Consider the following 72,089-nt stretch of genomic DNA (forward strand, 5'->3'; position numbering starts at 1 on the left):
TGCAACCACACAAGAGATGTGTCTGCTAAGTAAAATAATGTGGGTCACAACCGAATTCCAGCATTTTAATTTAGATGATTAATTAGAGAGAAAAACATATATATACAGTGCTCAGCATAAATGAGTATACCCCTTTTGAAAAGTAAGATTTTAATCAATATCTCAATGAACACAAGCACAATTTCCAAAATTTTGACAAAACTGAGTTCTATAAAACATTTTTTTAGCCTCATTAATCACTTCAGCCCCAGAAGAATTTACCCCCTTCCTGACCATAGCACTGTTTGCGATTCAGCACTGCGATTCAGCACCCCTCTTAGCCCAAGAGGGTTAAGGAAGTGCTGGAAAATAATGGTGGCCACACAAAATATTGACACTTTGGGCCCAATTAAAACATTTTCACTTAGGGGCGTACTCACTTTTGTTGCCAGCGATTTAGACATCAATGGCTGTGTGTTGAGTTATTTTGAAGGGACAGCAAATTTACACTGTGAGGCCGCGTACACACGAGTGGAATGTCCATCAGGAAAAGTCAGATGGGAGCTTTTCATCGTATTTTCCGACGATGTGTATGCTCCATCGGACTTTTTCTGTCGAAAATTCTGACGGACTTAGATAGTGAACATGGTCTAAATTTTTCCGACGGAACTAATTACTATTGGGAAGCCCACTCATCTGTATGCTGTTCCGACGTACAAAAAACGACGCATGCTCAGAAGCAAGTATGAGACGGAAGCGCTCGGTCTGGTAAAACTAGCGTTCGGAATGGAGATAGCACATTCCTCACACTGGAAATTCTGTGATTGTTTAATGCAGTGCATTCTTTTGTGCTTTATAATGCTAGAAGAATGAACTTGTTTTGCTGCTGATATTCACACAGAGTTCTCACAAACTTTTTTTTTAATTATTTCTCGTGATCTCATGAATAATCTTTTATTATTTTAAAGCCAGATCTCCAGAATAATGTTAAGAATTATTTTTTATAGTCATCTTTATTTAGAATTTTTCTTCATCAAGATCTCCTTTTTTTTTGATTCTTACAAATTTTTTTTCTAGTGATCTCCATATATTTTTTTTATTTTTGGTGTGTCAAGTTACCACAATAACATTATTATCTTCTATTTTGTAACCTCAAGGAGGCTGGTTGGTGTCCCTTGTTAATTTGACATTGTCTTTTTGAAATGTACCTGCCTACTCACAAACAATCTGTCCTATTTTTGGAAAAACACATATAGGCAAGTATTTTCTCAAGATAAAATATCCATTTATTCTGGTTAACAAAATAAAGAGGAAGGGAAGGCTGGATAGGCTTTTGTAATTTGCGAAGCCTTTTGGCTTCAGGGCACACATCAAGTCTGTGGAAAAAAAATTGTTATCTTGATGAGTCCATATAATTTTGAGCCCAATCTGGTCCAGGACTCCCAGAGATCAGGACCAGCAGCAGATGACATATATGTCCCCAGGCTGTGGTATTACACCAGCCTGCGTCTTCTGTCAGACCAGACCGAACCCAGGCCATCACTTTCTTCTCTTCGCTGCAGCCTTCCCTCCATGCTTCCCTGCACCCTCAAATTTTACCTTTGTTTAGGACGCTCGCCACTCCGTTCGTCCTTCCTCCACACACAGATCATACGTATGACACATGCGTGTTAGCTTGATATAGACTGCGCATGCGTGAAACTCTGTCTTCGTTGGAGCTTGGAACTCTGCCCAAAACAGACAATTGTACCCCACTTCCCAGCAATGTTTCATACTCCTATTTCTGGACTGAAATGTCTGTGTGCTAAGTATACCTTTTGTTTCATTCTCATGTTTCATTCTCATAGGGGAGAAAAGACTCGGGGGACACCGCTCATCAGAGGACACCAGGGACCCCCTAACTCACCAAGAAGGGGAAATCAGCCCAAGACCCCCGAGGATCTGGAGGAAGGAGGGGTGGAGGAAGTGGGTGATATTGACACCAAAACAAGTGAGTGTCTGACACCCCAGCTTCAGGTAATATATGTATGCCTGCATATTTCTAATACATTAGACATACACATTTTAACCAATGTTTAGGTGATGTGCCGGTTGTGGAACAGCAAGCTGAACCTTTCACTAGTGACAGCGCCCAAAGGCTCATCCATGACATCATGATGTGGAATGGGGAAATCGACATTATTAGGAAGAAACTGAATGTTATGGAACAACAAATGAAGAACATGATAGATGTGTTGGGGAGAATATAAATTTCTTTCAAATCCCATCAATTTTCCCATTTGCTGGACTAAACAAATTGTTTTTTTGTACATTTTAAAAGCCAAATTTTGAAGATGCACACAGTGTGTCAACATGTGCTATCTGCCTTCAGGGGATCTCAATGTACGCGTTTTGTGGGTGCAACCCCTTCCTCGTAACTCTAGTAGGTGAGAGGAAGGGGTTGCACCCCCAAAACATGTCCATTGATCCCCTATGATGGGAGATAGCACATGTTGACATTAGGCATGGGATCAGGAGGGAAATACCCATTTTGACTCCCAATGTGTGTGCATCTTCAAAATTTGTCTTTTACAGGGGTGACATCGCCCCATCTGATGAAGGCAATATCAAGACATTTTTGACACTATAAAAACTGACTGCCTTCAGTTATTATACGTTGGACTATGTAAGTTCCAGAGTTGTGTATGTTATGTTTTAAAACATGCCTGTTTCTAAAAAAAAAAAAAAAAAAAAAAAAAAAAATAGAAAAAAAAAATTTAAATTATTTTACAGCAAAATTTTTAAATGCACATGTGCATGTACACAGAGTAAAAAGTTTGCTAATGAACAATGTGTGGCTTCTTATTTCATTTTTTTTATTTCTTATTTGGTATTATGCACGATACCCGGTTTTTAAGTAATTTGGTGTTTACAGTGACAATGGGGCTTATTTACTAAAGGAAAATCCACTTGGCACTACAAGTGCACTAGGAGACAGCCAAAAACAAAGACAAGCAATAAAGAAAATTCAAGATTTTGGGGTGCTTTGGGGTGCCAAGCCAGGACGGCCAGCATCCAGGCCCATCAGAGGATTGGAAGTAATAAGTCCCGCCTCAGGCCCAACTGAGGCTATATAATTCTGTGAATTTTTACGCAAAAAGTTGTGCAATATGCAGCAGCATAAGATTATGTGATTGAGTTTATACTCCACCATGTGTATGGCTGTCAGAAACAGGCGGAACTGGCAGGCCATTATCCCGAAGGCATTCTCCATGACTCTTCTGGCTCTGGCCAGCCGGTAGTTAAAAACCCTCCTCTCCGGGGTGAGGGTCCTCTGGGGGAATGGCCTCATCAGGTGCTCGCCCAGACCGAACGCTTCATCAGCAAGGAAGGCGAACGGGAGTCCATCAACATTGTCCGCATCAGGTAGCAATCCCAGGCCACCACTCTGGAGCCTTTGAGAAAACTCTGTCTGGGCGAAGACTCCTCCATCCGGCCATTCTTCCCCAAGTCCACATAGAGGAACTCATATTGTGCCGACACCACCGCCATTAACACTATACAATGAAAGCCCTTATAGTTAAAATAATATGACCCCGAATGGGGTGGTGGCACGATGTGGACGTGCTTCCCATCTATAGCCCCTCCACAGTTGGGAAAGTCCCAACGGTCGGCAAAATGGGAGGCCACAGTCTGCCATTCCTGTGGCGTTGAAGGAAACTGTGGAGTCAAAACAGAAAAAATAATATTAGTACTTTTGCACATAACATTGCAAGCAGATTAGACACAAACATTCTTGGCCAACATCAGTATAACTTTTATCTTAAGGAGTATTTAAAGACAAAAATATAAGGCCCACTTAGATTAATCCCCCCTCTGATGGCCCATTGTAAAAATTTTAGGGGGGGTAGGGTTTGAGATGAATTTGGGCCCCTCCAAAAAAGCCTCTGGCACTCTGCCTGAATTTAAGTACAACAATAATATTTGTACACATTTTAGGGGGTGTTTGGAGTAAAGCACTACAATGGAGCTGACAAAATACATTGTTAAGTGACTAGGCTAGGTGTATATGGGCCCAGAATAGCATGCTGGGGAGGTTAGTGAAGGAAAATATGCATGTAGGCCAAAAAAGGAACATTAAAAGATTACAGCATGCATGGGCACAAAGGGAACATTCACAGCATATTACAATCATGGTAATTAGGGAATGATGAAAGAAATACAAAACATTAGCAAACATTAAAATAAAATAGAATGTGATGTTAAAGGAGAAAACTTACCTTAATATAGTCCTTCTGCAGGACCTGAATAATAGCAGAACAGGTCTGTGGGATAATGATCCCCAGAGCCTGGGGGGAGAAGCCTGTCGAGAACTTGAGGTCCTGCAGGCTTCTCCCAGTCGCCAAGTACCGCAATGTGGCGACTAGCCTCTGCTCGGGAGTGATGGCTTGCCTCATGCAGGTATCCTGCCTGCTAATATAAGGGTTCAGCAAAGCCAACAGACGGTGAAAAATGGGGACCGTCATCCTGAGAAAGTTCCTAAAATCATCAGGATTATTCTCCTGGATCTCACAAAGCAAAGGCATATGAGAGAATTGGTCATGCTGGAGTAACCTATTCTTGGTCCATGAACTCCTCCCCACCTTCGTGGACTGGGCTTGAGTCAAAGAATGAACCCCAACACCAAGCCTCCACACAGCACGAACTCTACGACGAGTATGCACACGCAACATGGCTTCAAAATGGTCGGCTGGTCAAAACGCACTAACAGAATGCACTGAAGAACAGCAAGGACTGTGAAGAGCGAGCTGAATATCAGAAACGAGTGGACAAGAACACACTGGAAAACAGATACGAACTGTCTACACGCTCTGAAAAGCAGATACAAACCCACAAGCACAAACTGAAGAGCAGTAACGGACTGAAAAGCACGAAAGCTGAAAAGCGCGGATTGTCTCTCACCAAACTTCTACTAACACGAGATAAACACGAAATTAGCAGAAGGAGCCCAAAGGGTGGCGCACTCGCTATTGCACTTCCTTTTTCTAGTCCCGTCGTACGTGTTGTACGTCACCATGTTATGGACGGTCGGACTTTGGTTGGACTTTGGTTTGACCCTGTGTAGGCAAGACTGCTTGAATGGAATTCCTTCGGAGTTCCGTCGGAGAAACCTTCGGAGTTTATTAACGCCAAAACCGGTCGTGTGTACAAGGCATTATACAAGCTGTACACTCACTACTTTACATCGTAACAAAGTGTCATTTCTTCAGTGTTGTCACATTAAAAAATATAATAAAATATTTACAAAAATGTGAGGGGTGTACTCGCTTTTGTGAGATACTATTTATATAAAGAAACAACCCTCCTAAAGTGAGATGGATGGTATTACATATGACAGGGGGTTTAAATAGGAAACACAAGATGTTAACCATTAAAATCCCACGAATGCAAAAGTGGAAAAATTGTCTTTTAAATCACAGTACAAAGTAAATGATACATTTCAAAGACTTATTTCAAAAACAGGCTAACATCCATTCTGTTATTCATACTAAATGGCATCCTGGTATTTAACGTGTGTATCCACCACACCTCCCATTGAAGCAGGGTGTGATGGGTGTCCCCCCCTCTTGTAGATTTTTAATTTTTTCTAGACCAAAGAAAGAAAAAGTGGCTTGCACCCGAGGGTCCTTAAGGAACTCATTCAAGTAATTGCCAGACCATTGTTCCTAATTTTTATGAACAGTCTATTGACAGGAATGGTACCAGCTGATTGGAGAAAAGCCAATGTAGCACCAATATTTAAGAAAGGGCAAGATACATCCCTGGGAATTACAGACCAGTTAGCCTAACATCAATTGTATGCAGGCTCTTGGAGGGGATGATAAGGCACTATATACAAGATTTTAGCAATGACAACTGTAACATTACCAGTAATCAGCATGGATTCACGAAGAATCGTTCTTGCCAAACCAATCTATTAACTTTTAGGAGGGGGTGAGCTGCCATTTAGATAAAGGAAGGCCCGTAGACGTAGTGTATCTGGATTTTGCAAAAGCATTTGATACAGTTCCCCATAAAGGTTTAATGTACAAAGTAAGGTCAATTGGCATGGACCATAGAATGAGTACATGAATTAAAAACTGGCTACAGGGGCGAGTTCAGAGGGTGGTGATAAATGGGGAGTACTCAGAATGGGCAGGGGTGGAAAGTGGGGTCCCCCAGGGTTCTGTCCTGGGACCAATCCTATTTAATTTATTCATAAACAACCTGGAGGATGGGATAAACAGTTCAATCTTTGTATTTGCGGACAATACTAAGCTAAACAGGGCAATAACTTCTCTGCGGGATGTGAAAACCTTGCAAGAAGATCTGAACATATTAATGGGGTGGGCAACTACAAGACCAATGAGGTTTAATGTAGAAAATGTAAAATGCATTTGGGTGGCAAAAATATGAATGCAATCTACTCACTGGGGGAGAACCTCTGGGGGAAACTAGGATGGAAAAGGACCTGGGGGTCCTAGTAGATGACAGACTCAGCAATGGCATGCAATGCCAAGCTGCTGAAAGCAAAGCAAAGAGAATATTGGCATTCAATTAAAAGGGAATTAACTCCAGAGATAAAATAATTCTCCCACTCTACAAGACTCTGGCCGGTCGCACCTGGAGTATGCTGTCCAGTTCTGGGCACCAGTCCTCAGGAAGGATGTGCTAGAACTGGAGAGAGTCCAGAGAAGGGCAACAAAACTAATAAAGGGTCTGGAGGACATTAGTTATGAGGAAAGGTTATGAGCACCGAACTTGTTCTCTTTGGAGAAGAGACGCTTGAGAGGGGATATGATTTCAATGTACAAATACCCTACTGGTGACCCCACAATAGGGATAAAACTTTTCCGCGTAAGGGAATTTAATAAGACACGTGACTATTCACTAAAATTAGAAGAAAAGCAGTTTAGCCTTAAACTGCGTAGAGGGTTCTCTACTGTAAGAGCGGCTAGGATGTGGAATTCCCTTTCTACAGGCAGTGGTTTCAGCAGGGCGCATCGATAATTTCAAAAAACTATTAGATAAGCAACTGAACGATCACAATATACAGGGATATACAATGTAATACTGACATAAAATCACACACATAGGTTGGACTTGATGGACTTGTGTATTTTTCAACCTTGTCTTCTATGTACTTATTTACTTATATATGCTAGATAGTTTTGAGCTAGGGAACACACTTATCAGAGGTGCCTTGGCGCTTCTGTGTGGCTTTAATTATTTGTAAATGTATGCAAAAAAAGTCTCTATTTTTGACTAGAGTAGCTGAGATAGTTTTTTTTTTTTTTTTGCTGGTTAGCTTGAAAATGCACTGGGGACCCCCTTTGGTATATTGCTTTATACAGTCAGGTCCATAAATATTGGGACATCGACACAATTCTAATCTTTTTGGCTCTATACACCACCACAATGGATTTGAAATGAAATGAACAAGATGCGCTTTAACTGCAGATTTTCAGCTTTAATTTGAGGGTATTTACATCCAAATTAGATGAACAGTATAGGAATTACAACAGTCTGTATATGTGCCTCCCACTTTTTAAGGGACCAAAAGTAATAGGACAATTGGCTGCTCAGCTGTTCCATGGCCAGGTGTGTGTTATTCCCTCATTATTCCGTTTACAAGGAGCAGATAAAAGGTAAAAGGTCCAGAGTTCATTTCAAGTGTGCTATTTGCATTTGGAATCTGTTGCTGTCAACTCTCAATATGAGATCCAAAGAGCTGTCACTATCAGTGAAGCAAGCCATCATTCGGCTGAAAAAACAAAACAAGCCCATCAGAGAGATAGCAAAAACATTAGGTGTGGCCAAATCAACTGTTTGGAACATCCTTAAAAAGAAAGAATGCACCGGTGAGCTCAGCAACACCAAAAGAACCAGAAGACCACGGAAAACAACAAAAAGATTAGAATTGTGTCAATGTCCCAATATTTATGGACCTGACTATATATATATATATATATATATATATATATATATATATATATATAAAATATAGCAGTCATGTTGTCTTATTAAATTTTGATACATGGTATAGTACATCTGTATCTGAGTCACCTTATCGCAACTCAATGGTAAGCTCAGGCTTTAGAAATTCACTGAAAGCTGCCCCATTCACAGCAGTGTGTTGTAACTGAAGGAAAATATTTACAAACGGAATAATTAAAAATCTGATTTGGATTCAAACAACCACTATGACCTCACATCTTGGTAATGTAATCAAAAAGTTGCTGACTACTTGTGACACCATAAAGCATAGTTTATTTACGTATACAAATCATATATACAGTGGGAAAAATAATTATTTGATCCCCTGCAGATTTTGTAAGTTTGCCCACTTACAAAGAAATGAAGGGTCTATATTTTTTAACCAGTAGCCTACCGCCCACCGTCATATGACGGCGGGACGGTAAGCCTTTTGTTCTGGGTGGACGTCATATGACGTGAGCCCGTTTAAACAGGGCATGCGCGCGATCGTGAGCACGCAGCCCTGTACTGTCGGTGGCGGCGTGTCACCGAGACACCGCTCGTCACCGACAGGGGTGAACAGCCACTGGGCATGGCTGTTTACCACGTGATCGGCTGTGATGAAGTCACGATGAAGTCACGTACATCCCCGCATTGCACAGCGCATGCGCGCAATCGTGAGCGCGCTGCGCGTGCACGTCGGTGGCGGCGTGTTCCCCGGAAACACTGCTCGTCACCGACGATAGTTTACAGCCATTGGCCAGGGCTGTGTACCATGTGATTGGCTGTGATCCATTCACAGCCGATCACTAACTGTAAACAAAGAGCTGTCACTAGCTGTTACTAGCCCTTCTCTCCTCACACACCGTTTCCAGTGTGAGGAGAGAAGAGCCAGGAGCAGTGAGTTACAGATCTATGTACTGTAGTGTCTGCACCAACACCACTTCTGTCCCATCGCCCCCCCCAATTGTCATCTGTCACCCAACAGTCACCCCATAAAAAGTGCACCTGTCACATAGAGACTGCCATCAGTGACCATCAGCGTTGCCACCGTCACCCACCAGTGACCGTGCCCTGTCACCCGTCACCCACCAGTGACCATGCCCTGTCACCCGTCACCCATCAGTGACCTGCCCTGTCACCCGTCACCCAACAGTGACCGTGCCCTGTCACCCATCAGTGACCATCAGTGGTGCACCCGTCACCCATCAGTGACCTGCCCTGTCACCCATCAGTGACCATCAGCGGTGCACCCGTCACCCATCAGTGACCTGCCCTGTCACCCATCAGTAACCATAAGCGGTGCCACCATCACCCATCAGTGACCTGCCCTGTCACCCGTCACCCACCAGTGACCGTGCCCTGTCACCCATCAGTGACCATCAGCGGAGCACCCGTCACCCATCAGTGACTGTCGCCTGTCAGTGACCGTCGCCTGTCAGTGACCGTCGCCCGTCAACAATCTGTGACTATCACCTGTCACCGTCCGTGGCCTGTCACCCACCAGTGACCGTGCCCTCTCACCCGTCACCCATCAGTGACTGTGCCCTGTCACCCATCAGTGACCATCAGCGGTGCACCTGTCACCCATCAGTGACCCTCGCCTGTCAACTATCTGTGACCATCGCCCATCACACCATCACCTATCAGTGAACGTCACCTGCCACCCATCGCACAGCCCATCAGTGACCGTCACCTGCCACCCATCTGTCACCCGTCGCACAGCTACCCGCCACACAGCCATGTCCAAAAGAGTTTATACTAGTGAGGAGGCGTTCCAGATCCAGATCCTCTCTATGACTGATGAGAGCACCGGGGAGTTCTCATCAGAGTCCAATTCTGATTCCAAATCAAATTCGGAATTTGAACCGATCGAGAGTAGCAATGATTCGGATGAAGAATGGGTCCCTTCTAAAAGGGCACGACACTCTGGAAACCAGGAAGCCGCCAGCAACCAGGATTATATTCCCAGTCCCAGTACCAGCTCTGCTGCCAGAAATAGGCCCCAGGAAGAAAGGCCCAGTACCAGTGCTGCCGCCAGCAAAAGTCCCCAGGAACAAAGGCCCAGTACCAGTGCTGCCACCAGAGATAGGCCCCACGCACAAATGCCCAGTACCAGTGCTGCCACATCACACCTGAGTTCCAGCACAGGAAATTTAACTCCCCCAAGATCTGGAGTGTCACATCCCCCAAGAGCCAGGGCCGCTACATACATGCCAGATGGTCTTGCCAACCCAACATGGCTGCCTTCCAACTCGGGATCACCAAATATTCCCCCTTTCACAGCACAGCCAGGTGTGCAGGCCAACACCCAAAATTTTACAGAGATCAATTTTTTTCACCTGTTTTTGCCCGACACTTTGCTGCAGTTCATTGTGGACCAGACAAATTTGTATGCCCAGCAGTATATTGCCAGCAACCCCCAATCATCTTACGCCCATCCGTTTGAGTGGAGAGATTTAAATTTGGAGGAGTTCAAATTGTTTTTGGGCCTCACCCTAAATATGGGCCTTACAAAAAAAAATGAAGGACATACCTATTGGTCCACCCACCCCATCCACCATATGCCCATGTATTCTGCCGCAATGTCCAGGTCCCGATATGAGATGATTATGAGATTCTTTCATTTTAACGACAACACCCAGTGCCCTCCCCGCAATCATCCAAATTCCAATAAGCTATACAAGATTCGCCCACTGATAAATTTATTTTCCCAACGATTTGCAGAAATTTATGTCCCTGAGAAGAATATATGTGTGGATGAGTCCCTGGTACCATTTTCAGGCCGGCTAGGAATAAAACAATATATTCCTAGCAAAAAGGCAAATATGGAGTCAAATTTTACTAGCTGTGTGAGAGAGCCACGGGATATCTATATGCGTTCCGCATATATGAGGGAAGAGATTCCCAGCTCCAGCCCCCTGAGTGCCCGGCCTACATGGGCACAACTGGAAAAATCGTATGGCACCTGGCTTACCCACTTCTGAAAAAAGGCTATCATATATACCTGGACCACTTTTATACCAGCCTGCCCCTTTTCAGACACCTATGTATTGAAAAAACCCTGGCCTGCGGAACCTCAAGAAAAAATAGGAAGGGCTTCCCACAATCCATAGTGAACAAAAGGCTGCAAAGGGGGGAAAGAGCAACACTGAGATGTAATGAAGTGCTGGTCTTGAGGTGGAAGGATAACAGGAACGTGTACATGATGTCCACCATTCATGATGACACTACAGTTGTAGTTCAGTGAAGACGAGGTCCCATTGAAAAACCGACATGTGTCCAAGACTATAATCTCTACATGGGGGGGGGTGGATTTCAATGACCAAATGATTCAGCCCTATTTGTCAATAAGGAGGTCCCGATTCTGGTACAAGAAGGTAGCAATATATCTAATCCATTTGGCCATTTACAATTCCTACATAATCTACACAAAATCCACAGAAAGCCCCGCCCCCTTCCTAAAATTCATAGAAGTAGTAGTCACGTCCCTCATCTATCAACAAAGACCCCTCCCAGAAGGACTTCGTTCTGATACTGTTAGCCGACTTCATGAACGCCACTTCCCGTACAACATTCCACCATCAGAAGCAGGCCGAAGTCGGCAAAAAAGATGTCGCGTGTGCAGCAGAAGAGGTTTTCGAAAAGATACCAGCTTCCATTGTCCCCAGTGTCCCTCCCAACCTGGCCTTTGCATTGGTGAATGCTTCGAACTGTATCATACATCCCTAAGTTATTAGCCCATATTTTCCCCATTTTCGCTGATCGTTTTCCATGCTTCCCCAAATAACCATGCCACTGCCTTTAATGTGAACTGACCCTGGCCTGCCTTTTGACTATGCCTCTGCCTACTGTTTGGACTGCTTCCACATGAACTGACCCTGGCCTGTTTTGACTATGCCTCTGCCCACCGTTTGGACTGCTTGCTCGTGAACTGACCCTGGCCTGTTTTGTGACTACGCTTCTGCCTACCGCTTGGACTGCTTGCACGTTAACTGACCCTGGCCTGTTTTATGGACTATGCTTTTGCCTACCGCTTGGACTGATCTGTTGCCCTGTTACTATAGTACACAGGGGTCTCACATATGTGAGGGGCTCCAGAAAAGTCTTTCCGGATGGAGATAACAATTTGTTTTGTAATTTCCGGATTAGGGTCTGGAGTCCGGAGACTTCATAGAGATTTGGGTGGGTCGAAGCCTGTGCACAGGTCTTACCCGATTGCGGCCCTCAGCCTTCTGCTGACTTACTGCCATCATGCCTTTGCCTACCGCATGAACGGACCACGCCTCTGCCTGCTACCTGGACTATGCAAATAATTCGCTGTAGCAAGAGGCAGTATGTTTATGAAGGGCTGGAGAGCGGTACAATAATGAGTGTCTGCAGGTAACAGTGTACCAGGACCAATATTATGGCTGTGCTGGCTGTCTCTGCCTGGACAATTCCTATGGACTGTGCTGTGCCAACTATAGACAATATTCCTGCCTGCTGCCTGGATATTTATTATTGCTGTCGCTAAGCACATCCCTGACTGCTGCCTGGACCAGTGCTCTCTTCTGTGGACACTACTAAAAGCACAGGTAATACTTTTTTTTATCCTTTCCACAATAGAATTTATTTTGGATTGTAATTCTTGGTATGTACATGCTATGTGTTAGAAATATGAAGGGCCTTCAAAAATGATAGGTTGCCAGGAAATGATCTATGTAATGTATGCTCCTAGAACGCCTGATGGTGCTACTTGGATGTTGGGCCTCTGTATGTGGCCAAGCTGTGTAAAAGTCTCACACATGTGGTATTCCCATACTCAGGGGGAGTAACAGAATGTATTTTGGGGTGTCATTTTTGCTATGTGTTGGAAATATCTTATAAATGGACAACTTTGCGTAAAAAAAATGCGTTTTTATTTTTTTTCCACATTTTCCAAAAACTTCTGGAAAAAAAATCAAAAGACTCATTATGCCTCATAGATTATACGTTGGGGTGTTTGCTTTCCAAAATGGGGTCATTTTGTGGGCAATTCCTTTGTCCTGGTGCCCCAGGGCCTTCAAAAGTGTAATAGGTGGTTGAGACATGAGATGTGCAATTTATGCTCGTAGATCGCCTGATGGTGCGACTTCAACGTTGGGCCTTTGTATGTGGCCAGGCTGTGTAAAATTCCCACACATGTGGTATCACCATACTCAGGAGGAGTAGCAAAATGTATTTTGGGGTGTCATTTTTGCTATGTATTTGCTATGTGTTGGAAATATCTTATAAATGGACAAATTTGTGTAAAAAAAATGCATTTTCATTTTTTTTCCACATTTTCCAAAAACATCTGGAAAAAAAATAACTGTTCAAAAGACTCATTATGCCTCATAGATTATACGTTGGGGTATTTGCTTTCCAAAATGGGGTCATTTTGTGGGCAATTCCTTTGTCCTGGTGCTCCAGGGCCTTCAAAAGTGTAATAGGTGGTTGAGACATGAGATGTGCAATTTATGCTCGTAGATCGCCTGATGGTGCGACTTCAATGTTGGGCCTTTGTATGTGACCAGGCTGTGTAAAAGTCCCACACATGTGGTATCGCCATACTCAGGAGGAGTAGCAGAATGTATTTTGGGGTGTAATTTTTGCTATGTATTTGCTATGTGTTGGAAATATCTTATAAATGGACAAATTTGTGTAAAAAAAATGCATTTTCATTTTTTTTCCACATTTTCCAAAAACATCTGGAAAAAAAATAACTGTTCAAAAGACTCATTATGCCTCATAGATTATACGTTGGGGTATTTGCTTTCCAAAATGGGGTCATTTTGTGGGCAATTCCTTTGTCCTGGTGCTCCAGGGCCTTCAAAAGTGTAATAGGTGGTTGAGACATGAGATGTGCAATTTATGCTCGTAGATCGCCTGATGGTGCGACTTCAATGTTGGGCCTTTGTATGTGACCAGGCTGTGTAAAAGTCCCACACATGTGGTATCGCCATACTCAGGAGGAGTAGCAGAATGTATTTTGGGGTGTAATTTTTGCTATGTATTTGCTATGTGTTGGAAATATCTTATAAATGGACAACATTGTATAAAAAAAATGCGTTTTCATTTTTTTTCCACATATTCCAAAAACTTCTGGAAAAAAAATAACCGTTCAAAACACTCATTATGCCTCATAGATTATACGTTGGGGTGTTTGCTTTCCAAAATGGGGTCATTTTGTGGGCAATTCCTTTGTCCTGGTGCTCCAGGGCCTTCAAAAGTGTAATAGGTGGTTGAGACATGAGATGTGCAATTTATGCTCGTAGATCGCCTGATGGTGCGACTTCAACGTTGGGCCTTTGTATGTGGCCAGGCTGTGTAAAAGTCCCACACATGTGGTATCACCATACTCAGGAGGAGTAGCAAAATGTATTTTGGGGTGTCATTTTTGCTATGTATTTGCTATGTGTTCCTTTGTGTAAAAAAAATGCGTTTTTATTTTTTTTCCACATTTTCCAAAAACTTCTGGAAAAAAAATAACCGTTCAAAAGACTCATTATGCCTCATAGATTATACGTTGGGGTGTTTGCTTTCCAAAATGGGGTCATTTTGTGGGCAATTCCTTTGTCCTGGTGCTCCAGGGCCTTCAAAAGTGTAATAGGTGGTTGAGACATGAGATGTGCAATTTATGCTCGTAGATCGCCTGATGGTGTGACTTCAACGTTGGGCCTTTGTATGTGGCCAGGCTGTGTAAAAGTCCCACACATGTGGTATCACCATACTCAGGAGGAGTAGCAAAATGTATTTTGTGGTGTCATTTTTGCTATGTATTTGCTATGTGTTGGAAATATCTTATAAATGGACAACATTGTATAAAAAAAATGCGTTTTCATTTTTTTTCCACATTTTCCAAAAACATCTGGAAAAAAAATAACCGTTGAAAAGACTCATTATGCCTCATAGATTACACGTTGGGGTGTTTGCTTTCCAAAATGGGGTCATTTTGTGGGCAATTCCTTTGTCCTGGTGCTCCAGGGCCTTCAAATGTGTAATAGGTGGTTGAGACATGAGATGTGCAATTTATGCTCGTAGATCGTCTGATGGTGCGACTTCAATGTTGGGCCTTTGTATGTGGCCAGGCTGTGTAAAAGTCCCATACATGTGGTATCCCCATACTCGGTAAGAGTAGCAGAATGTATTTTGGGGTGTAATTTGTTGTATGCATATGCTCTGTGAGAGAAATAACCAGTTAATATGAAAATTTTGAAAAAAAAAAATCTTCCTTTTGCAAAGAATTGTGGGAAAAAATTACAACTTAAAAAAACTCACCATGCTACTTACTTAATACCTTGGAATGTCTACTTTCTAAAAAGGGGTCATTTGGGGGGTATTTGTACTTTTCTGACTTGTTAGTACCTCAAGAAATGAGATTCACCTGATGTACTGAAGGCCTGATCAGATGTTTTCAATTTTCAGTGATTGGCACCATAGTTTGTAGACTCTATAACTTTCACAAAGACCAAATAATATACACTAATTTGGGTTATTTTTACCAAAGATATATAGCAGTATAAATTTTGGCCAAAATGTATGAAGAAAAATTACTAATTTGCTAAATTTTATGACAAAAACAAAGAAAAAGGCAATTTTTCACAAAATTTACGGTCTTTTTTTATTTATAGCACAAAAAATAAAAAACCCATTAGTGATTAAATACCACCAAAAGAAAGCTCTATTTGTTGAAAAAAAAAGGACACAAATTTCATTTGGGTACAGTGTTGCATGACTGAGTAATGGTCATTCAAAGTGTGAGAGCACCGAAAGCTGAAAATTGGTCTGGGCAGGAAGGGGGTTTAAAGCGGGGTTCCACCCAAATTTTGAACATTATCTCTATGCATTCTCTTCCTTGCCTAGATGCTGACATGCTGTGTAAAAAAATTTAAATCGCCGTAATTACCTTTTTTTTCTAATCTTCTTAGCACTTCCTGGTTTTCCTCCCATGGGAGTAGGCGTGTTTCTAGCCTCTCCCAGACCTCCCACAGTCGCCTGGGAGCTAGTCTCAGGCTTCCCAGCATGCATTGTGCAACAGTGTCATCACAACATCTCGGTGAATGCTGGGAGCACAGCATTCACCGCATCCAGGAAATACATGCTTGTGGGCTTCAAATGCCCACAATGAAGATGGAAACCGCCTTCAGTGAATTTTATAAGTTATTCTTTACCATGAAATCAGACACAGGCGGACTTATTACACAGAACATGTGAGTAGATAATCATGAGAAAAAAAGTTTGTGAATGAACTCCAAAAAAAAAAAATGATAGATAGGTGGACCCCCGCTTTAAGTGCCCTGTATTGAGGTGGTTAATAAAGGTGTATTTTAAATGATAGAGACAGAATATCAACCAAAAATCTAGAAAAAACACACAATACAAATGTTATAAATTGAGTTGCAGTTCAGTGAGTAAAATAAGTATTTGATCCCCAAGCAAAACATGACTTAGTACTTTGTGGAGAAACCCTTGTTGGCAAGCACAGAGTTAAGATGTTTCTTGTAGTTAGTGACCAGATTTGCACACATCTCAGGAGGGATTTTGGTCCACTTTTTTACAGATCTTCTTGCAGTCCTTAAGGTTTCTTGGCTGTCACTTGGCAACTCAAAGTTTCAGCTCCCTCCATAAATTTTCTATAGGATTAAGGTCTGGAGACTGGCTAGGCCACTCCATGACCTCAATGTGCTTCTTCTTGATCCAGCATTTTTCTTCCTCCAAACACGGCGAGTCGAGTTGAATGACTGAAAACATACTGCCAATGCAACAAAGGAGTGGCTCAAAATGAAGCACATTAAGGTAATGGAGTGGTCTAGTCAGCCTCCGGACCTTAATGCTATAGAAAATTTATGGAGGGAGCTGAAACTTCATGTTGCCAAAAAACAGTCAAGAAACCTTAAGGATTTAGAGAAGATCTATAAAGAAGAGTAGACCAAAACACCTCCTGAGATATGTGCAAATCTGGTCACCAACTACAAGAAATGTCTTACCTCTGTGCTTGCCAACAAACATTTCTCCACCAAGTACTAAGTCATGTTTTGCTTCAGAATCAAATACTAATTTTACCCACTGAACTGCAACTTAATTTATAGCATTTGTTTTATGTGTTTCATTCTGGATTTTTGGTACAGAATACAGAATATAAAACGAGGCCAAGAATGGTTAAAATACCTCTCCAGTATCTGCTCTGTTTATCACCTTGCAATAGATGGGACTTAAAAATAGGAATAAAAACTCCTTGCATCAATAGCTTTGTGTACATACAGTATATATATATATATGAATGTAAAGTCCATCCAAGGTGTGTTGTCCAACAAATGATTAGACAAAGATTATTATTATGATTAATTGCATATTACATTATGAGAACTGAAAATCCAAATCCGTGCTAGGTTGGGCATGGTCCTTTTTTATAAGTTGTAATAATGCAGGATTCCACCAAAGGACTATGTCCACTACAGTTTTTTTATGATCTGTGGGGTCAACTGTTGTTAGCAGCTCCCACATTTTACTGTCAATACACATTGTTCTACCGTACAAGGTTAGGATACTCCTAAATACAGTGGCAGCCCATGCACTGTGGGCGCACGGGCGCCGCCCCCCATCCATGCACCCGGCCCCTTTCCTAGAGCCAGAAGCTCTAATAAGCTTCAAAATAGGGTGAGCTTGGGGCGCAGAGAGTGCACCCTGATCCCACCCAATTGTGTGACAATAGCGAATTAATTTTCGCTATTTTCACACTAACCTACCTCCAGGCCAATCAGGAGACAGGACATCAGACCTGCTTCCTGATTGGCCAAAGCGCCAGGTGACCCTATTGGATGCCTGGCGCTTCGGAAGAGGAGCAAGGAGACTCGCGTTTGAGCGGAGGTCACCGCCACTCTGAGAGGTAAGTCCCCTCGGCTGAGTCATCTGCATCTCCCTCACCCCCCGCGCGCGGATAGCAGCTCTGGCACCCCCCTCGGGTGCCTGAGCTGCGATCTGCACACAGGGGGGTGCCAGAGCCGTGCCGCGCACGTGGGGGGGTGTGGGGGGATGCAGCCAGAGCCGCAAACACCGTGAGTGGGGGGGTCATTGGGCACAGTGGCTGCATTTGCTGGGCAAGTGGCTGCATTTGATGGGTACAGGTGGCTACATTTGATGGGCAAGTGGCTGCATTTGATGGGCACAGTGGCTGCATTTGATGGGCACAATGGATGCATTTGATGGGCACAAATGGCTGCATTTGATGGGCAAGTGGCTGCATTTGATGGGCACAGGTGGCTGCATTTGATGGTGACAGGTGGCTGCGTTTGAAGGGCACAAGTGGCTGCATTTGATGGGCACAGGTGGCTGTATTTGATGGGCAAGTGGCTGCATGTGATGGGCACAGTGGCTGCATTTGATGGGCACAATGGATGCGTTTGATGGGCACAAGTGGCTGCATTTGATGGGCAAGTGGCTGCATTTGATGGGCACAGTGGCTGCATTTGATGGGCATGTGGCTGCATTTGATGGGCACAGATGGCTGCATTTGATGGGCACAGGTGGCTGCATTTGATGAGCACATGTGGCTGCATTTGATGGGCACAGGTGGCTGCATTTGATGGGCACAAGTGGCTGCATTTGATGGGCACAGGTGGCTGCATTTGATGGGCAATTGGCTGTGTTTGATGGGCACAATGGATGTGTTTGATGGGCATAAGTGACTGCGTTTGATGGGTACAATGGCTGCGTTTGATGGGCACAATGGCTGCGTTTGGGCACAAGTGGCTGCATATGATGGGCACAAGTGGCTGCATTTAATGGGCACAGGTGGCTGTATTTGATGGGCAAGTGGCTGCATTTGATGGGCAAGTGGCTGCATTTGATGGGCACAGTGGCTGCATTTGATGGGCAAGTGGCTGTGTTTGATGGGCACAATGGATGTGTTTGATGGGCACAAATGACTGCGTTTGATGGGCACAAGTGGCTGCGTTTGATGGGTACAATGGCTGCATTTGATGGGCACAATGGCTGCGTTTGGGCACAAGTGGCTGCATATGATGGGCACAAGTGGCTGCATTTGATGGGCACAGGTGGCTGTATTTGATGGGCAAGTGGCTGTATTTGATGGGCAAGTGGCTGCATTTGATGGGCACAGTGGCTGCATTTGATGGGCAAGTGGCTGCATTTGATGGGCACAGGTGGCTGCGTTCGAAGGGCACAAGTGGCTGCATTTGATGGGCACAGGTGGCTGCATTTGATGGGCAAGTGGCTTCATTTGATGGGCACAGTGGCTGCATTTGATGGGCACAATGGATGCGTTTGGGCACAAGTGGCTGCATATGATGGGCACAAGTGGCTTCATTTGATGTGCACAAGTGGCTGCATTTGATGGGCAAGTGGCTGCATTTGATGGGCACAGTGGCTGCATTTGATGGGCAAGTGGCTGCATTTGATGGGCACAGGTGGCTGCATTTGATGGGCACAGGTGGCTGCATTTGATGGGCACAAGTGGCTGCATTTGATGGGCACAAGTGGCTGCATATGATGGGCACAAGTGGCTGCATTTGGGCACAAGTGGCCACGTTTGATAGGCACAAGTGGCTGCATTTGATGGGCACAGGTGGCTGCATTTGATAGACAAGTGGCTACGTTTGATGGGCACAATGGATGTGTTTGATGGGCACAACTGGCTGCGTTTGATGGGCACAAGTGGCTGCATTTGATGGACACAATGGCTACTTTTGATGGGCACAATGGCTGCTTTTGGGCAAAAGTGGCTGCATATGATGGGCATAAGTGGCTACATACGATGGGCACAAGAGGCTGCATTTGATGGGCACAGGTGGCTGCATTTGATGGGCACAGTGGCTGCATTTGATGGGCAAGTGGCTGCATTTGATGGGCACAGGTGGCTGCATTTGATGGGCACAGGTGGCTGCGTTTGATGGGCACAAGTGGCTGCATTTGATGGGCACAGGTGGCTGCATATGATGGGCACAAGTGGCTGCATTTGGGCACAAGTGGCCACGTTTGATAGGCACAAGTGGCTGCATTTGATGGGCACAGGTGGCTGCATTTGATGGACAGGTGGCTACGTTTGATGGGCACAATGGATGTGTTTGATGGGCACAACTGGCTGCGTTTGATGGGCACAAGTGGCTGCATTTGATGGACACAATGGCTACTTTTGATGGGCACAATGGCTGCTTTTGGGCAAAAGTGGCTGCATATGATGGGCATAAGTGGCTACATACGATGGGCACAAGAGGCTGCATTTGATGGGCACAGGTGGCTGCATTTGATGGGCACAGGTGGCTTCATTTGATGGGCAAGTGGCTGCATTTGATGGGCACAATGGATGTGTTTGATGGGCACAAGTGGCTGCGTTTGATGGGCACAAGTGGCTGCTTTTGATGGGCACAATGGCTGCATTTGATGGGCACAATGGCTGCGTTTGGGCACAAGTGGCTGCATATGATGGGCACAAGTGGCTGCATATGATGGGCACAAGTGGCTGCATTTGATGGGCACAGGTGGCTGCATTTGATGGGCACAGGTGGCTGCATTTGATGGGCACAGGTGGCTGCTTTGATGGGCACAAGTGGCTGCATTTGATGGGCATAAATGGCTGCATTTGATGGGCACAGGTGGCTGCATATGATGGACACAAGTGGCTGCATTTGGGCAAAAGTGGCCGCGTTTGATGTGCACAAGTGGCACAAGTGGTTGCATTTGATGGGCACAGGTGGCTGCATTTGATGGGCAATATATAAGGGGCATATAAAAACACTGGATAATTGTCATTCACATGACAGCCTTGAAATTGTTCTCCTAAGCCTCAATCATCCAAAATCAAGCAAAAAGAACACTTCTGCCACTCTGTGTTATGGAGTCAACAAGAGACACAGCAGACATTCTGGACATGCCATGAGTGTACAACAGCATCCCTGTACCTCTGATGCAGATGGCAAACTATTGGCAAAACCGGTCAGACAGTGGTTACTAGTTGCAATAGTCCAGTCTATTGCATGCTGATAAATAGATATGCCATATATAGTAGAGTAAATACAATTTTTACATGTAAATAAACTATACTTTATTGTCATAGTTTGATTCCAAATTAGGTTTTTATTCATTGTGTTTGGTGTACCTGAATCCTCCTATTAAATGAAACTCCTTCTAAAAAAAAGCACCCTCACCAGATAAAATTGTTTGTTCCAGACCCTGTAATTGCCATTTTCACTAGACTCTTGGTCTGTTAAAGCAAGTAGAAAAATAACAGCTGTAGTGTCCGAATACGGGTAATAAAAGTATGTTACTAGGTGACTTAAGAAAACAAAAACTTCTATGTTAATGCTACTGAGAGACTGCATCATATATGTAATTTTTTTTTAAATTTTGTCACTGTTCCATTCTAATAATGACAATATTAAGATAATGAATTTTTATAATAAATAAAATATGCATTAATGTGTGTGCATGCATGTACACACACACATAGAGAATGCAGGCGCTGGTCACGATTCTACTTATTAAAGTACTTTAGGCATTTCATAGAAACAACAACAGTGCGCAACTTTTGAAAAATACAACTGGAGGACTCCAACAGAGGAACAAAACGATCTGTCTGTGTTGTCATTCTTTTCCCTTTGGTTGGACAGGGGTAGGCTGGCAGTCTGGGTTCTCCTTCCAATTTCTAAGGACCTTTAATGTAAGTTTGTTTCAGTCCTGTTGGTTTCCCATCTCTTTCACCTTACATGACATCTGGTGCAATGTATAACAACATGGGTAAAAGCATATGGAACAACACTGCACTGCGGTCCCACAAATTTAAGTGGATTTAAGTTTCCTAGCTATCAGCACTGCATGATGTTTCTGTTCTGGTTAGATGAACTATCTTTTCAGCTGAGAACCTTCTGTATATACAGTACCCACTTGTAGAAGCATAAGACAGCATGAGTCAGACACCAATGAAGACTCTTTAATGAACCTTCTTTAATATCCCACAAGGCCAAGGAAGCCTATTAAGTCCTGCTGGTACAAGAGGGTCACCAGTGTCTTCATTTTGCTTTGTCTAAGTGGGAGACCACTTCATCTGATGACACCATATGGCAAAATGTTCAAAGTTTAACATTTTAAGCCATGGCATGTCTGAGGCTTCAGTTTAAGTCACACAGGCACACTCATTTAACTGATGTTCAGTGTTTCAGAAGTTGCAGAAAAGATATCTGTCCCACGTACACACATACCAACACACCCACAACCATGGCATATTAATTGTAAGAACAAAAAGTGTACATGTCCCAGGCTCACCAGTCTAGAGAGCCCCAAACATTGCTGCGTGGGCCCCAGCTTGACAAATCTGAAGGTGTACACATTTGAATGGGGAAAAAAAATAGGAAAAAAAATAGACTTTTCTTCCCGCTCGGTACCTGCCAGGAAGTGAGAATAAATTCCCCTTTGTTCTTCTGTGCCCCAGCCGTATGACCCAAGATGTGATAACATGATTAGAATACAAGGAAAATCACAATTCATCTGCATATGACTGTGGACAGGTAAAGTGAATAACATTGATTATCTGTAGTGGGTGAAATATATTAGGCAGCAAGTGAACATGTTGATCCTGAAGTTGATCTGTTGAAAGCAGGAAAAAAATAGATTTGAGTGACTATGACAAGGGCCAGATTGTAAAGGCTAAACTGGATCAGAGCCAGTCCAAAACTGCAGTTCTTGTGGGATGTTCACAGACTGCAGTGGTCAGGCCCTACCTTAAGTGGTCCAAAGAAGGAAAACAAACTAACTGGCAATAAGGTCATATTGAACTGGCAGCCAAGGCTCATTGATACGCGTGTGGAGCAAAAGCTGGCCCTTGCAGTCTGATCCAATAGAGAGCTCAAAATTAATAAAAAATATCATCTTGGTTCCAATAGAAAGGTGTCCGAACACACAATGCATTGCAGTATGTTGCTGACCTGTGTCCACAGCCAAAAGCACCTACAATGGGCATGTGAGCATCAGAACTGGACCATGGGGCAATGGAAGAAGGTGGCCTGGTCTGATGAATTCAAGAATGGTTTGAGGAACACAACGACAAGTTTGAGGTGTTAACTTGGCCTCCAAATTCTCTATATCGGCAATTGAGCATCTGTGGAATGTGCTGGAAAAACAAATCCGAATCCATGGAGGCCCCATCTTGCAACTTACAGGACTTAAATGATCTGATGCTGACAGCTTGGTGCTAGATACCATAGCATACCTATAGAGGTCTAGTCTAGTCTAGTCTAGTCGAGTCCATGCCTCGATGGGTTATGGTGGGCGGTCATAATTTTATGGCTGATCGGTGTATATAATACAGTATAATCATTAGTGTGCTACTATAGTGCTATACAGTGCTATGTTCAGTACTATAGTCAGTGCTGTAAATTGCCACTGACATGTTGCAGTGAATCACAGTGTGTGGTGCTAGAGAGAATGCAGTGTAAAACTACCTACATTGACTGTGATTTAAATAGACCAATAGCCCTTTTTTGGGATTGCTTTTTTTCTTATTTTTTTGTGTTCATTACTAACAAGTTCTATTGCTGTGTTGCTGCTGCACCCTGCCCCCCCCCCCCCCAACACAGACATGCACACACACACACACCTTAGCAAGGCAGGATGCCCTCCAGGGGCAGGAATGGGTGCTGTAGCATACATAGCATACAGTATCTAGCGCCAGGGGACAATCATTTTTACCCCCCTCCAATAAACAAGAAATTATTGAATGCGAAGCACCCTCTATTGTGCTAAAAATGTAAGTAGTTTTTTTTGTACAGAGTAAATAGCCTGTGTTGTTTTATCTGGGTCAGATAGTGACTCAGGGAGGCTGGTATGACTTACAGGTAGCAACTATAAGACCTTCCCCTACTTCTAGAAACTGGTAGAAGATTCTAGAACAATGGGAGTGGAGGAGAGGGGGAGCTGCCTGGAGTATTCATTAGGGCCCTGACCAATCCCCAACAGATGGGTTGGCAGGGAAAAGTCCCTCTCAAATACTCAGCGTCAGCCCAGCTGGGGCAGTGAAGTTTGGGTGGAAGACGTAGATGGAGTGTTAGGCTTTCGGTGGCCCTTGATGTGCCCCCTAGTCTGGGGGGGGGGTGACCTCGGGCCTGGGCTTGGGTGAAAAGGGGACCCTTCTCATGACACACAGAGGGATCCTGACCAGGAGGAGCAAGGTTGAGGACAGCAGGAGAACACATCCAGGCAAATCTCCATGGAGGAAGATGGCCAGGAGGGCTGATGAGTGTACAGTCAGAGGACTGAGAGGCATGCCTGAGAGGACTAGGTGCGTTCTGAGTTTGATCAAGTGGGCATATCATATTGCCCTCAACCCTATCCAAGTTCAATTTCCCTAATAAAACACAAAAACAAAGCTGCAAGGACTGATGCTTGACTCCAGCGTGATATGTAAAATTCTGTGTGCCTGGCTGTGCATGGTGGGAAATATTTCATTCACCAGCGGCTCCTGCGGGTAATGAGTTGTAGATGACTTATTAGATATGAGATTTTTTGTTTATGTCTAATACCACTAATGAAATTATATTTACAGCAATACAATTACTTATGCTAAAATCAAAAGTATGAAAGCGTTTATTTTCTGCAGCTAAACAACGCATGGTATACATATGCCTTTTATTGATTAAACATTCACTGATGGTTATTATTATTAAAAATAAAGAATCTCTTTAATTTTTCTGAATGTAAAAATCAGTCCCAAACAACTCATTTTTAAAGAAAAGTATTTTTCTGACTTTTGTCCTTGTGTGTCATGCTAATGTACAATTGACCTTATTAATAATACGTGTTCTCATTAATTTCTCTGACTCCTGCCCTTAATGGAGCAATGCTGTCATACTGATGATGCAAATTCCAAAAGAGCTTAATTTGTTTCAATCTTCATTCTCTCTCTATCGCTCTCTCTATTGTGCCCTGCTACAGTGGTAGAAGGAGTAAATATCACACAGGGTTCCCTTAAATGCAGGTTGAGGGGCTCCAGAATGTTGGTTCTGAGTGGAGAAAATTGGCTTTCAGTTTTCTGTGGGATTGGTAAATCCCAGATTAGATTCTGGAGTCCTAGGCTTTGAAGAGTCTTGGGAGGGATGAAGCCTCTAACTCTATGTCCATGTATTACAGGAGATTAGCAAGCTGAGTGTGCAGGCATATACAGCCCTTAAAAATCAAGGGGCTATCTGTAGTTCAGGGCTCCACACAGGAGACAAAAGGTCCCCTGCCCAGAGGTCAGGGTGTGGGCCAGTGCAGCAGGAAGCTGAATGATTGCTGAGAGAGAGATAGAGATAGAGACAGACAGACAGATAGACAGAGGCAGAGTCTAGAGTTTTGGTGAGACAGTCTTCAGGGCCAGAATGGGACCTGGAGTGTAAGGTAAGACTAGCAGCCAAAGCTGGAAGAAGAAGATATGTTACTGTGTAGCTTTGAAAATGGAATGCTGGACACCCCTGTGAGGGTATCTTTTTCATTGTGTTGGATTAGAACTTTTTACTTTCTTTTAAAATAAAAGTGGATCAACAAGCTTGGAATGTAGCACCATCCACAGGATCAAGCGCTGTTGTTCTGGCAGCCTGCCATGATGAAGGGAGCTGATCTTTGCATGTCACAAAATGCTTACAGTACTTAGAGTCAATCACTGAAGGGCATACATCAATTAATTTATTGAAGCAATGCTGGCCATACATGTGTGGAATTTCTGAATGATTTTTCGTTCGAAAATCACACCTTTGAATAATTATTTTTTGATCATTAGTATGGCCGCAGTAACGGATGTTTTTCGTGCTGCAACCAAATTTGAGTGATTGGGCATGTTGGAAATTTTGTGAAAAACGAAGTAATTTCTAATCAATGATGGGAGAATTGTGTGAGAAATATAATCAAAACAGAAATGCGCATGAGCTGTGACCTAGAAAGAAAATACGATTTTCAACATAAGGGAACGTTGAAGGCTTGTTTGGTCGAATTTTCAAATCAATGGTGGCACCATGCACAAATTTTCAATTTTCGATCACATTTTAAAAAAAATAACAAACATGTTATACTTACCTGCTCTGTGCAATGGTTTTGCACAGAGTTGCCCCAAACTTCCTCTTCGGGGGTCCCCCTCCTCATTCTTGGCCCCACTTCTTCTTCCTGTAGCTAGATGTCAGTAGGTTTATCCTACCATAAAATTGTAAAAAGTGTTATAAGGCTTAAAGAAGTTCTATGGTCACAGCTTCGGACACAGCTGATCACAGATCAGGGTAAAGAGCCAATTACAGCAGCTCTTTACCATGTGACCAGCTGTGTCCAATCACATCTGATCACAGTGTAAACAGGATTTGCGGTTATTGTAAAGCCTCGTACACACGATCAGATTTTCCGACGGGAATTGTGTGATGACAGGCTGTTTGCGGAAAATCCGACCGTTTGTATGCTCCATCAGACAATTGTTGTCAGATTTTCCGCGGACAAATGTTGGATGGCAGGTTTGAAAATTTTCCACGGACAAATGTCTGTTGTCGGATTTTCCGAGCGTGTGTACACAAAAGTACAAAAGTACAAACACGCATGCTCAGAATCAGTGATCACCAAACACAACATTAGCAGAAGGTGCCCAAAGGGTGGCGCTAAAGAGATGAAAAACAACGTAGTACTTCACTACGTTCGTGTTTGTTGGCCAACAATTGTGTGCCGTTTGAATGTAAGACAAGTGCCTATCAGTGTTTTCCTATCAGTGCTACCTATCATTGCTGCCTATCAGTGCCCATCAGTGCCACCTATCAGTGCCCATCAGTGCTACCTCTCAGTGCCCATCAGTGCTGCCTCATCAATGCCCATCAGTGCCACCTCATCAGTGCCCATCAGTGCCTATCAGTGCAGCCTATCAGTGCCAATCAGTGCAGCCTATCAGTGCCTATCAGTGCAGCCTCATCAACGCACATCAGTAAAGGAGAAAAATTACTTATTTGTAAAACAGAACCTAAGAATTTATTTTTATTTTTTTCAAAATTATAATTATTTTTATTTTTTGAGCAAAAATAAAAAACCCTGTAGCAATTAAATACTACCAAAAGAAAGCTCTATCTGTCTCAAAAGAATGGTAAAAATTTTGTTTGGGTACAGTGTTGCATGAGGTGCAATTGTCATACAAACTACAACTGCACTGAAAGCTGAAAATTGGCTTGGGCAGGAAGGGAGTGAAAGTGCTCAGTAGGTTACACCTCTGTAGTTCAGAAGGCAGGCTGTGTAAACTGTATGACACGGCAGTAGAGAATAAGTGTTACAAAATTCAAGGAAAATAAATGTGTGGGGATCTTTACAAAGTAAGTTTACAGACTTCAAGATCATCCAGATTAGTAGGAGTGGGCTAGAAATAAGTAAAATACAATGTAAAAGTAAATATAATAATTTTACATTTTGACCATAGCTACTTTTTAACCACTTGCCGACCACCGCACACACATATATGTCGACTGAATGGCACGGGTAGGCAAATGGGCGTACCTGTATGTCCCTTTGAATTTGTCGCCTGTCGAACGCACGCGCCCGCCGCGTGCTGCGGGATCGTGCCCGTGGGTCCAGCGAACTCGATGTTTGCCGGCGGCCAGTGATTGCGGCGAGGAGAGGCAGAACGGGGAGATGCCTATGTAAACAAGGCATTGCCCTGTTCTGCCTAGCAACATGACAGTGATCTACTGCTCCCTGTCATCGGGAGCAGTGATCTCTGTCATGTTGTAGTGAGCCCATTCCCCCCTACAGTTAGAATCACTCCCTAAGATGCACTTAACCCCTTGATCACCCCCTGGTGTTTAACCCCTTCCCTGCCATTTATACAGTAATTAGTGGCTAGTTGTAGCTCTGATCGCTGTATAAATGACAATGGTCCCAAAATACTGTCAAAAGTGTCCGATGTGTCCGCCATAATGTCACAGTCCCCAATGAAAATCGCCACCATTACTAGTAAAAAAAAAAATAATAATAAAAATGCCATAAATCTATCCCCTTTTTACCAAAAATATGTAGAAGAATACATATCGGCCTAAACTGTGGAAGAAATTTGTTTTTTTATATACTGTATTTTTTGGGGATATTTATTATAGCAAAAAGTAAAAAATATTGCTTTTTTTTTTTTTTTCAAAATTGTTGCTCTTTTTTTTTTTTTTATAGCGCAAAAAATAAAAACCACAGAGGTGATCAAATACCACCAAAAGAAAGCTCTATTTGTGGGAAAAAAAGACGTTAATTTTGATTGCTTACAACATCGCACGACCGCGCAATTGTCAGCTAAAGCGACGCAGTACAGAATCGCAAAAAATGCTCTGGTCAGGAAGTAGGTAAATCTTTCCGGGGCTGAAGTGGTTAAAGCGGAGTTCCACTCCTTTGTAAGTTTATTAAAAGTCAGCATCTACAAAAAGTGTAGCTGCTGACTTTTAATAAACAGACACTCACCTGTCCCACGATCCAGCAATGCGGCTGCTCCCCAAAGCCTCACTCCTATCCCCTTCCTCTCCACGGCGCCATCATTGCAAGTGCTTCACATCCAAGTGCGTACTGCGTATGCGTGAGTCGTGCTGCACTCTCTTAGTGGCCAGTCAATCTTCTGTGACCTGTGATGTGTCCCAGAAGATTGCAGAGAGGGAGGGGGAGAGGAGAAGTCACCTAGGTGGTGAGGCGAGGGAAGCAGGATGTGGGACAGGAAGTAACTGTCAAAACTAGATACCCACTCCCCCCCCCTCCAAAAAAAAATGACATGCCAAATGTGGCATGTAAGGGGGGAGAGGAGTGCTTAAAGCGGAAGTTCCACTTTTGGGTGCAACTCTGCTTTAAGTAAAAGAAAACCCTACAGTGTTGGCATGCATGTTAAATACATTTACGAATCTGTGTAGTTCCTTTTAAAATAGTTGCTGTTAAGAAGTCTTCTATTGTCAACCATGAATGGCCCAGGGTGGAAAACTCCATACAGCATCAAGACTTGAAGCTTAAGGAGGATACAAATTATGAACTGGCCTGCTTCCATCTATCTTTTTATTGCAATTACATTGCATTATTTCTGTATATGATCTACCTTTAAGGGAAGAAAATGCATTGGCCCTTATCTGATGACCTGTAGGTTGCTCATATCATACAGTAGCTGAAGTAGATAATTATGTGGCTACAACTTTATAAAAGACAATGCAGAATAAAAAGAGGATTCTGATTTTTAAAAAAATATATGATTCTGGGTCATATGCAGGGTCATAGTTTGAGATAGTATACATGAGTGGCTATGTGAAATAGGAAACCTATAGGTTACACCTTGCAAAGAATTAGGGAATAGCTAAATGATTCCTATAATGAATTATTTCTTATGTCTTCTTTTGAAGAGCTTCAGTTAGCAAAGCCTTTAGGGTCACATCACAGCATGCGTCACCACATGTACATTGCTATGCTATGACTATAGACATTGCAATTCTTTTTATGTGTGTTGCTGTGCTTTTTTGTTCTGTACTGCTTGCTTAATGGCACATTACTTTTCATTTACCTAACACACACACTATGCTCCATGGTGCTTTTAAATGCTGCCTGCGTAATGTTGATTTAGTGCATTAGTGTGAACTGAAACAATAGAAAACAGGACTTGACTAGGGTAGCCAGATACCTTACTGCCCCACCAATACATGTAACCTTAAACTCTATCCATTAATGACGCTGACACTTGAATGGATGTAAATGGCCTTGACGGCCTTTATTAACAAAACCAATAAAACTGTAAACTTTTTATTTCAAATATTTAAAATTTTATTTCACATATTCAAAATATTCAAAAAGATTTTAAACTCAAAATCCCAGTAATTTTTGTTTCTGGTCCCTGACGACCCTCTTTAACTTTTTGAGCCTGTAGGCCCTTTTTGTTAGCATCTGCCCCCAGCCGCTAACTCGCCTCGAGGGCACACTAACGGACCACAGACCCCCACTTATTACCCGTTGGTCCAAAAACTGACACTAGACCAACCAGAATACTCCATCCTGGGATGTGTCCCAACATTTTCACAACCTCCTTTTCATATATATATATATATATATATATATATATATATATATATATATATATATCCATATACATATATATATATATATACTCCTGTCGTCAAGGACCTAACGCCTCCACTCTCCAATAAGGACCATTGTTTTTGTTTTTTTTTAGACCACATCCCATAGGGCGGGAGGGAGGGAACGTTCTTCCTAGCTATCTCACCCACGACTGAGGCATACCACTCCCCCCAGCTCCTACAGAAATTACACACTCCTCCCCTCTACACTGATCCACCAATACCTACAGGGAACTGAATTCCTTAAACCCCTCCTAATTATTAACCTATTCCTAAGCTACTTGCACCCTGTCATGGCTGCACTGCGCTTCCTCTTCAATACAGCTCCGTACATGTCTTTCTGCTTTGTGTATTTGTTGGACTGCATTGACCAGCTGAAAAATTTGCCTGGTACAGATCCTTTAAATACAGGTCCATTAGTCTATAGAGTGGTGGATAGAGTGGATAATGGTTAGAACCTCTCTCAGATTTTTATTGCTGTCTTTGGCTCCATTGGGGATATTTTCCTCACACATAGCAAAAAGGGCCTGAACACACCATGTCCGTTGACCTGTATTGATCAAGGCAGGTTCAACACAAGGCCACAACTGTTTTCTAAGTGCCCTATCCACTCAATACTGGTGTGTTACATATGTTGTAAAATGCAGCATGTCTGTGTACAGACCCAGGGCTCTCTGGCTTTCGCCGAGAGCCCTGGGTCCGTACTTATGCTCGGGACCCAGAACTCCTGTTTCCAGGTCACCAGATTGCTGTGGTAGCCTCTGATTGGCTACCACGGTGATCACTCACTGTAAAGCCCGCCCCTACGTTTCTCACTCTGTGTCAATGGAGAGAAAAGATACAATGTATCTTTCTCTCTCCTTGTAGATAGAAAAAAGGGGGTGTAAAAAATAAATTTAAAAAGAATACCTAGATCAAGGTATGATCTAGGTCAGTGCCAGGGTTAGTGTTTGGGTCAAGCAAGGGTCAAAGGTCAAGTTCAGGGTCAGGGTCAAATGGTACAAACAACACGTAACATACAAATATGTGGTAAATATTGCTGCGATCGTCAGGAGCAGGGAAATTTATTTTGGGTTGTTCTTTGATGGTAGGTTATGGTAGTAACAAGAAATATACAGCTAAAAAAAAAAAAAAAATGTTTTTTGTTAATTTGGCCCAGTTTTCCTTTGATAATAATTATAATAATAAAAAAAAAACAGGAGATATCTATAACATTTTACTACCGAATGAAGGCCCGATTTGTCCTGAAAAAAAACAAGGTATAATCCACCTGGATGCACAAAGTAGTTGTGATAATAAAGTGACCCTGTCACTATAGCAACACTTTAAAACCAAAACATGACAATAAAAGAAGACAGGACATATCTTTCTTGCAAACTTCTCTCTGATGTTGAGAACATTCCTTCAGACATCCACGAGAAACCAAAACTTCCTGGAGTGGGTCCCCCACAGCATTCACTGGTTACTTTCTCTGACCTTTACCTGTTATAGTAGACAGTAGTGATGTAGAGATTAGCAGGTAGAACCAGTGAGAGCTGCAGGTGGCCCGGAAGAATGATATTCCTGAAGAATTGATTTCCCTTTGGACTTCTGCAGAAGATTTCTTAGCATCGGAGGGCAGATCAACAGTGCAGGAAACATGACTTTGTTCTCTCTTCCTTTACAGGAGGGCAATGGTTTTAGATGCTTTCCCCAAAAAACATATTTTGTTACCTCCGTTGAGATAGGACCCAGAACAAACACACCTTTGGACATTGGTCATAGTCTTTTATTGTTAAATTAGATGTTCACTTATTGAACAGTGACTCTTGTGCCAAAGCCTATACTCCTGTGTACATAGATATATATGTATCATGACACCTGTTGCTCCAGGCTTTGACACATGACGGTGTTACGACACTTTTCTTGAGAATCACTACCCTAGAGACTGTTCATTGATTCCTGTAAATTACCAGGACCGTCACCTGTTATCATAGCTGCTGTGCTAGTTTTGTCTATTGATTGCAACTCCTACATAAAATAAGACATTTTTAGGGTGCTTGATTTACCATTAACCCTCCAAAGGAACCGTTGCACCTATTAATCCAGCTCACATTCAGGGAAACTCACAACAAAATAAAATATATGGCAGACAGAATTGATTTTTTACTATTACTGTCATGATGGTTGGTAGTAATCATTTTAAATATTTATGACACAAGCATTGCAGGAATATTGCACATTAAAATAATTTAAACAAATAAGCACGATTTCACTTGCAATTGGGCTCTGCTTAAGAAGTGTATTCGGAACACAGCTACAGGTCTGAGTTGTGTTCGGTTGTATTTTTTATTTAGTGCCAACATTTGCAGTAGCATTTGTGCAGTATTGTTTACCATTCACATCAGTCCCTGCTCCTTTCATGCTCCTACAATTTAATGCCCCCCCCCCACTTTTTCTTTTACACACTTTAGGACTACTTTAGGCATAAGTTAATTAACGCAAACCTTGACAGGACCTCTAAAACAGCCATAGTGATATACAGTGTCTTGAAAAAGTATTCATACCCCTTGAAATTTTCCACATTTTGTCATGTTACAACCAAAAACGTAAATGTATTTTATTGGGATTTTATGTGATAGACCAATACAAAGTGGCACATAATTGCGAAGTGGAAAGAAAATGATAAATGGTTTTCCAATTTTTTTACAAATAAATATCTGAAAAGTGTGGCATGCATTTGTATTAAGCCCCCTTTACTCTGATACTCCTAACTAAAATCTAGTGTAACCAATTGCCTTCAGAAGTCACCTAATTAGTAAATAGAGTCCACCTGTGTTTATTTTAATCTCAGTATAAATACAGCTGTTCTGTGAAGCCCTCATGGGTTTGTTAGAGAACCTTAGTGAACAAACAGCATCATGAAGGCCAAGGAACACACCAGACAGGCTAGGGCTAAAGTTGTGGAGAAGTTTAAGGTTAGGTTATAAAAAAAAATCCCAAGCTTTGAACATCTCATGGAGCACTGTTCAATCCATCATCTGAAAATGGAAAGAGTATGGCACAACTACAAACCTACCAAATCATGACCGTCCACCTAAACTGACAGTCTGGGCAAGGAGAACATTATTCAGAGAAGCAGCCAAGAGGCCCATGGTAACTCTGGAGGAACTACAGAGATCCACAGCTCAGGTGGGAGAATCTGTCCACAGGACAACTATTATGCCCCGTACACACGGTCGGATTTTCCGATGGAAAATGTCCGATCAGAGCGTGTTGTCGGAAATTCCGACCGTATGTGGGCTCCATCGGACATTTTCCATCGGATTTTCCGACACACAAAGTTTGAGAGCAGGAGATAAAATTTTCCGACAACAAAATCCGATCGCGTCAATTTTGACCATGTGTGGCCTGTTCTGACGCACAAAGTGCCACGCATGCTCAGAAGAAGTTCCGACATGGAACAGCTCGTTCTGGTAAACTTAGCGTTCGCAATGGATACAGCACTTTCGTCACGCTGCAATGTCAAAAATGGTTTAATACAGCGCACTCTCTTCTTCTTTATAATGTGAGAAGAATCAAGTAGTTTTGCTGCTCATATTCACACACACTTCTCACAAACTTTTTTTTTTGGTTTTTTTTTGGGATTCCCTGAATATATTGTTATTTGTCACATCTGACATAATGTTTTTTTTTTTTTTTGTTTTGTTTTTTTTTTTGGTATTTTAAGCCATTTTTGTTTTAGATTTTATGTTTGTATTTTTTCCAAGGCTGATCTTTGTTCAATGTTATTTTTATTTTTACTCCAGACTATTTTTGTGTGTGTTTTGTGTGTCAAGTTACCACAACACCATTGATATCTTTTATTATTTAATCTCAAGGAGATTGTTTGGTGTTGGTGTCCCTTGTTCATTTCACATTGTATATTTGAAATGTACCTGAATCCTCACAAACCAACTGTCCTTTTTGAAGTAAAACACACATAGGCAAGTATAATTCAAAACAAAATTCCTTTATATAGGGCTCAGAACCAAACAAAGAGGGAGGCAACACTGGATCAACAGGAGAAATTAGCGAAGCCTGGGACCCCCACGGCAGACATCAATTCTTGAACATCAAAATTGGTGGCCTGAGGAGTCCATATGTAAGGGAGGGCAGTCTGGTCCAGAATTCGCAGAGATCCGGAAAGCAGCAGATGACATCTGTGTCCCCAGGCTGTGGTACCACAAGAGGCTGCATCTTTTGGCTGACCAGACTGAACCCAGGGTCCTCACTTTCTGGTCTTCCTTCCACGCTTCCTTCCATGCTGTGGCTGTACTGTTGGAGATGTGGCAGGAGGAGGAGTAGGACCTGGAGGAGAAGGAGGAGGAGAACCTGCAGGAGGAGGAGTTCGCAAAGGTGTGTCTGAGCTGTAATTTGGCCCCTCATATCTTTGTTAAGAGCCTCCAATATGAGCGACTCACACATGAGTTGTTGTCCCTCCTCCATCCTCTGCATTTTTGAGGCAATGATAGCAGCAATGTCCTCCTCCACGGTATGTGGTGCTTCCAGGGCCTCTGTAGCCCTCCAAAAGAGTCCTCTGGTAGCCTCCTCTAGGGTACTCCTCCTCCTGCCACTTTCTCTTTCCAGGTGTTGGGGAGGGACCGGCATATCAGGCAGGCGGCTCGGCCCGGCCACCTCCTGGCTGAGACTTCCCTGTGTATGAAAAAGGGACATGGTTTTAGTTTTTGCATCATCAATCACAATCCTAAATTAGTACTCCAAACTAACATCTAGTTAACATCATTGATTGGACAAGCAGAAATATTTTGAGGAATGCTATACCTGGCTCAAGCTGGGCTCCTCCACATGTTGCCTGGAAGGCCCAGGTTGGGCGTCAGAAGCCTCAGCCGGGGGGGAAGGAAGCGTGGAAGGAAGACTGGAGAGGGATGACCTGGGTTCAGTCTGGCCTGCCAGAAAATGCAGCCTGTCATAGTACCACATCCTGGGGACATAGATGTCATCTGCTGCTCTGGATCTCTGCGAATCCTGGACTTTCTGGCGCTCCCTTACATATGTACTCCTCAGGCCACCAATTAAGATCTTCAAAAATGTGATGTCTGCCGTGGGGATCACCTGCTTCACAATTTTACACAATTGCTCCAGCGCTGCCTTCCTCTTTGTTTAGTTCCTATAATGTGGTTGGTTGATCTCCCACAGACATGGCAGCTCCCTTAACATATCAAAGAATAGTGACATGAAGTCATTGTCTTTCAATAGCATATCCATGTTCACTGCAAGACACAACACAAGACAAAGCCTAATGTCAGACAAAACTCTCCTAATCTTGTTACAATATAGGCCTCAATGTAGAAGCAGTATAGGCACAAGTTTGTCTCTTACCTTCGTTCTTACAATCAGCGCATCCAATGCTCCTTCCTCCGCTCCCAGATCGTACGTAATACGCACGTGTGTTACGCTTTATATACACTGCGCATGCGTGTAACTCCGCCCGCCCCTGACGTTCTTTCTATTCTATTCCCCGCCCCTTTTCATTTGGCGCAGTGGGTGAAGAGCACATGGCGGAGTCAGAGCAGGTGCGTGCTAATTACAGGAACGAGGAGGAGGAGGAGGAAAGCCCGGATCCGGACACGTCCCGATCCAGAAGGAGACGATTTAAGGCCACAAATATGTCCTTTGGGGAGATGCTGGAGATGGTCGACATCCTGAAGAAGGCCGACTATGACGGAAAGTATGGGCCTTACCCCAACCCCAATATCAGAAAGGCCAAGATCATGGCGAAAGTGGTCAAAAGTCTTCACAGGAATTTCGGGGTACGACGATCGAAAGATCAGCTCAGGAAGCGGTGGTCGGACCTGAAATTAAGAGAGCCCAAGCAGTACCGAAAGATCCGGAGAGTGCTGCAAAAAAGTAAGTAGTTGTGCTGTGTTCCTATTCTTTTTGTCTTTCTTACGTTCGTGCTGCTCCATATGCTTTTCTTAATTGTTGTACAGTTTAAAATGTCAATTTTAATGTTCATGGGCCCATTATTCGTTCGTATCAAACATTTTTTTGGACCCCTCTAAAACACCATTGTTTAGGCCATATGCATTTTCAGACATTTTTTAGGGCCTACTTGGATGCAAAATATTTGGTGGTGTAGATGGGTTTGTTACTAGAATGAAATGCAAACTAGATTCTGTGTAAGGAGAGGACACTGAGCAGCTGTTTTCACATCTGGACACTGGAGCACTAGTGTGGGACACAAGAACACCATTTTTATTAGGGGGGGCACACAGGTGCTCCAGTGTATACTATAGGGGGGTCTCCATCTGTGAAGCTTGTACTAAACAGGTAAAGTATTGCAGGTTGACAAAGGCCAATAAAAAAGCGACATCTTGGAACTCTGCTAAAATAGACAATTGTACCCCACTTCCAAGCAATGTTTCCTATTTCTAGTTCTGCCATCAAATATCTGTGTGCTAATTATACCGTTTTTGTTTTACATAGGGGAGAAAAGACTCGGAGGACACCCCTCATCCGAGGAGACCACAGACTCCCCACCTATGGAAGAAGGTGAAATACCCCCAACCCAAGTGGAGCAGGAGGAGGAAGAAGATGTGGTGGAGATTGGCACCACAACAGGTGAGTGTCTGCGACCACAGACTCAGGTAAGAGATGGATGGTGGCAGATTTTTGATACCTGTTTTTGTTTGGTTTCTCTCTTTTTAGGTGATCGTGATGTTAGGGATCGAGATCCTTTCACATCTGAAAGTGCCCAGATCCTGGTCGGGGAGATAATGGGGTGTAATGTAGAACTGCAAAACATCCAGAAAAAAATAAATGATGTTATTCACAAAAAATAACATAATTGATGTTTTGGGGCGAATTTAAAACCCCACAAAATCACTTTTTTTAGTGTGGTCCAATGTTTTAAATATTTTAGCAATGTTTTGAAAAGCCGAATTTGGAGGATGCACACAGTGTGCCAACATGTGCTATCTGCCACCATGGGAGATCAATGGACGCGTTTTGGGGGTGCAACCCCTTCCTCAATTATAAAGTAGCAGTGAGGAAGGGCTTGCTCCCCCAAAACACGTCCCTTGATCCCCCGTGATGGCAGCTAGCACATGTTGACATTCGTAAATTGGTGTGCATCTTCCAAATTTGGCTTTTCCTGGGGTGATTTGACCCCATCTGAATGCAATATCAAACACAGTTCCTAAATACTGATGTCTGATATAGCCTTCAGGTTTTACCATATGTGAATTTTGTAAGTTCAAGTTTTTTGTCTTTCTTGTTGGTTTTACACAGGCCTGTTTTATCTTAAATGGACATTTATATTTTTGATAATGCCACCCCAAAAATTGTTATACAACAAACATGTTGGTTTGTTTTAAAAACCTTTGGTAAATGCACATGTGATTGTGCAGGTATAAAAAAGTTTGTTAATCAAGAATGTGTGGATTATTGTCTCAACACTACAACACTTTTGGGGTGATGTAATTGCTGTTTTCAGCAAAAATGGGGGTTAATTCCTAAGGGCAAATCCTCTTTGCACTACAAGAGCATTTTCATTGCAGTTTCAAGAGCACTTGTAGTATAAAAAGTGTATACGCCTTTAGTAAATAACAGACGACAGTGCTTTGTATAAGGTTACACAATCACGCCATTTTCAGGACTCCCCACATTTCTGTCAGGGTCAGCTAAAACAAACACAAGCAGTAAATGTCCACAAAGATTTTCATTTTTTTGCTTTTTTATTGGAAAAAAGCTTCACAAATTTGAAGGCATATTGATAGCCCGCCTACCCGTAAAGAACTCCAGGTATCGTAGCCGGACATCACGGGCACTCAGGGAGGGCAAGCCAGGACGGCCGCTTTCAAGCGCCGTCAGTGTTTCAGGTATCACTCCGGCCTCAGACCCAACTGAGCCAGCATAGTTGGCCGAATGTTTCCTTAAAAAGTTATGGAGAATACAGCACGCCAGTATAATATGGTTCAGTTTATACTCCGCCATATGGATAGGTGTCAGAAATAGGCGGAACCGGCTGGCCAGGATTCCAAATGTGTTCTCCACCACTCTTCGGGCTCTGGCCAGCCAGTAATTAAAAACCCTCTGTTCTGAGGTGAGGGTCCTCATCGGGAATGGCCGCATCAGGTGGTCCCCCAGCGCAAACGCTTCATCAGCAACGAACACGAATGGGAGTCCTTCCACATTGTCCTCTGGAGCTGGCAAGTCCAAGCTGCCATTCTGGAGACGCCTGTAGAACTCCGTCTGGGCGATGACTCCACCATCGGACATCCGGCCATTCTTCCCCACGTCCACATACAAGAAGTCGTAATTAGCCGACACCACCGCCAACATCACAATACTATTGAACCCCTTATAGTTGAAATAGTACGACCCCGAGTTGGGTGGTGGGACGATGTGGACGTGTTTCCCATCAATTGCCCCTCCGCAGTTAGAAAAGTCCCACCGCTGGGCAAAGTGGGAGACCACAGTCTGCCATTCCTGTGGCGTGGAAGGAAACTGTTGATGAAAAAAAAAATAATTACTATTTTTGCTCAGAAACATGGCAAGCAGATTAGGCACAAACATTATGGGGCAACCTCCAGATAGCATTAATTAAGGGGAATTTAACAACGTCAAAGTATAAGGTACACCTATCATATTCCCCCCCCCCCCCCCCCCCCCATGGGCCATTTCTAACATTATGGGGTGTGTGGAAATCTTGGACAGGTAACCCTCTTCACTTCATTGAGAGATAAATGCCTAAATACAGGGTATTACTTGGAACAGCCCCTCCTTAGTTACACTATTGGCAGCCCACTGGACAGGTAAGAAGTGTCATAATACAAAGATATAAATACACATTGTACACATTTGAGGACATTTGGACATTCTGCTATTACCTATCAAGATAATAATAGGATACAAAAACTTTAAACAGTACCATTTGAAAGTATACAGGCAGGCCCTTGCACTACATGCTTTGGGTAATTCATCCATACATCAGAGCACAAAACAGATGGGTATAGTGTGTATGGGTTTGGCAAAGTCAGCAGATAGATGATTGAGTATAGATAGAGAATTGGGATCAGCTGACTTAGCAGTTGGGGGGAGGGAGGTTTACTAAAAATGATTTGGGGACACCACAAAAAATAAGCCTCTGCCACTCTGCCAGAATTTAAAGCTAAAATCACATTTCTAAACATTTTAGGGGGTGTTTGGGGTAAAGCACTACTATGGAGCTGATAAAATACATTGTTAAGTGACTACATGCGGTGAATATAGGGCCAGGAGAGAACATGCTGGGGAGGTTATTGAAGGCCAATCTGTATGAAGGACCTTAAAAAATAATTACATAAAAATCCTGCATGCATGAGAACAAAGGGGACATTCACAGCATATTCCAATCGTGGTCATTAGGGAATGAGGAAAGAAATACAATATATTATCAAACATTAAATACAAAAAAATGTGATATTAAAGAATAAAAATCTTACCTTCATATACTCCTTCTGCAGGACCTGTATGATGGCAGAACAGGTCTCTGGGATAATGATCCCCAGAGCCTGGGGGAGATGCCTGTCGAGAACTTCAAGTCCTGCAGACTTCTTCCTGTCGCCAAATACCGCAGCCTCTGCTCCGGAGTGATGGCTTGCCTCATGCAGGTATCCTGCCTGCTAATATAAGGGGTCAGCGAAGCCAACAGACGGTGAAACACGGGGTCCGTCATCCTGAGAAAGTTCCTGAAATCATCAGGATTATTCTCACGGATCTCACAGAGCAAAGGCATATGAGAGAACTGGTCACGCTGAAGCAACCAATTCTTAGTCCATGAACTCCTCCCCACCCTGTTCATGGACTGGACTTGTGTCAAGGTCAGGACCCCAACACCAAGCCCCCGCACAGCACGAACTCTATGAAGAGTACGCATACGCAACATGGCTAGAAAACGGTCGGCTGCTCAGAACGAAGTAACAGAACGCACTGAAGAACAGCAAGGCCTGTGAAGAGCGACCTGAAAAACAGTAACGAACGAACAAGAATACAATGACTAATTAAAGTCACGCGGAACTTGCTTGCATGCACTGAAGAGCAGATACAAACCCACAAGCACAAACTGAACGGCAGAAAACGATCTGAAAGCCACGAGTCTGAAAAAGCGCAAACCGTCTCTCACTAAACTTTTACTAACACGAGATTAGCAAAAGGAGCCCAAAGGGTGCCGCGCTTGGTTCTGAACTGGCCTTTTCTAGTCTCGTCGTACGTGCTTGACGTCACCGCGTTCTTGGCGATCGGAAATTCCGACAACTTTGTGCGACCGTGTGTACGCAAAACAAGTTTGAGCCAACATCCGTCGGAAAAAATCCTAGGATTTTGTTGTCGGAATGTCCGAACAAAGTCCGACCGTGTGCACGGGGCATAAGTCTTGCACTCCAGCAATCTGGCCTTTATGGAAGAGTGGCAAGAAGAAAGCCATTGTTGAAAGAAATCCATAAGAAGTCCCGTTGACAGTTTGCGAGAAGCCATGTGGGGGACACAGCAAACATGTGGAAGAAGGTGCTCTGGTCAGATGAGACCAAAATGTAACTTTTTGGTCTAAAAGCAAAATGATATGTGTGGCGGAAACCTAACACTGCACATCAGACTGAACACACCATCCCCACATAGTGGTGACAGCATCATGTTGTGGGGATGCTTTATTTCAGTAGGGACATAGAAGCTGGTCAGAGTTGATGGGAAGGTGTATGGAGCCAAATACAGGGCAATCTTATTAGAAAACCTGTTAGAGTCTGCAAAAGACTTGAAACTGGGGCAGAGATTCACCTTCCAGCAGAACAATTGAGAACAACCCAATTGAGAATCTGTGCAAGACTTGAAAAGTGCTGTTCACAGACGCTCCCCATCCAATCTGACAGAGCTTGAGCTATTTAACAAAGAAGAATGGGCAAAAATGTCACTCTCTAGATGTGCAAAGCTGGTAGAGTCATCGCCAAAAAGACTTGCAGCTGTAATTGCAGAGAAAGGTGGTTCTATAAATTATTGAATCAGAGGGGCTGAATACAAATGTACAGTATGCCACACTTTTCACATATTTATTTGTAAAAAATGTTGAAAACCATTTATTATTTTTCTTCCACTTCACAATTATGTGCCACTTTGTGTTGGTTTATCACATAAAATCCCAATAAAATACATTTAAGTTTTTGGCTGTAACATGACAAAATGTGGAAAATTTCAAGGGGTATTAATACTTTTTCAAGGCACTGTAAAACAAATCAATCTAGCTCAGTAATTAATAGCTAGGTACAGGAAGCTGGAGAGGATGGCCAATTATAAATTGATTGTTGAAAAGTTGATATTTGCATAACAGACCATCCATGTTTTGGAGAATCGCTGGACACTCAAAAAGGCTATTGCAAGTATGTGCAGTCAGATGAAGATGCCAGCCTAACAGTGCAACAGCTGGTTTATAGTTTTTACCCTATGAAATATTTCATTTTATGCTCCTGGTTTTTTAGGTAATAAAATGTTATTACCCATGGAGGGACACAGGATATTTTACAGGTGTATAATGTTAAAGTTGAGGAAAAGCCTAACTATATTAAAAATGTTTCTTTCCCTCTCCTACTAACTATTTTTCCTAACCTGTATAAAAAAGGATATGTGGTTTTACTTATTTTTACTCAGCTCTGGTCCAGGCGTTATTTATTTATTTGTTTATATCAAGTATTTAGCGCCATCAATTTGTGCAGCACTTTACATATACAGTATATTGTACGTTCCCTGCCTTCAAGGAGCTTACAATCTAAGGTCACTACTGTAACTCATAGTCATACATACACATATTAGGGTCAATTTAGACAGGAGCCAATTAACCTACCAGCATGTCTTTTGAGTGTGGGGGGAAACCAGAGTACCCAAGGAAAACCCACGCAGGCACAGGGAGAACATCTCGCAGATCTGGCTCCCCTGTGTTTGTGGTCACAGGGGAGAGGAGGGAGCGCTGACAATGGCTGGACTATTGGAGCCATTAGGTGACACTATGGCTCCTGGAATTCAGAGTCATTGTTCAGCGCAGGGTCATGTGACTGGACCGAAGAAGAGTGAAAATAGGTGGAAACAACTCCTCAAAACACTGTGGGTAAAGTGTTTTTATATTCCACAGGGCACTGTGCACTAACTTCAGATAAAACAAACCAAGAACAGTCTTTAAAGGAAAAAGCAGGTGCGTATTGCAGATCTCCAGCTGCTGTTGGTATCTAACAGTGTAGTGGCATAGGGGCCAAAGGGAGGAACCACTGTACACCAATGGAAAGGTAAGTATTTATCTTCTTTTACAGGCTGGTCTTAGATTATTTGCAGTTAGCAACAGTGTCACTTTTAACAAATACTTTCCTAGTATTCTGTGGCAACAAGTCCATTTTACGGTACCTTACAACAGTTCATCCCATTCATCTAAGTGGAGGCTGATTTACTTTACTCATGCTCATTTGTTTGAATAGCTGCATGGCTACTCAAAATATGCATACTTGTGTAGCACCCACCTACTTAGATGTGTGCTAGATTAGATAGGTAGGTTTAGAAATAGGCCAAATTACTAGTGATTTACCATGTGGTGTAAGCTGGTGGGTTTGATTGGCATGGGAGGTTGATCAGAGTAGAGGAAGGTGTGGCCACCTACACTCTTTTTGTTTTCCATGACCTGATCTGGAAAGTGGGAGGAATACAGGAATAGAGTGGCAGGTAGTCTTTTGGAGACCCCTCTGGACCAATCATTAATTTGTTTGGGCGGAGGCGAGACTGCTGTATAAGGCAAGGTCACATGCTCCTTGGGGTAGTTGGTCTGTGGGAATTTGGAGATCCAGAGAGAAGGATGTAGAGACCAGTACAGCTTTGGTGCTCTCCCCTGCGGGGGGGGGGGGGGGGGGGAGAGAGGGGAAGATGCATGTGAAGAGAAGGAATATGCAGGTGGAGAAGAGACTGCAGGAGATGTTGCATGGAGGTCGCTACTACTGACAGATACAAAGACTGGGGGAGGATCATCCGTGGACGATCGCTCGGTAACACATGTGAGTGTAACCCAGGGGAACAGCACATCTAAGAGACTTTAAAGGGGTTAGAGTGCGGGTCCAGGAAAAGGAATAGGAGTGGGCCTTAGAGAACTAACACCCAGGAGGAATCCAAAAAGTCGCCTCTCTGAACTTTATTCAGAGTATCGTCCTTAGAGTTAAATTAGAAGTGTTGTGCAGTCAGGAAATGGTGACTAACAGGAGGAAGGAAAGATGCATTACATGTTTTGGAACCAAAGCAAGATGAGAGTTCCCCATCAATGCTTGACACATTCTGGATTGAGTCATGTGATAACAATGGAATGTCAGAAGTTGAATAAAGTTCATAAAGTTTAATGTTCATGGACTGTCTGTCGTGTCCTATCTGTGAGAGATAGGGGGTAACAAGAACACACTTCAGGGAAGAACGAACTATTAGCAGCTCCTACAGGAGTAGTGCGCTTCACTTGGTAGCATCACTACCCCTTGAGGGTTGCAGTATGGCACCATGACAGCACATATCCTCCCTTTCATTTAGAGTTTATGAAAGCAACTGCCAGTACACCATCCTTTTCAAGACAGCTTCCACCCCAGGCTCTACTAGAACACATCTTTCTTGTGCTATGCTACTAGTACATTTTCCTTTATTTTTGTGCCTTTACTCCTATCTAGAAATATTTTTCCCATTCGTTCAATATTGTTTGTAAAAAGAATTCTAATTTTAAGATGGGGTAAGTTTGTTTAAAAAGGCAGAGTCTTCTCTAACAATTGAATTCTCTAACAGGTGAAAGGGCATTTAATCCCATACAACAGGGTCACACCTGGTGGGTATCTGCGGCAGTTTTCTATATGGAAAACTTCCCTATTCTGTCTATTAATCAGGTGCAGACCTACGCTAGTTTTCATTTCCCTCTAAAATAGAGGTTGGCGCAGGTGGTGCAGACAGACCTGAAACAGGTCTATCTGCTCTGTTAATGTGGCAAACACCACTACCGACAGTTTCCTGTGCCACTATAGTGGAGCAGGATGATTAGTTAATTCCCCTGTTTATTGCACTCGTAAACTGACATAGAAAAATTAGCAAGCATTAACAATGGGCAACATGTTTTTTTCAACATTTTACTTCCTAAAAAAAACGATAATCAGAAAGACTGTTTCATGTAGGAATCTTGAGAAATGTTAAATTCAATTTTAATGACTATAATGTATTTAATCAAACAATGTTTCTGACACACTGCATGAGTTTGACAGGGGTTGAAATGTTTTACTGCTGATTTTCATTAATACTCAGTTTCCCCTGCATATTGCTGCAGTTACCAACAATAGTCACTGATGGACTCGGAATAGTCACTGATAGCACTGATGGATTCCAGCTGCCCCAATACTGTTTTTCCATTTTTCCATTGTGGCAATGTCCTGGTGAAACCTTTCATCATGTTTGTCACTGACTCTACCTAGATTTTCAGGAAAGAAGTCTAATGTCCAGTATACACGATCGGAAATTCCGCCAGCAAAAGTCTGATGTGAGCTTTTGGTGGGAAATTCCGACTGTGTGTATGCTTCGTCTGACTTTTGCTGGCGGAATTTCCGCCAGCAAAAGATTGAGAGCAGGTTCTCTATTTTTCTGACGGAAAAATTTCCAATTGGAAATTCCGATCGTCTGTAGCAATTCCGATGCGCAAAATTCCTACGCATGCTCGGAAACAATTTAACGCATGCTCTGAAGCATTGAACTTCATTTTCTTGGCTCGTCATATTGTTGTATGTCACTGCGTTCTTGACGGTCGAAAGTACAGAGAACTTTTGTGTGACCATGTGTATGCAAGGCAAGCTTGAGCGGAATTCCGTCGGAAAAAACATCCAAGCTTTTTCTGATGGAAATTCCGATCGTGTGTACGGGGCATTGGTGTGAAAGCAGAAAATTAATCTTCAATGAAATGTTGCACTTCATGGTCTTTTATGCTGTAAGACGTCGTCAACCAGCTAAATGTAGTTTGGTGCTCTGTAGATGCAAAGAAAATCTCCACGACATCCTTGAATGCTTTCCAGGCGATTTTCTCTGTCCTCACCAACAGATCTTCGAACCACGTGATGACGTATCTGAATTTGTGCACCAGCAAAAATGCCTTTGTTAATCTTGGCATCAGTTATTCTTGGAATAATCGGTCTCAAACAATGAACCTTCACCTTCTTTGTTCGCTTTCACAAAATTTTTCATCAGTCCAAGTTTTATGTAAAGCAGAGGCAAAAATATCTTTGACAGAAAAACAAGTGGTTCATATGTGTCAGGAACCAAAAACCAGGATAAGACAGAAAATGCAGGTAAAATCACACCTTTAATAAAATAGCAAAAAATAGCACAGTTCAGGAACGTAGTAAAAAACTGAAACCAGGATTTGGATGATCAGAAGAGTCAGGGTCAGGATATCAGAAGTCGGCGTAGTAAGGAGCAAAAATAGGAACAGGTATCGGACGAGAAGTCAGCCAGGCCAAGTCATATGCAGGAACGCAATGGAGATCATAGACCACGCAAGGGCACAGAGGAAATGAGCAAAGCTGTTTAAATAGCCAAAAGGGGCTGGCTGTAGGCTGGACTAATGAGGCATGTAATGGTAACCAGGTGAGTCACCATGGAAACAATGAGTGGCTGGTAATTAACCGACAGCTGAGCAGCCTCTGTAGCACTGAAAGAAAAGAGTTGCTTGTAAATAGCAGGAGCCAAGCCCTGACAATATGCTATGTTTTTCTATTCTGAAACTAAGTTCTTGCACAACTGTCCCATTTGCATATATAGCAATAGTATTTGGTATATTTGAGCTGCATTCCAAGCATCAGATCCACTACTTTTAGATCTTTACAAATATTATAGTTGTACTTGGTATACTGGATGTGCTTTAACAGCTTCATGTTTGTGTATGTTTTTTTCATGTGTGAAACATAGTCAATGGGTATTTCAAAACAGAAGATTTCTATAAATCAGTACCTTATAGGTTAAATTACAGAATATGTTCGTGACCGATTAGCAGCCAAAAAACTATAAGATTCACCAAAAAGTATTCAGGTAGCAAAATCTTTGTTGCCTAGTGTAATTATTTTGAAAATTACCCTTTCACTGTTCTAAAAAAATTGCATACACAGGCAGTTATATTTATTGCTTTAAAATATATAAAACATAGCTATTTTTCTGAAACCAGTTGGTACTATACACAGCTTTGAAATTCTTAGATGATGTTTAGATAACACACTGAGGTGTCCAACAGTTTCAGTATAACTTATATTATAATGTGAGCAAAATAAGCAGAAAGAATCTTAACAATCATTTTTTTTGTCTTATCTTAAAGGTTAGCATAAAGTATATTGGTTTTTGTTTTTTGGTGGAGCTCTAGGCTTATTTGATTGCTCTCGCTACCAACCAATAGTTGAAAAAAGTAAATTGTTTGCAGAGATCAATAGCCCAAGGTGAAATTTACACACAGAGCTAGGGGAGTCATAACAATGAATTACCCCTTATCAGGGATATCGGTCTAAGGTTTTTAGCTATCTGAAGGGCAGCTACTTTGGCTATGCTGTCTCACTGGCTATCCTGCAGTGCTTTAGGCATCCTTTATTGTTTAGTAAAACAATTATCTGCAGAACTAAAGAAATGCTTGTTTGTAAAAAAAATAACCCCACACCATGATACTTTCCCCTCAATTGACAATGCAATATACTTACCAGACAAGATTCTAAATCAAAGTGCTGAATGGACCAGTACTATGGATTTAACACCTAAATGGAATATACTGTGCCTTGAAAAAGTATTCATACCCCTTGAAATTTTCCACATTTTGTCATTTTACAACAAAAATCGTAAATGTATTTCTTTGGGATTTTATGTGATAGACCAACACAAAGTGGCACATAATTGTGAAGTGGAAGGAAAATTCTAAATGGTTTTCAACATTTTTTATGCCGCGTACACACGACCGGACTTTCCGGCAAACTAGGTCCGACGGTCTTCCCGACGGACTTTCGGCGGAATTCCGACGGACTTTCAAAACGAACGACTAAGTCCGCTCGCTTTGAACATGATGACGTAAACGGGACTAAAGAAGGAAGTTCAATAGCCAGTAGCCAATAGCTTCCCTTGCGTCGTATTTGGTCCGTTGGACCAGCACACAGACGAACGTATTTCCTGATTTAAGTCCGTTGGGATTGAGTCCGTCGGATAGATTTGAAACATGTTCTATTTCTAGGTCCGTCGGATTTTTCCCCCGAAAAATGAACGGATTAGCCCACATACGATTGGATTGTCTGACCTCGTCTGCCAGAAAGTCCGGTCGTGTGTACGCGGCATTACTCTGATATCCCTAACTAAAATCTAGTGGAACTAACTGCCTTCAGAAGTTACCTAATTAGTAAATAGGGTCCACCTGTGAGTAATTTAATCTCAGTATAAATACAGCTGTTCTGTGAAGCCCTCAGAGGTTTGTTGGAGAACCTTAGTGAACAAACAGCATCATGAAGACCAAGGAACACACAAAACAGGTCAGGAATAAGGTTGTGGAGAAGTTTAAAGCAAGGTTAGGTTATTAAAAAATATCCCAAGCTTTCAACATCTCACGGAGCACTGTTCAATCCATTATCCCAAAATGTAAAGAGTATGGCACAACTGCAAACCTACCAAGACATGGCCGTCCACCTAAACTGACAGGCCGGGCAAGGAGAGCATCATTCAGAGAAACAGCCAAGAGACCCATGGTAATTCTACAGGAGCTACAGAGATCCACAGCTCAGGTGGGAGAATCTGTCCACAGGACAACTATTGGTTCTGCACTCCACAAATCTGGCCTTAATGGAAGAGTGGCAAGAAGAAAGCCATTGTTGAAGGAAAGCCATAAGAAGTTCCATTTGCAGGAGCCATGTGGGGGACACAGCAAACATGTGGAAGAAGGTGCTCAGGTAAGATGAGACCCAAATTGAACTTTTTTGCCTAAAAGCAAAACGCTATGTGTGGCAGAAAACTAACACTGAGGGCCAGTTCCCACCATAGAAACGCAGTCCGGATGCGTACCAGGTGCTTTTCTGCATGGGCATTTTTGATGCGTTCCAGTGCATTTTTGATGCATTTTTGATGCAGTACAGTGCTTTTTTCCCCCCCTATTATTTCTTAACCTTAAATAAGGACAAGTGTCTTGCAGTGCGTTTTTGGTGCATTTAGGTGCGTTCCAGTGCATTTTTAAAGAGTTTTACAGCGTTCCAGTACAGTCCAGTGGAGAAAAAATGCAGCATGTTCTACTTTTTTCTGGAACTGGAACCCACTGGAACTGCAAGCACTGGTGTGAACTATGCCATTGAAAACCATATAACCTACTTTCCATGCGTTTTTGATGCATAAAAAAAAACGCTCTGGACTGCATCTGGTGTGAACTGGCCCTGAATCTCACCTTGAACACACCATCCCCACCATGAAACATGGTGGTGGCAGCATCATGTGGTGGGGATGCTCTTCTTCAGCAGAGACAGGGAAGCTGGTCAGAGTTGATGGGAAGATGGATGGAGCCAAATACAGAGTAATCTTAGAAGAAACCTGTTATAGCCTGCAAAAGACGTGAGACTGGGGCGGAGGTTCACCTTCCAGCAGGACAACGACCCTAATCATACAGCCAGAGCTACAATGGAATGGTTTAGATCAAAGCATATTCATGTGTTAGAATGGCCCAGTCAAAGTCTAGACCCAAATCTAATTGAAAATCTGTGGCAAGACTTGAAAATTGCTGTTCACAGACGCTCTCCATCCAATCTGACAGAGCTTGAGCTATTTTGCAAAGAAGAATGAGCAAAAATGTCACTCTCTAGATGTGCAAAGCTAGTAGAGACAAAAAAAGAAAAGCAGCTGCAATTGCAGAGAAAGATGGTTCTACAAAGTATTGACTCGGTGGGCTACAAATGCACTCCACACTTTTCACATATTTATTTGTAAAATATTTGAAAAACCATTTATCATTTTCCTTCCACTTCACATATATGTGCCACTTTGTGTTGGTCTATCACAAAAATCCCAATAAAATACCATTACATTTTTGGTTGTAACATGACAAAATGTGGAAAATTTCAAGGGGTATGAATACTTTTTCAAGGCACTGTGTATTTCTGGCACCTTCTTCATTAAATTGTATGTCAAGTCAAGAGCATATTGTCTAGTTTTGGACAGAGTAAGGAATGATTAGAACTCCTTCCAGGTTTTTCCAGCTTTCTAGAGCTTTGTTAGAAGTACCACCCCTCATCTCCTGTCCTACTGACAATGGTTTCACCAGAAAAGCAGTAAAGGAAAATCTGCAACAGAGACACAGACAGAAATAAAAATATGACATTGGTTCTTGCCTTCCCTACTCTACTAAATTAAAACATTTTTATTTCTGTCTGTGTTGCTATTGCAGTGTAACATTTGCTTTCTTTCAGCAAGACAGGAAGTAAGGATACATTTCATGAATGGAGCACAATATAATAGTAAACACTTGACACTTCTTCACCCTATCCGATACTAAGAAAAAAATGGTTGAATTTAGATATAAATGGAGACAGGGATACCTCAGACAGTGCATTGAAATAATTCTCTATTAAAAGAAAAGGACCTCTGGGTAATGCCATTTTACAGTGAAGGCCTATAATGACTCACCCATTGGATGTTTAAAGTGGAACTTTAGTCAGAAAACTAAGTCCTGCTAGCTCCCTTCAGGCTTGCCCCTTTTGCAGGTATAGCTAAAAAAACAATAAAAATAAGTGTCTATACTGTGTAAAATCCAGTAATACACCGTCTCGCCCTGCTCTGCACATGCTCAGTTGCTCCCAATTGTAGACATTTTTAGGCACTGCTGAGTTTGTAGAGGCCGATCTGCTGACAGCCTTAACAGCTTGGCGACCGGCTCACGCCGATATACTTCGGCAGAAGGGCACGTACAGGCATACTAACGTACCTGTACGTTGCCCTTTAAGACGCGGCTTGTGGGCAAGCATGCGCCGCTGGTGGCCCCGAGCTACTTGAGTGTGATCGTGGGTCCCACGGACTCAATGTCTGCTGGGATACCCAAGATCGTCTCACTGAGAGGAAGTTCCCCATTTTGCTTAGTGACACTGACACTGATCATACTGTAGCTCCCTGTAATCGGGAGCGGTGATCAGTGTCCTGTCACAGATAGCCAACCCCCCCCCACAGTTAGAAGCACTCCCTAGGACACACTTAACCCCTGCAGTGCCCCCTAGTGGTTAACCCCTTCACTGCCAGTCACATTTACACAGGAATCGTACTGATCGCTGTATAAATGTGAATGGTCCCAAAATAGTGCCAAAAGTGTCTGATGTGTCCGCCATAATGTCGCAGTCACAATAAAAATCGCTGATCGCCTCCATTACTAGTAAAAAAAAATATTATTAAAAATGCCATAAAACTATCCCCAATTTTGTAGACACTATAACTTTTGCGCAAACTAATCAATAAACGCTTATTACGATTTTTTTTACCAGAAATATGTAGAGGAACATGTATCGGCCTAAACTGAGGAAAAAAAGATTTTTTTATATATTTTTGGGGGATATTTATTATAGCAAAAAGTAAAAAATAATGTGTTTTTTTCAAAATAGTTGCTCTTTTTTTTGTTTATAGTGCAAAAAAATAAAAACACAGAGGTGATCAAATACCACCAAAAGAAAGCTCTATTTGTGGGGAAAAAAGGATGTCAATTTTGTTTGGGAGCCACATCGCACGACTGTGCAATTGTCAGTTAAAGCAACGCAGTGCAGAATCGCAAAAAGTGCTCTGGTCTTTTGCCAGCCAAATGGTTCAGGGTTGAAGTGGTTAACCACTTGCTTGCTGGGCACTTAAACCCCCCTCCTATCCAGACCAATTTTCAGCTTTCAGCGCTGATGCACTTTGAATGACAATTACGCGGTCATACAACACTGTACCCAAATGAAATTTTTATCATTTTTTTCCCCACAAATAGAGCTTTCTTTTGGTGGTATTTGATCACCTCTGCAGTTTTTATTTTTTGTTAAAAAAATGTAAAAAGCCTGAATTTAAAAAAAAAAAAAAAATTTATATCTTGTTATAAAAAATTTAAAACAGGTAATTTTTCTCCTTCATTGATGTACGCTGATGAGGTGGCAGTGATGGGCACTGATGGGTGGCAATAATGGGCACTGATCAGTTACACTGATAGGCAGAACTGCTAGGTGGCACTGATTGGCACTACTGGTGGGCATTGATAGCTGGCACTTGTGGGCATTGATAGGTGGCCCTGTGGGCACTGATAGGTGGCACTGTGGGCACTGATAGGTGGCACTGTGGGCACTGTTAGGTGGCACAGATGAGGCAGATGTGCCTCTTCCACTTTGGGACCGATGTCCCTCGCATCTGAGCCAGTGATCGCCTTTTTTTTCTACTCACGCTAGCAGCGTGAGTAGAAAAAAAAAGATTACCGATGTTTTGTTTACATCATGTGATCAGCTGTCATTGGCTGACAGCTAATCACATGGTAAGGGGGCCGAGACCGCGTGCGTGCATGCAGGGCGCGTGCACAGGGGAGGCCGTCATATGACGGCCTCCCGGGAATTCAGGTCCACGCTGTGGCTGTCATTCGGCCATAGCGCAGATGTCAAGTGGTTAAAGCAGAATTAAACTCTCTATCCTTTACAGCCAAGGAAACTGCTTCTGTTTAATCTTCAACTGCTATGGTGCTGCACATGTGATCAGTTATGACACCAGCCATTTGATGGTTTGACAGTTTGGTTGAGGACACAAGCAAATGTGACAGTTAGAAAAACCGGAATTCCAGGAATGTAACCATTAAATCAATGGGTTTAGTTCTACTTTATGATCTTCTGCTGTTCAGGGGCTCTGGGCTTCAGCAAAACGGCAGCCTCCAACAATAAGAAACAGGAACAAAGCTGGAGGCAATTTGGAATGTATGTCCTTGCTAAAGAACATAATTTTTTTATCAAGTTGTTATGGGTAAAGTTCAGCTTTAAAGTAGAATTAACCCCCCCCCCCCATCCTTTACAGCCAATGAAGCTGCTTCTGTTTGATCTGCAACTACCATGGTGCCACACATGTGATCCCTAGCCATTTGATGGTTTGACAGTTTGGTTGAGGACACAAGCAAATGGACAGTTAGCAATCCTGGAATTCCAGGAATGTAACTGTTTTTTGAAACTGTTAAATTGATGGGTTTAGTTACGCTTTATGATTTACTTCAATTTAGGGGCTCTGGGCTTCAGCAAAATGGCAGCCTCCAGCAAAAAGAAACAGGAGCAATGCTGGAGGCAATTTACAACACACACTCATTTTGGTAATTAATGTGGAATGTATGTTCCTTGCTAAAGAACATTATTTTATATCAAGTTGTTATGGGTAAAATAAACTATATGCAAAATCATCAAAAATCACATATTTGATGCAGCCTATCACTAGCATTAGTACAGCAGTTTTTTCTTTTTTCTTGGAGTCCTACCTGTAACATTAGTTGTATTACCTCTTGACACTACCAGTAGATCTGTCAATTTTTAACTTACATAAACAGGTCAAGCTATCCAGCAACAGTGCCAGTTGAACAAACTATTAACTTCTGGCATGGGTATTTACGTTGTAATCTTTTATGATCATACTTAGAGAACTTTTCCCCAAAAGAAAAACAGCTGTTTTTATTTTACTGTTAAAAAGTGTTAGCTGGTGTCAGGCTTTAATTTATTAGTCCATCTAGTAAAGTATATCTACATTTACTAGTCCATTTAACACTACCCTCTCCCCAGGTTGACAATGCTGCTGTCCAAGTGTGGCTACATTGCTGCTCCATAGATAGAGTGGAGGAGCGAGCATAGCCACATTAGGGCTCCATGCACACTAGCATTTTTTAAGGCTCCTAGAAGCTGTTATAAGCATTTTTAGCTCCTAGAAGCTAAATAGTGTTATCCTATGTGTCCATGCACACTACTTTAGGCTATTAGGGTTTTTTAACCGCTTCAGCCCTGGAAGATTTTACCCCCTTCCTGACCAGAGCACTATTTGTGATTTGGCACTGCGTCACTTTAACTGACAATTGCGCGGTCGTGCGATGTTGTACCCGAACAAAATTGAGTCCTTTTTTTCCCACAAATAGAGCTTTCTTTTGGTGGTATTTGATCACCTCTGCAGTGTTTATTTTTTGCGCTATAACCCAAAAAAGAGCAACAATTTTGAAAAAAATTCATTTTTTTTTTTTACTTTTTTCTATAATAAATATCCCAAAAAATATAAAAAAAAACATTTTTTTCCTCAGTTTAGGCTGATATGTATTCTTCTACATATTTTTGGTAAAAAAAAAAAATTGCAATAAGCGTATATTGATTGGTTTGCGCAAAAGTTATAGCGTCTACAAACTATGGGATAGATTTATAGCATTTTTATTATTAATTTTTTTTTACTAGTAATGGCGACAATCTGCGATTTTTATCATGACTGCAACATTATGGCAGACACGTCGGACAATTTTGACACATTTTTGGGACCATTGGCATTAATACATCCGTGTGATTAAAAATGCTTTGATTACTGTAAAAATGTCACTGGCAGTGAAGGGGTTAAAACTAGGGGGCAGTGAAGGGGTTAAGTGTGTCCTAGTTTGTGTTCTAACTGAAGGAGGAGGGGACTGTGTAGGGAAGATAACAGATCGTCTGTTCATGCTCTGTATGAACAGACATTCTGTCTCTTCTCCCCTCAGAGAACAGGAAACTGTGTGTTTACACACACAGTTTCGGGTTCTCCATGTCCCAGCGGCGATCGTGGGAGCCCATCGGTGATCGAGACTGCGGAGCACCCGCAACGGCTCTTGGGGGCGAGCGGGGGGGCACGTGTGCGCCCCCTAGTGGTCACAGGGCAAAACGACATTACAAAACGTTGTTTCGCCTAGCCGTGCCATTCTGCTGCAGTACAACTGCGGCGGCTGGTCGGCATGTGGTTAAACTTCAGCGTCTAGGAGCAGAAAAAAAATTGTTTTTGTATAGTTTCTTAGAGTGATTTTCCAGCAGAAATGCTTCTAAATGCTCCTAAATGCTACAAATAGCGTTGTCTTTTTGCCCCTTTTTTTTTTCACTTTTACTGCAAAAATGCTAACAAAACGCTCCTAAAACGAAGATAAACCCCTACCATGAAAAGCTATTATCAGGGTTTCTTATCCTGCATTTTTCCAGCAATTTTTCAGCTTAAAAAGGAATGCTAGTGTACATGGAGCCTAAGGCTAGCCATACATTATACAATTTTCTTGTACAAGTTTCCTTTAGATTTACCAAAACCATAAAATATGAGGTCAAACCTAAACACTTTCAATTTGTATGCAATCAGGCAGACCCTTTCACTACATAGACGGTAAATCTAAAGGAAATTGAACAAGAACATTGTATAATGTATGACCAGCTTTAGACAGGAAATGTGATACTGACAGCATGTGAAAACTAAACAAAAAAGCCTAATAATGGCCTTTTTATTATTATTTTTTTTTAACGTGACACTAATTGTGACTAAGAAAAGCAGGGACTGTTGTTCTGGGCTGTGTCCCAGAAACTATTTGTACCATTTACATCTAAAGTCTAATGAGCAAGACTCCAAAAATGAAAAGGCTTTTATATAAATACCAAATGACCTTTTTCTCCCTTGTATAAAACATGATGACACTTCCGAGCATCAGATGCATAGGCTATTATGTTAGGATTAGCTGCTAGATTATGTAAGGCTAGCACAATCACTTTTGTTTCTATATTACAAGAGGGGGGAGGGATGGGTTAATCATCTCTTTATTAGAACAGACCTCGGGTGTCGCTTTAGAACCTTCCACAAAACAGCAGGGACTACTGTTACCATATAATTAAATCCAGAATAGGCCTCCCCGACCCCCTCCTAAGGCAGAGGGTTAATGCTCTGAGTCTGATGAGGCATCGTTGTAGGGAGGGGCACCGTTCAGATAACTTGGAGATTGTGTGCAGCGGAGATCACATTAAATCTCACCGCCTGTACCCGCAGAGATGTTAACGAGCCAGGAAGCTGAAATGGGGGGCTAATTAAATTTGCGTGTATTACTTCTCAGGCGAAAATGATCATCCCTGCTGCAAAAGAGACATAAATAACGCGGGCCAGCCCTGGAGCTGTCACATCAGGGAACAGCTAATGTCACATCCTGTGCCAGACCCAGAGAGATCCGTAGAGCATCACTGGAGGCCTGTGCACAGGAGAAATGCAAATGGGTATGGGGCCCATTGGACCTTAGTGGATGTGCATTAACCTCTTCAAAGCCATCTGCTAACCATGTATGCCCAGCTGCATAGCACTAGCAAAAGATGATATTTGGCCAAAAGTCCTAAGCAGCATTAAAAAACGTATTTGTAATAAGCAAACTAAGATTATACAGAAATACAGTGCAGAAATACTGAATTTTGTACACAAGCTCTGGCAGTATACAGAGTGGAAATGAAACTGATCTGAGCTGTTTCTGATTTTATGACCTTTTTTTTTTAATTATTATTCTTCAGGTGCTTTCAAGTGAATTTTTAACACTTTTGGAGTATTACAGCAGATCATTTCTGGCTAAATATAATTTTCTCCTTGGTCATTTGATAATAAAAATAGACAGTGATAATACTAACAAGCCTCATATATACTAATTCCTATAATTTACATGTAAATTACTGAGGTTACGGAAGCATATTATGTAGTAGTGCAACAAACATACTGTTTTTTTTTTTTTTAATATTAAGTGTTGTCAAGTCAATGTTGACTCCTGGCAACTGCATGGATAGTGTTTCTCTATAATGATCTGTCTTTGTGTTCTAAGTCTTTGCAACGGCATGTTCAAAATACAGTATATTTGCTGGTTGTACATTTTCCCTTTTTCCTTTAACTTTTCAAAGCATAAATGTTCAGTTACATAGTCTGGCTGAAAACAAAAAACATGTCCATCTAGTTCAACCAATAAGTTCAAACCAATTCAGTGAGTTAGTTCTTCTCCTAACAAGTCCAAAATAAGACCTTATATTTATTCCTTCATTATTTAAAGTGGGAATTAAAGTGGAATTCCAGGCTTGCTCTAATTAGGCTTAAAATGTCTCCTACCCCCTTCTAACTCCTATTCTAATCATTCCATAGAAGAGAGATACATGCTTATAGTTACCTATTTTAAGGTTTCTTCAGTCCGGTCACGTGATCCTCCCAGCAGTCAGCTTCAGAGAAGAGGAGAAAGCACTGAAAATGGATGGAATGCCTGGGTAATGATGTCACCCAAAGGCTTACTAGGGGCATCCATTGTCGGCTGTCCTTCCTCTCCCCTGAAGCTGCCGCTTGGAGCCGATCCTGTAACCAGACCAAAGCGACCTGAGAATAGGTAAACATAAGCAGCTTCCTTCTATGTGGTAGTTAAAATGGGAGTTAGGAGGGGGGTGGGTGCAGTTTTAAGCTTAGATCTAAACTGGAATTCCACTTTAAAGCCTACATTTTGGTTAAAAAAAAAAGATCAGCACAAGGGACAGTACTTACTATCAGTGTGGTGTTTCCTTTGCGCTGCTGTCTCCTGGTTTGTTGATATCATTCTTCTCTGATTCTTCCTCTACCCCCATTTCCAATCTTCCAGTGTGGTGGAAATTAATAGAACCAATGGAGCTGTAACAGCTGTAACTCATCAAGAGAGTATGTCTATACCCTCCATTTCTGCCCAGCTCCTTCATTCATAGAAGCTATACTATAACTTCTAGAAATTAAAAATTATCTATGAATGGAGGAGGAGGACCTTTCAATCATCCACCCATCCTCCATGGGTATCTTTTCCTTTAAAGAGGAGATAGTACAGCTTCTATTAATGGAGGAGGTGGATGGAAAGGGCAGGCATACTCAGGCACACTTGATGAGTGCCTGTCACAGTTCCCTCAGCTTTATTAACTCCTGCCGCACCAGAAGATTATGGTAGGGGAGGGATCAGAGGAGGAAGATTTCAACTAAACCAGGCAGGAAAGCACCACAAGCAACACATAACACTGCAGTAAGCAATATCCATTGTTCTTTTTTTTTTTACTTAGGTTTTAACTATTACTGAGGGGCAAGATCTTGTGCAATAATGAGTGTACAGCATACTTGTAGACTTTCCTTCTAGTTACCCTCCTTCATCATTGCAACATGCTTGCTGTCATTGTTGGCATTTTCTCCAACACTTATCCCGGACCAGCATCCTCGGCCTCAGGAGGGCAAGCTCCTGGCTTACCTATGACTAGGGATGAGCCGAACACCCCCCCGGTTTGGTTTGCAGCAGAACATGCGAACAGGCAAAAACTTTGCTCGAACACGCGAACACCATTAAAGTCTATGGGATGCGAATGTGAATAATAAAAAGTGCTAATTTTAAAGGCTTATATGCAAGTTATTGCCATAAAAAGTGTTTGGGGACCTGGGTCCTGCCCCAGGGACATATATTAATGCAAAAAAAAATTTTTTAAACAGCCAGTGATTTTAATAATGCTTAATGTGAAACAATAAAAATGAAATATTCCTTTAAAAGTTGTGCCTGGGGGTGTCCTTAGTATGGCTGTAAAGTAGCACATCTTTCCCATGTTTATAACAGTGCCACAGCAAAATGACATTTCTAAAGGAAAAAATGTCATTTTAAACTGCTCGTGGCTGTAATGTATTGTCGGATCCCGGCAATATTGATTAATAAAAAAAAAAAAAATGGCGTGGATGTCCCCCCCAAAATCCATACCAGGCCCTTCAGGTCTGGTATGGATATTAAGGGGAATCCCACACCAAAATTTAAAAAAAAATGGCATGGGGGTCCCCCAGGCCCCCAGGCACTATATACTCTGAACAGCAGTATATATACTATACGGCCTGCCCTATATACTCTGCAGAAAGTTGGGCCTTAGGTGTTGGTGGTACCAGAACACTGTAAGCCCTCACAGTTACTCTTGTTGGATGCAGGAACAGGCCTTGCTGTGAAATGTTATATCAAGAATTGTAACTGCATGCCCCTGTTAAACAGGGCTGTGGGTGGTGGTGGTGCCACAACAGTGTAACCCCTCACAGATACTTGTGTTGGGCGCAGGAACAGGCCCTGCTGTGAAATATTGTATCAAAAGTTGTAATTACATGCCCCTGTTAAACAGGGGCAGGAAAATTGGGTCTTGGGTGGTGGTGGTGCCACAACACTGTAACCCCTCACAGATACTCTTGTTGGGTGCAGAAACGGGCCCTGCTGTGAAAAATGACTGCCAGTTTCTTGTCCTTCTGTGGCACCCCCTCTCTCGAGGCTCACGTTACTCCCTTCCTCAACCCGGGAACTAACATCAGAGCCTTCAAATCGCTGCGCATCCTCCAGCAGCATATAACCAACACTGTGGTCAAATAATTCTGAAGACTCCTCCATGCATGATGGTGGGGCTATGGAAGGTGTGACTGTGGACAAGGAGCCGGTGGAATAGGCCACTTAGGCAGCTGCGTTGGAAGGCAAACTACTCTGAGCCTGGGTGACAGAGGATGAGGAGGATGAGGACGGCTTTATTATGCACTCCACCAACTCTTCTGCATGTTGTGGCTCAATAACACGGCCAGCAGCAGCAAAAAAGGACAATAACACGGAGGCTGCTTGCCCTCTTTAAGTGGCCTGTGAGCATCTGCCTCTTCTTGGTGGCCTTCCGGACATGATGTATTTTTTGTTTTGCAACACTACACTACACTGTATTAGACACTGTGTACACCGCCTGAAGTGTATTAGAAAGTGTACAGCGGCTGCACTGTATTGTATACTGTGTACACCAACAGAAGTGTAGTAGAAACTGTACACACTGTATTAGATATTGTGTACACTGCCTGAAGTGTATTAGAAGCTGTACATCACGGAATGCACTGTAGATATAGGCTACACTGAATGCAAAGTAAATATATATACTAGACTGTATATATATATATATATATATAAATACACCACCTGGCATCTGTTTGAAACTGTACACGCTGTATTAGATACTGTGTACACCGCCTACACTGTATTAGCAACTGTACAATGGCTGCACTGGATTATATACTTTGTACACCACCTGCACTGTATTAGCAACAGTACACCACGGAATGCACTGTAGATATAGTCTATACTGAATGCAGAGTATATATATATATATATATATATATATATATATATATATATATATATATTAGACTATATATATATATATATATCAGATACACTGCCACTAACTGAATAACCCGCCCGCTTAATCTAACTCAAGCTATCTCTCTGTCCACGTCAACAACACTACACACGGCCGCTCTGTAAGCAGCCTTAAATAGTGTGGGGCGTGGACTTAGTCCCCCTGACCCATGATTGGCTAAAGGCACTCTGCCTTTGGCCAGTTATGGCTCTCTCAGCAGAGTGCGCTGTGATTGGCCAAAGCATGCAGGTCAGGTGCATGCTTTGGCCAATCATCATACAGCAATGCACTGCGATCTTGCAGTGCATTATGGGGCGTTCCGCAGCACTCACATTTTCCGTGAATACCCCATATGTTTGGTTTGTTTTAGAACAAACATGCGATGTTCGAGTCGAACTTACATTCAACTCAAACCGCGTGCTCATCCCTGCTTATGACCCACACCCTTGCTGAAAGGCTAACATAATAGTGGCTGCAATGCACATGTATGGGTACCCTTAAAAATATTTTGGACAAAGACTGTACAGCACCGGGCAAACAGCACAGTGAAGATCTCAAAGGACCAGAGTTGCGGGTTATAATATACCTTTTGTGAATGAATTTGGGGAAAGGAGGGAGGCACAAAAGGATAAGCACATTAAGATGTGCACTTATACGCTATAGAGTTGAGCATGGACTAGGATTAAAAAATATCTCACGGCTACTGAATGTGAAGGTGCAGCTCCTCTAATATGATAACTCCGATGTACCTAAATCTCACTGCTGGCTGATTTTTAGTTCTTCAAATACTGCATTTAAGTATGTCTAAATCCATTTTTTGGCTAGAGTATCAAATGGATGAAACCTCTGTCAGGGTTTTTTTTTATCTGTGCCCTATTCTAGAGATTTTCCTTCTGTGCCCCATTCTAGAGATTTTTCCTCACTTCATGTCCTGTGAACACAGTAGAAAGTAAAAAGAAATCTCTCAAAGCGAAAAAAATTAGGTAAGTTCTCACTTATACAGTTGTAATAGAAACAGGTGTCCCCATTGGAAGATTTCTACTCTATTCCAGTGTTGGTGGAAACTCAAAATTTAGTATTTTCCCTTATCTTCAATCCAGTGATAGCAGCTAACAGGTCAAATAACAGATTAAATACGCAGGGTTAATATCTCTAACTGAGATATAGAAAGCAGGAAGGGGTTTTAACCTTTACCTACTCTAGACAAAACTAAAAAAGTGTTGCCTTAAGATCTAATTTAAGATATACTTTAAGATAGAAATATATTTTGCTGGACTACAGAATATCTAATATGCTTCTAACCTCCTTAATATAAGTTGGAGTGTGGTCCAGCAGAAAGGATTTCAGTGCAGCATAGGCATTATGTTGTTGGCTTACTACAGAAGATAGGAGCCCAATGAATTTCTGGCAAATCAATAAGCATTTTTCTGTACTCATACAGTGATTTAAAGGGACACAATATGGAGAAATGTACATGTTTTGAACAAATGTACTGATATTTTTTGTTTTGATTGAAAACAGATGTATAGATGTACACATTATCAGGAAAGAATGAATTTCTCATCATCTATCTTCTCCATGGATAATAGGGCAGACAAACAGATTAGCTGACATTTATCTTCTAAAATGTAACCAAAATGAACAAAAGCATGATGGTTCCCAAAATCTCAAATTTAAAGGCGCTCATATACTGTCCCTGAATGACATTTGCAGTGTCAAATAATAAAGTAAGTGCTTTCTTTTCCAATCTGGGCATGTTCACTGGAGAACTTTGTGAACATTGTCCATGTAAATCTGATTAATATTTTCATTGACATGAAAGGAAGAACTGGCTGGCAAAATCTGTTCTTCACATGGATAGATGGTAAAAACAAATCAGAGATAGATTTTAGCATCTCTTCATGACACTTTCAAGATCTGTCTGTGGTAACTATAGTATTTTACCAGATGGTCGGAGATTGTCTTTGGTCAATACGCTTTACGCTCATCAGGCATGTATCTTTTTTCTGTATCTGACAGAGAGAGGTAGACTACATGCCCTGGAGACATAGACTATGAGTTAATCAAATGGGGAACAGCCAAAGCATTGATAGAGATTCTGTAGAGGTTATTTTTAAAGTAGATGTTTGCCCAGACTCCAAATCACAAATCTTAACACTTGTTGCCATGTACACTACACCATCATTTTAAAATATAAAATCCCTTTACAGGTTTCATAAGCAACAGTATTAGAACAGTTTCCCATTCCTGCAGAAATTTGTCCTGGTTGATTGGTACAATTGTCCCTTGAAGTGAAGCCCAGATGTCAGGTTTTATGACATCGTAAGTGCCTGGAAGTAAAACTGGGTGGCTATCTTTGTGCTGGCTATGCTGACTGCATTTGGAAGAGAAGATCAGCACTTAAGAGTACAAATAGGGTACACCCCGATGACATATGAGGGAACACGTCCATTGGGATCACTTACTTTGTAAAGTAACTCAGGGCCCACCTCAAGGAAGTTGGATGAGCATTGTAAACTAAGAGCTGCATCTAACTTTCGGTTCCGGCGCCATATGTAGCAGGGGCGAGTGACAGCGGCTCCGGCAGGGATGGCACAATAAACTGGTATCGTAGCTGCCAGGTACAACACTTCATCACCCTACTGCTCCCCGCACAGCCCTGGAACATCCCCCTATGTAGCGGTACCTCATATCGAATGGCACTAGTCCTGCACAAGTCACAGGGCTCTTGGCACACAGCAAACCAAGATGGCCGACGGCTCCTCACTGCTCACAGCATCACCCGTAGCCCACACTGCTCACCTCACCCCAGCCACCACAGACGAGCAGTACAACAGAATGGCCCAGGCAGTGGCAGCCCTGCTCTCCCCCATGATCACAGTGGCTGTGGACAGGTCTGTTAATGCAGGGATTGATCAGCTCTGGAGGGAGCTAAGAAAGAAGACAGGCAAAATCACAGACCCAGAGCAACGTCTCTCTGATCTAGAGGAGGAAGCACAGAGCTCCCAAGCACCTGCACACCAGGCATCTCAGACCCAGCAATACATACTGGAGAAGCTGGATGACCTGGAAAATTGCTCGCGTCACAACCTAAGAATTATAGGCCTTCCAGAGACCTACAATTGTGGATCACTAACGGAGTTATGCACTACCCGCATTCCTAAAGCCCTTGGCCACCCCCTGTGTAGTGGAGAGAGCCCACCGAGTAGGAGCACCATTGAATGACCGATGCTCCCCCCGCCCGATAATTGTAAGATACCTAAATTACACTGACAAAGCTGCCATCCTAAAATCATTCTGAAATTCCAAATCCTTTCAGCTGGAAGGGCAAAAGCTTCTCATCTTCGTCGATTATTCGCAGGAAGTTTCGCGCAAGAGGAAAGCTTTCCAACCCATCTGCTCAGCTCTCCACCTTAAGGGGATAAAATTCACCCTGGCATACCTGGCTATTTTACATCTCACCAACCAGGCAGGGGTGACCAAGTCCTTCAGCCACCTGGAAGAAGCTACCGCGTACATACACTCATACCTTAACATTCCCCAGGATCTCACCCCCATGGAAACCAATCGATGCCCTGAAGGTCCCAGGGATCAGCGTAGTCCTCGCAAGGACCCTCCAAAAGAGATCCGCTACTCAAATAATCTAGGATCCCCTAAACACCGCTGAAAAAGGGCTGCATAAAACCTGTGTGCTCAAGCTCCTTACTAATTCTGGCCTCCCTAATGCCTAATACCTCTATCTAAATGTTCAGGCAACATGTTCTTTTTGTTACCGTTGCTTAACTGTTGCTGTAATGCTCTCTGTTACAGCCTTCCGGAGATGTGCGGCTTGGTATCAATATGCATTGACCGAACCTTATGACGTCCTTCCTTTACCTTGCTATCCGACATGACACGGCTACCTGGCGATCGTAACCTGGCATATTGACCAAGTCCACCTTCACTGGTAACGCTGTCCTTTGAAGTTTGTTACGTGTGGAACAAAGTGAAGTCAAGACTTCCCTTTAACTGTGAGTTGAATTTTAGTTTACTGCTATTTCATCTCACTTCTGACTCTTCACACATACCCTATCCTATACCCCTCCTTGGGTTTGCACCCACCCCTCCCCCCCCTCTCCTTTACTCCTTTCCCTGACCACCAAACCTAGCAAATACTCCACAGGCCCATTGACCTATAACACGCCCCTTTATTTGACATAATCTCAACCCTTATAACACAATGAAAATCATCTCATAGAATGTCAAAGGGCTCCAATTCCCCCACAAATGCATGGCGATACTCCGCCACTTAAAGAGATTAAAAACAGACATCACACTTCTCCAGGAGATCCATTTCCCCTCAGCTGACTTTTAGCATATGCGCAAGCTTTGGGTGGGCCACACCCATGGCTCAGCCTTGATAAAAGGCAAAGCAGGTGTCCTGATCCTCGTACACAAAAACCTCCCGTGTGAAGTGGTGTCATCTACAAATGATGAGGAAGGGCATCTTTCGACCCTACACCTTCGTATCTCTAACAAAGACCTCATAGTGACCAATGTCTATGCCCCCAATTCTCCTACCAAATGCTTTTTCCGGGCAGTCACCGCACACCTAGCTCCCTACCTGAAGTTTCCCCTCCTGATAGGAGGTGATTTCAACACAGTAATGGACGTGCAGGCAGATAAATATACGGAAAAACCTAGTCCCCAACCACATCCACAAACCACTGCCACTTCACTATAATCTTTTGTCACGGTCCTTCAGCTTAGTAATCCATGGCGGCTAGCTCACCCTGAAGGCAGGGAATACTTTTTATACTCTCCTCCACACCATACCCTATCCAGGATTGACTACCTGTTATGCAACTCTGCTGACTAACACCTCAGAAACATTCATTCATGAAATCACTATTTCAGACCACGCCCCTATCTCAATACTCATACGAGACTTTGGCCCTCCGCCCCCCTTTGAGGACGTGGCACTTTCCCCAATTCCTGGCCTGAAACCCTGACCTCCAGAACACCTTAGGTGAAACATGGTCAGACTACGAAGCAACCAATGCTCCCCACTGCTCAGAACCCAACCTATTCTGGGACGCAGGCAAAGCTGTCTTGCGTGGCAGAATCATAGCCTTCGCCACTGCATACAAACGCATGGTCCTTAAAAAATTCTGTGATGCCAGTGATCTCTTGCGTTTCATTCAAGCACAGCTAGCACAAAACAATACCCCAGCGAACCGTAACTTTTGGCGCAAAGCCAAAACAAATCTTGATATGTGGGCTGACGCCAAGGAACGCATTTATAAATCCCACTCTGACCTACAGTACCACAAAGTTTGCAATAAGCCTGGGAAATTGCTAGCGAGGCTGTGCAAGGGTGCTCATGATCCTACGCACATAACCTCACTGAAACACACCCAAGGAAACGCATGTTCCACCCCTAATGATATTAGCGACATCCTTGAACAATATTACACCTCCCTGTACAGCCCAGACCCCACAGACCTGCATGAGGCACAAGAATTTTTAAATAAGGTCGTGTGTAGGCAACCTCCCACAAATCAACCCTGCTCTCATCTCTCAACTGAACTCCCCCATCACTGAACTAGAAATCCACAAAAAGATCTCCTCCCTCGTGAATGGGAAAGCCCCAGGCCCAGACGGCCACACCTCAGAGTTCTACAAGCTACTGTAATGTCACAAACATTAGTTCCAACTCTGGCGAAGGTCTATCAGGAGGTTCTCCAGGGAGGGGACTACATCCCTTCCGGATACCAAGCCCACATTAAGCTGATTGCCAAAAAAGGGAAAGAACCAAGCTCTTACAGGCCAATTTCCCTCCTCAACATAGATTCCAAAAATGTATCGAAGATCATGGGCAACAGACTGGCTAAAATAATGCCCACCCTAATTCACCCAGCTCAGGCAGGCTTCACCCAAGGTCGATCTGCATATTCCAATATTCGAAAAGTTCTTACGGTCCTCGAACACACCAGGACAAACACCAACAATGACCTCGACGGAGAGAAAGCCTTTGACAACGTTGGCTTTCCTTAGTTGTCACTAGTACTACAACATTTTGGCTTTTCTGAACCCTTACTTCACCTAATTACCTCAATGTATGCCACACCTACAGCTAACATTGTAGCAGCTGGCCTCATCTCCAAAACTTCACAAGAGTACCAGGCAAGGCTGACCTCTCTCCCCACTTCTCTTCACTCTAGCCCTAGAACCCCTATCTCACTATCTTCTTTCCCACCCCTCCCTACATGGAGTGCAAATAGGACACCAGGAACTCCGCCTAGCTCTATTTGCGGATGGCATCCTTATTTTCACCTCCAACCCTACATTCGACATGCCTCTCATCCAAGACATTTTCACCAGGCTTAGGGGACATTCAGGCCTACACATTAATTTTGCTAAAAGCGAGATCCCTTTATTCATCATAAAACCTCCCTTTGGGCCAACTCCTCTGTTTTCTCAGTAGCAAAAAAATATGTCTCCTATCTAGGAATAAAAATTGGTAAGACACCCTCATCCCTATACAATCTCAACTTCACCCCAATAATATCTAGGATTATAAGTGAGCTGGAGACATGGATGAACCTCCCCATCTCGCTCGGGAGATGTCTACTATTCAAAATGGTCAGCATCGCCAGACTTTTATATCCCCTACAAACTATACCCTTATGCCGCGTACACACGACCGGACTTTACGGCATACAATTCGATCGTGTGTGGGCTCCAGCGGACTTTTTTTCTCGAAAAGTTTGACGGACCTAGAAATGAAACATGTTTCAAATCTTTCCGACGGACTCAAGTCCGGTAGAAAAGTCCGCTCGTCTGTACGCTAGTCTGACGGACTAAAACCGACGCTAGGGCAGCTATTGGCTACTGGCTATCAACTTCCTTATTTTAGTCCAGTGTACATCATCATGTACGAATCCGTCGGACTTTGGTTGATCGTGTGTAGGCAAGTCCGTTCATTCGGAAAGTCCATCGTAAATTCCGGCGAAAAGTCCGCCGGACAAAGTCTGCCGTGAAGTCCGCTCATGTGTACGCGGCATTACTCTTACACCACAAAGACATACAAAATGTACACAGAGCCCTATCCAAATTTCTCTGGCGGAGACAACGCCCCCGCATTTCACTGCAAAAACTCATTCTCCCGAGGAGCGAGGGGGGCTAACCTCCCCAATAAAAGAATGTATAACTTGTCTTGCCTCCTACGAATATGTCTAGACTGGATTTCACAAGCTTTCAGATACTCCAACTTTGATCTAGAAACCCAAATGACAACCCCCACTGCTTACTGGCCCTTTTACACTGTAAACTGCGCTCCATCCCCTCACATCTCCAACAAAATCTGTTAATTCAAGATACGCTCATCGCATGGCATGAGGTCAGAAGGAAACTGAACCTATCCCCATGGATCTCTCAACACCTCCCAATCCATGGAAACCCTTTCTTTCCCCCCACTAAGCCTCACATGGGCTTCAAGACCTGGTCACACCAGAAATTACTACATTTTGCTCAACTCTTTGATTCGACCATGGGCAAGGCTAGACCGGTCTCTCAAAATCTAGCCCTTTTCAATCTACCACAACACCATTTCTTGCTAATCCATTAAGCGGTCCAAAATGCCCAAACAAAACCCAAAGCTTCTGCCCCTCCATCCTAAACTCCCTTCTGGAACAACAAAGCTTCAGGATCTCGGACATTTACAACACATGCAACACATCAACACACACCTCAGCAAACCCCTGAAGACAACTTCTGTTGCATCATGGAACTCTGACCTCCATTCCCCAGATGCTGTAGATCGCATCATAATTGGATACAACTCTACCTGTCTTTTTGTCACCAATGAATTTTGGCATGAACAACAGTTTAAAATAATGCATTGTGCCTATATTCCCTTCCTATCCTCAACTCAACAAAATCCCAGACAACAATGCCTGCTGTGTAGTCAGAGAAGACCTACATTGCTCCACAAACTCTGGTACTGTCCCCACCTCACCTCCCTTTGGAACCAAACAGAGAATTTTGCTCTAAAAGTCACAGGACATACCCCTACAAAAGACATCTTCTCATTGCTCTTCGGGTACCTCGAAATTCCCACCACCAACCGTGTGTCCACTCATCCAAAGGCCCCTCAGCGCAACAAAGCATGGCTATCTACATGCTTTTTGTCAGCCAGACGTGCCGTTCTCAAAAAGTGGACCTCCTCCAGCCCACCTACAGTCCAGTATGTTAAGCTAGACCTTACATCTCTGCTGGACATAGAAAAGCTAGATGAAAGCTTATCCAGACATGGCCTGTCACCCCAATTTCAACTCAAATGGGCACCCTACATCGCCACAGCACTACCATCTACAGATCACCCCGGACACCTTCCATCTCCCTCTGCCACCAACAGAACCCTCCCTCTACCTACAGGACTTTATTCTCCCTAAGACCACCCTATGGACCTAACTAACTTTTTCTGGAGCTCAGTGGCACCCCTAACCCCATCCTCATCCAATAACATTTAACACAGAGTGCCACCCCCACCTACCGCAAAGACTCGTAGCAATGGGTATACCCTAGTTCACCCCTACCCCCCTCCCTTCATCCATCTATTCAGGTTTACCTCTACCCCCTCCCCCCCATCACACCCCTATCCCCAGGATCTTACATTGTTATGTTGCCTCATCTGCCAATGTTGTATCATCCTGAACCTACCGTTCCATCCATAGTCTCCAATTTAGGAACACTTCTTGACATACAAAGCTGTTACACCTTTCTTTGAAGGCTATATCTCTTAAACAGTTCCCTGGGATGGGGTACTGGGGTTGCACTAGACCTCACCCAAGTTAATTTTGCTATGTATTGTTGTTCTTTCTCCTGTTGAAAATTTCAATAAAGTATATTGAAAAAAAAGAGCTGCATCTAGGATCCTTGAGGGTTGGCTGGCATCAGTTAGGAGTAAAGGTTGAGCATGGGAGAATCTTACTGGAGTCCAAAGACTAAAGGGAGTGTAGTACAAATGTTGCACCTTTCAGCAATTCACTAGTATAGGCAGAAAAGTGGAGAGACACTACAAATATCCTAAGCTGACAATACCAAGCCCAATGGTTGAAATTCCATGTTGCTTTCAGTAAGAGTGTGGTTTAGAGCCATGGGGGATTGGGAGATGCACTGGAATGTCATCAGGTGATGTATACTTTGAAAAGTTGCACTGTTTTTTTTTTAAGGGACTACAAATCATCATCATCTCCCAGAATGGAATATTACTATTTGGTTCTTAATACAGTAGAAGGCTTGCAAGCTCACTGTACAAAATTCTGGTTGAGTTCTGCTTGGATTAAACATTTTTAAAAGTAAACATTTTTAAAAGTTGCTGTGTCCAAGAAACATTATTTAATTTCTATCCCCTGTCAGACCTGTGTCCAGAGCTGTGTTTGTAGTTATGTAATCCCATACGCATGGAAAATAAGTATTAGTTCAACTGCATAGTTCTTAGCTGATTTTCCAATACTATGGGTAAACTGTATTTAAGTAAGACACGATATGGTAGGAGAAAATCTGCAAGGAAAACTTTACTGTATGTACCTTTCTTGCTAAGAATAATGGAAGTAGATGCTGATAAATAGTTAGACGTACTCATTACCACTACACTGGACAGCCACCGCAATGTTCTCCAAGTCAAGCTGGTAATGGCTTTGATTGATGTCCTATGTCTTGCTGGGGATGGATGTTTGCTAATTATGTGAAGAGTGTGACACCTGTGCCCTCTGCGTGCAAAGCTTCCACCTGCTTTAACTCCTACTTAATATTAGACTTACTGCCAGAGGGCTCTTTATTATCGAAAGCAGAGGAGAGGTAAAGGTTCATTCCTACATTAAAAAACACATTGAATTTGCAACCCAGTGAATGAAATCACCCAAGCAGTACCTTCTCTGTTGGTTTTATATGATTTTAGACTGCAGGTTGCCCTGAATTAATATTAACTGTAGAAAGTAGCACAGGAACAAACACATGGTATAATTCCTGTTTACAGGAGCTGAGTGATAAGAGCTTTTTCAATATCATATCAACGTGTATTTAAAAGGCAATTAACATTGATAACTATTTCACAGGGCTTTCATCCACAGATAAAAGACTACGCATGGAAATTTCTGCACTATTTATAGGTGAAGTTTATTTTCCATTTCCAGTAAAACGTATGGTAAAATTATGTGTTCAGGAAACATTGTGTAGTCAATTACATCTGTCCATTTAGAAATAATTATGGCTTTTAGTTAGTACATGTAACAAAAAAAAAGAACTTTTAAAATAGTATAATAAGACAAGATAGACATTATGTTGCTGCACATCCCATTTTTGTACACGGCAATTAAAAATTCTTTACGATAATGTTATATATATATACACACACACACACTTTTTCAGCAGGCATATATATATATATATATATATATATATATATATATATATATATACACACACATACACACACTTTTTCAGCAGGCATGTTGGTTCCATTAGCAAACACCATGCCATCTTCAGTAACTTCTGGTGAGCATCCAACACCTCTCTCTTGGACAGCAGAGTCATATCGTCATATCTAACAAGCACTGTCTTTGGTACACTTTAAAATAAACAGGAATGACTCTCAGAAAATACTAGCAAATACTGTACAGAAACTCTTCAAGCAGTTTTCAAACTTTACATTATTGGACACATTAACACCTAAAAAAGACCTTCTTCTATAATTGACTGCCATGTACAAGTTTAACCATACCCATAGCCGATAATAAACCTGATTCTAAAAGTAATCAAGCACCTCTGATCCTGTTACAGATATACTCAGGAGAAATTGTGAACTCTGAGGTGCCATGTGGCCATATTTAGGCAATGATGTCACCTTCTAACCTTGTGGCTTTACTTACGTGGCTGGGAATTCCCAGCCACGTAAGTAAAAAATAAACACCTGAGTTACAAACGACTCCTTCTTACGAACGGCCTCAAATGCCAGCCACTTGTGCTCCGCGCGGGTTCTGGATACCTTTCGAGCACTTTCGAGCACTTCCGAACACATCCCACACTGCCGTACTATGCCCCAGATAACATAACAAGCGCCTGGAACATCTCACATCCATGCATAGGCGGCAGTTACACTTATGAACGCAGTGTTCCGACCGGAAGTTACACTTACTAATGCAGTGTTGCGACTTACGAACAACTTCGACTTACAAACAAACCTATAGTCCCTATTGTGTTCATAACTCGGGGACTGCCTGTATGAGTTTGTAAGATGTTAATGCGGTGTAAGCACGTATTTAGCATCCAATTTCTTGACGCGTTTCGTGGAATAGCTCCACTCATCAGGAGCAGATGCATTGTAAGAATTTAAAGAAGGTAATAAATAATAGTAGTTATCAATGAGTCTCAGCATGGGAGAGGGGGTACAAAAAAAAGTAGTGGAAAGAAACCCACCCTGCTATGGATCATGTCAGAGTCTGGGTAAGTAGTGACACAGCATGAACATCTTACAAACTCATATTGTATCATATCGTATTATGTTACTATTTATTATGCTATGATGCTTTTGTGTATTACATCTGTGGAATAAATCTATTTGTTTTATACACAAATCATGCTTTGTTTACCTTGATATATAGCGGTTATACTATTTATAAGCTACTTGTCAGAGATACTTGCTATCCATGTTATCGCATGCTTCATATAAAGTCCCAAAATTTCCTTTTTTGAGCTAGTCTTGCAATTTAGGGATGGAAGTTATGAACTATCTTATCCTACACCTCATATAAAATCCCAAACATTTTTAATCCTTTTCAAATGAACAGGAATGGAAGCATGCACACTCTGTTGCTCGACAAAAGAAAAACAGAACGGCGCCCTCTAAATGCAGCGTGTTTTATAACAAGTTTAATATAAATGGATTAAAAACACTCACACGGGAGCAGTAAAATTCCAGCGTGTAAAATTGCAATAGTTCATCCGCATGGTCCCCGAATGGTATAAGGTTCACGGGCTGATAGAAGCGATCCTCAGTCCTGTAGCTGTCCGGTCATACTGCAGCATACAGCGCTTCTGGGAGGCTGAGATGTAGATCGTGGGTGCTCCGCGATGTCGTCCCATCTGGGAACGGGGTCGGCGGGCGGTGCTTCGCATTCGGAGCATGCGTGCTCCTTCCTCAGGCTTTGCTGGTGGCCATCTTGCTTAAGGGAACTTATACCTTAGGGCAAGGGGGAGGATTCGACTGTGATGGGGGGAGGACCAGGGGGATGGGGGGAGGACCACAATTCAGGAAGTAGATTAATAGATGTATATTAGACATACTGTATATGGACTAAAAGTAGAATGGGAATTAGATGATTGAATAATTAAATAGATTGGTTTTAGGGGAAGAAAAGGGGGGTTATAGATATAGATAGAGTTATCTATCTATATATAGATATATATCTATCTATATATCTATATATATAGATATAGATAGATCTATATCTATATATATAGATATATCTCTCTCTCTCTCTCTCTCTATATATATATATATATCTATATATATATCTCTATATATAGAGATATATATATAGATATATATATATATATATATACACATCTAAAAATTGTGGATTTGAGATTATTAATGAACACACGTTTGTGTTTACAACAGGATGTTAATTTCAATGCTCTCGTTGAGGCCTCCTGGCGATAAAGTATCTAATGTATAAATCCAATAAATCTCTCTTTCACACAACCGTTTGTAACGTTCAGTAGTTGGAAAAGTGTGGGGGATAGACTCTATTACCTAAATGCGTAATCCTGAAGA

Source organism: Aquarana catesbeiana, linkage group LG03 (assembly GCF_042186555.1).
Source record: "Aquarana catesbeiana isolate 2022-GZ linkage group LG03, ASM4218655v1, whole genome shotgun sequence".
Classification (NCBI taxonomy): domain Eukaryota; kingdom Metazoa; phylum Chordata; class Amphibia; order Anura; family Ranidae; genus Aquarana; species Aquarana catesbeiana.